The following is a 72,089-nucleotide window of genomic DNA, read 5'->3' as shown; positions in this document are numbered from 1 at the left end:
GCCAGATGGATTACCAGGACGTGTACTCTGAGCATGCGCTGACCAACTGGCAAGTGTCTTCACTGACATTTTCAACATGTCCCTAACTGAGTCTGTAATACCAACATGTTTCAAGCAGACCACCATAGTCCCTGTGCTCAAGAACACTAAGGTAACCTGCCTAAATGACTACCGACCCGTAGCACTCACGTCTGTAGCCATGAAGTGCTTTGAAAGGCTGGTCTTGGCTCACATCAACACCATTTTCCCAGAAACCCTAGACCCATTCCAATTTGCATATCGCCCCAACAGATCCACAGATGATGCAATCTCTATTGCGCTCCACACTGCCCTTTCCCACCTGGACAAGAGGAACACCTATGTGAGAATGCTGTTCATTGACTACAGCTCAACATTCAACACCATAGTGCCCTCAAAGCTCATCACTAAGCTAAGGACCCTGGGACTAAACACCTCCCTCTGCAACTGGATCCTGGACTTCCTGGTGGGCCGCCCCCAGGTGGTAAGGGTAGGTAACAACACATCTGCCACGCTGATCGTCAACACGGGGGCCCCTCAGGGTGCGTGCTCAGTCCTCCTGTACTCCCTGTTCACCCATGACTGCATGGCCAGGCACCGACTCCAACACCATCATTAAGTTTGCCATCATTCTTTGCCGACGACACAATGGTGGCAGGCCTGATCACCAACAACGATGAGACAGCCTATAGGAGGTCAGAGACCTGGCAGTGTGGTGCCAGGACAACACCCTCAAGACAAAGGAGATGATCGTGGACTACAGGAAAAGGATGGCCGAGCACGCCCCATTCTCATCCTGGACTATTTCCATTTTTTTTACGCTGCTGCTAATCGCTGTTTATTATCTATGCATAGTCACTTTACCCCTACCTACATGTATATATTACTTAATTTCCCTCGACTAACCTGTACCCCTGCACATTGACTCTGTACCGGTACCGACTGTATATAGCCTCATTATTGTTATTTTATTGTTGCTTTTTTTTACCTTTTTACTTTTGTTTATTTAGTAAATATTTTCTTAACTCTTATTTTTCTTAACTGCATCATTGGTTAAGGGCTTGTAAGTAAGCATTTCACGGTTGTTGTATTTAGCGCATGTGACAAATACAATTTGATTTGATTTCATCAGCCTCTCATTCACAATTTGACAAGCGCTTGATAATATTCTCACCCATCAGACTATTCTCAATTTAACCTGGTATTTACATATAGCCTATTAATATACAATGTCTTCAGAAAGTATTCACACCCCTTGACTTTTTCCACATTTTGCTGTGTTACAGCCTGAATTTAAAATTGATTAAAATGAGGTTTTGTGTCACTGGCCTACACACAATACCCCATAATGTCAAAGTGGAATTATTTTTTTCAAAATGTTTACAAATTAATTAAAAATGAAAAGCTGAAATATCTTGTTAATAAGTATTCAACCCCTTTGTTATGGCATGCCTAAATAAGTTCAGGAGTAAAAATGTGTTTAATAAGTCACATAATAAGTTGCAATAAGTGTTTAACTGGATTTTTGAATGACTACCTCATCTCTGTATCCCACACATGCAATTATCTGTAAGGTCCCTCAGTCAAGCAGTGAATTTCAAACAAAGATTCAACCACAAAGACCAGGGAGGTTTTCCAATGCCTCGCAAAGAAGGGCACCCATTGGTAGATTAATAAATCCAGACATTGAATATCCCTTTGAGCATGGTGAAGTTATTAATAACACTTTGGATGGTGTATCAATACACCCAGTCACTACAAAGATACAGGCGTCCTTCCTAACTCATTTGCCAGAGAGGAAGGAAACCGCTCAGGGATTTCACCATGAGGCCAATGGTGACTTTAAAACAGTAACAGAGTTGAATTGCTTTAATAGAAAACTGAGGATGGATCAACAACATTGTAGTTATGCCACAATACTAACCTAATTGACAGAGTGAAAAGAAGGAAGCCTATAAAAAAATATTCCAAAACGTGCATCCTGTTTGCAACAAGGCACAAATAATGTGGCAAAGCAATTCACTTTTTGTCCTGAATACAAAGTGTTATGTTTGGGGCAAATCCAATACAACACATTACTGAGTACCACTCTCCATATGTTCAAGCATAGTGGGGGCTGCATCATGTTCCTGAGTTGCAGTTTTGACTTAAATTTACTTGAAAATGTCAAGACCTGAAAGTGGTTGTCTAGCAATGATCAACAACCAATTTGACAGAGCTTGAAGAATTCGTTAAAGAATAATGGGCAAGTGTTGCACAATCCAGGTGTGGAAAGCTCTTAGAGACTGATCCAGAAAGACTCACAGCTGTAATCGCTGCCAAAGGTGCTTCTACAAAGTATTGACTCAGGGGTGTGAAAACGTATGTAAATTAGATATTTGTGCGTTTAATTTTCAATAAATGTGCAAACATTTCTTATAACATGTTTTCACTTTTTGATTATGGGGTATTGTGTGTAGATGGCCAAGAAAACCCCCAAAATTTAATCAATTTTGAATTCAGGATGTAACACAACAAAATGTGGAATAAGTGAAGGGGTATGAATACTTTCAGAATGCACTGTCAGAGCTATAATCATGGGAGGGGCTCTGTCTCACAGTAGAGAACATGGTGTTGAAGAACAGTATTTACCTTGGCTAACTGACTCCTATTGTTGCTGTTACTGTGGGGTGGGGTGGGGTGGGGTGGGGTGGGGTGGGGTGGGGTGGGGTGGGGTGGGGTGGGGTGGGGTGGGGTGTGGTGGGGTGGGGTGGGGTGGGGTGGGGGTGTGGTGGGGTGGGGGTGGGGTGGGGTGGTGTGGGGGTGGGGTGGGGTGGGGTGGGGTGGTGTGGGGTGGGGTGGGGTGGGGTGGGGTGGGGTGGGGTGGGTGGGGTGGTGTGGGGTGGGGAGGGGTGGGGTGGGGTGGGGTGGTGTGGGGTGGGGTGGGGTGGGGTGGGTGGTGTGGGGTGGTGTGGTGTGGGGTGGGGTGGTGTGGTGTGGTGTGGGGTGGTGTGGGGTGGGGTGGGGTGGGGTGTGGTGGGGGTGGGGTGGGGTGGGGGTGGTGTGTGGGTGGTGTGGGGGTGGTGTGGGGTGGGGTGGGGGTGGGGGTGGGGTGTGGGGGTGTGGTGGGGTGGGGGTGGGGTGGGGTGGTGGGGGTGGGGTGGGGTGGGGTGGTGTGGGGTGGGGTGTGGTGGGGTGGGGTGGGGTGGGGTGGGGTGGGGTGGGGTGGGGGTGGGGTGGGGTGGGGTGGGGTGGGGTGGGGGTGGGGTGGTGTGGGGTGGGGTGGGGTGTGGTGGGGTGGGGTGGGGTGGGGGTGGGGGTGGGGTGGTGTGGGGTGGGGTGGGGTGGGGTGGGGTGGGGGTGGACTGGCTTCCTAGGCAACACTAATCTTTAGACAAACACACTACCTGTTCCATTATTCCATGATGCCACGCCATGGGACGGCCAGTTTCATCTCAACTCACCTCAACGTAATTTAGCGTGAAACTGTAGAATATAACTGGCATCTCTGACACCTTAGTAACACTTTGTTAACATCGGTAGAGCGCCGAAGGGGCTGGGGCCACCCATACCTAAAATGAATGCATGCGTGACTGTGACTGTAAGTCGCTTTGGATAAAAGCGTCTGCTAAATGGCTTATTATAAACCAGTCTGAATACTATGAGCCACAGATGACAACCAACCAACACCCATCACACGACTGTCAGCCTGACTGAGGGTTCGGATTAGGGACCTAACGATACTTAGGTGCCGATGATCCAAACATATTTGCTCACTTTATGTCTGCTGCAGAGAGACAAGAGAGAGCCTGAGAAAATGTGCTGAAAAACATGTTGGCTCACTGTTTAAAAAGAAGATGGAGAACACATTCATCCATAAAGCCATAGGATGAAAAATACCTGAGTTTTGGCAGGTACAGCCGACTAGCGCTAGATAACTCTACTTTTTTTTTTATTTTTTTTTACAAATTGATACTTTGTGTCAAAGTATATATAAATATCCTAGTACTGTTACTGTATTCTCCCATCACTAGTGTGACTCTGTACATTGTGTCCTAGCTGCAGGTCCCGAGGTGGGGGGGGGGGCTAAGACCAGGAGGAGCACTATAAAGGTGCATCTAATTTACCCATCTCCATCTGGCTTCCAAGGGTCACCTTGTTTTTTAATTGTTAAGATTATTATTTGTTTAATTGCAGCTGCAGAGTTTTAAAACAGCCAAATATTGTTGCTTTAGATCAGTGTACGTGTGAGCACTCTCTCGCAGGCTTTCTCTCTCTCCATCAACTCCATTCAAATTGCATCCAAAATATATCATCCTGTTCTAGATTGATATGTAGCCCTATATATAGATCTCCTAGCCGACCTCTTTCAGGTAATACATTAGATGCAGTATTAGCCTTATATTTAGCTAATTCATGACTGGTTATGCATAATAAGCTATACTTATAGCCTCTATCATCAAAGCAATACGCACACACCAGTGCTCCGCTGGCCTCCTTAAAAAACGCTCGTTAGCTCTTGGAGTCCCATGCAGGAAAAGATAGACTACAATAACTGGACATTATTATTTTTAGCATTTCTTATACCAATAGACTATCCGAAGAGGGACGCAAGCTCTTGTTCGCTGAATGTTAAATGCAGCAGACCAATAGAACTCACGGGTAGTTTGAAAGAAGAGCGAGCGCGTGATGGCGGTAGACTATAGCAGTTATTTATCCAGACCCAGAACTATTCAATCTCCGTGAAGAGAAGCCTTCTGCATCTCATCCTAGTCCTATAATACTCAAGGATGTCATTAGAATGATGAAGATAAGGACAACAAAACGTATTTAATGTAACTGTTGAAAGCGAGGAAGGAATGAAGCAAAAATAGAGAGAGAGAGGAGGTAGGCTAATAACATTAGGGGAAATATTATGAAAGGTACATATGCATCAGCCTACTAATTATACAACTAGGCCCTATTATATTTCAAAATTAAAATCTAATTCTCTAGCCTATACTTGTAACTTTGTAGGCCATATGTTCTGCACCAGAATCACATGTTCTCTCCCTGCTTTATCATGGTTTGAATGATGTGCATAATTCCAGTCCATATAATACAGTATAATACAGTACAGTAATACAGTTCACTCTCAAAAAGATTAGCCTACTGGAGCTAGTTTCATTTATTTACCCAAGAGGTCATATAGCTAGCTACATCTATGGGCTTTTATATAGCTAGCTACAGCTATGGGCTTTTATATAGCTAGCTACATCTATGGGCTTTATATAGCTAGCTACATATATGGGCTTTATATAGCTAGCTACATCTATGGCCTTTATATAGCTAGCTACAGCTATGGGCTTTATATAGCTAGCTATATCTATGGGCTTTATATTAGCTAGCTACATCTATGGGCTTTATATAGCTAGCTACATCTATGTGCTTTATATAGGTAGCTACATATATGGCCTTTATACAGCTAGCTACATCTATGGGCTTTACATAGCTAGCTACATCTATGGGCTTTATATAGCTAGCTACATCTATGGGCTTTTATATAGCTAGCTACATCTATGGGCTTTATATAGCTAGCTACATCTATGGGCTTTTATATAGCTAGCTACATCTATGGGGTTTATATAGCTAGCTACATCTATGGGCTTTATATAGCTAGCTACATCTATGGGCTTTATATAGCTAGCTACATCTATGGGCTTTTATATAGCTAGCTACATCTATGGGCTTTATATTAGCTAGCTACATCTATGGGCTTTTATATAGCTAGCTACATCTATGGGCTTTATATAGCTAGCTACATCTATGGGCTTTATATAGCTAGCTACATCTATGGCATTTATACAGCTAGCTACATCTATGGCCTTTATATAGCTAGCTACATCTATGGGCTTTATATCAAATCAAATCAAATCAAATCAAATCAAATCAAATTTTATTGGTCACATGCGCCGAATACAACAGGTGCAGACATTACAGTGAAATGCTTACTTACAGCCCTTAACCAACAGTGCATTTATTTTAAACAAAAAAGTAAGAATAAAACAACAACAAAAAAGTGTTGAGAAAAAAAGAGCAGAAGTAAAAAATAAAGTGACAGTAGGGAGGCTATATATACAATAGAATAAAGTGACAGTAGGGAGGCTATATATCAGGGGGGGTACCGTTGCATAGTCAATGTGCGGGGGCACCGGCTAGTTGAGGTAGTTGAGGTAATATGTACATGTGGGTAGAGTTAAAGTGACTATGCATAAATACTTAGCAGAGTAGCAGCAGCGTAAAAAGTATGGGGTGGGGGGCAGTGCAAATAGTCCGGGTAGCCATGATTAGCTGTTCAGGAGTCTTATGGCTTGGGGGTAGAAGCTGTTGAGAAGTCTTTTGGACCTAGACTTGGCACTCCGGTACCGCTTGCCGTGCGGTAGCAGAGAGAACAGTCTATGACTAGGGTGACTGGAGTCTTTGACAATTTTGAGGGCCTTCCTCTGACACCGCCTGGTATAGAGGTCCTGGATGGCAGGGAGCTTTGCCCCTGTGATGTACTGGGCCGTACGCACTACCCTCTGTAGTGCCTTGCGGTCAGAGGCCAAGCAGTTGCCATACCAGGCGGTGATGCAACCAGTCAGGATGCTCTCGATGGTGCAGCTGTAGAATTTTTGAGGATCTGAGGACCCATGCCAAATCTTTTTAGTCTCCTGAGGGGGAATAGGCTTTGTCGTGCCCTCTTCACGACTGTCTTGGTGTGTTTGGACCATGATAGTTCGTTGGTGATGTGGACACCAAGGAACTTGAAGCTCTCAACCTGTTCCACTACAGCCCCGTCGATGAGAATGGGGGGGCGTGCTCAGTCCTCTTTTTTTTCCTGTAGTCCACAATCATCTCCTTTGTCTTGGTCACGTTGAGGGAGAGGTTGTTGTCCTGGCACCACACGGCCAGATCTCTGACCTCCTCCCTATAGGCTGTCTCATCGTTGTCGGTGATCAGGCCTACCACTGTTGTGTCGTCGGCAAACTTAATGATGGTGTTGGAGTCGTGCCTGGCCATGCAGTCATGGGTGAACAGAGAGTACAGAGGGGGACTGAGCACGCACCCCTGAGGGGCCCCGTGTTGAGGATCAGTGTGGCAGATGTGTTGTTACCTACCCTTACCACCTGGGGGCGGCCCGTCAGGAAGTCCAGGATCCAGTTGCAGAGGGAGGTGTTTAGTCCCAGGATCCTTAGCTTAGTGATGAGCTTTGAGGGCACTATGGTGTTGAATGCTGAGCTGTAGTCAATGAATAGCATTCTCACGTAGGTGTTCCTCTTGTCCAGGTGGAAAGGGCAGTGTGGAGTGCGATAGAGATTGCATCATCTGTGGATCTGTTGGGGCGGTATGCAAATTGGAGTGGGTCTAGGGTTTCTGGGATTATGCTGTTGATGTGAGCCATGACCAGTCTTTCAAAGCACTTCAAGGCTACAGACGTCAGTGCCACGGGTCGGTAGTCATTTAGGCAGGTTATCTTAGAGTTCTTGGGCACGGGGACTATGGTGGTCTGCTTGAAACATGTTGGTATTACAGACTCAGTCAGGGGACATGTTGAAAATGTCAGTGAAGACACTTGCCAGTTGGTCAGCACATGCTCGGAGTACACGTCCTGGTAATCCGTCTGGCCCTGCGGCCTTGTGAATGTTGACCTGCTTAAAAGTCTTACTCACATCGGCTACGGAGAGCGTGATCACATAGTCGTCCGGAACAGCTGGTGCTCTCATGCATGCTTCAGTGTTGCTTGCCTCGAGCGAGCATAGAAGTGGTTTAGCTCGTCTGGTAGGCTTGTGTCACTGGGCAGCTCGCGGCTGTGCTTCCCTTTGTAGTCTGTAATAGTTTTCAAGCCCTGCCACATCCGACGAGCGTCAGAGCCAGTGTAGTATGATTCAATCTTAAACCTGTATTGACTCTTTGCCTGTTTGATGGTTCGTCGGAGGTCATAGCGGGATTTCTTATAAGCGTCCGGGTTAGAGTCCCGTTCCTTGAAAGCGGCAGCTCTACCCTTTAGCTCAGTGCGGATGTTTCCTGTAATCCATGGCTTCTGGTTGGGGTATGTACGTCACGGTCACTGTGGGGGACGACATCATCGATGCACTTATTGATGAAGCCAGTGACTGATGTGGTGTACTCCTCAATGCTGTCTGAAGAATCCCGAACATGTTCCAGTCTGTGCTAGCAAAAACAGTCCTGTAGCTTAGCATCTGCGTCATCTGACCACTTTTTTATTAGCCGAATCACTGGTGCTTCCTGCTTCAGTTTTTGCTTATAAGCAGGAATCAGGAGGATAGAGTTATGGTCAGATTTGCCAAATGGAGGGCGAGGGAGAGCTTTGTATGCGTCTCTGTGTGTGGAGTAAAGGTGGTCTAGAGTTTTTTCCCCTCTGGTTGCACATTTAACATGCTGATAGAAATTAGGTAGAACGGATTTAAGTTTCCCTGCATTAAAGTCCCCTGCTACTAGGAGCGCTGCATCTGGATGAGCGTTTTCCTGTTGATTAATGGCCTTGTACAACTCATTCAGTGCAATCTTAATGCCAGCATTGGTTTGTGGTGGTAAATAGACAGCTATGAAAAATATAGATGAAAACTCTCTTGGTAAATAGTGTGGTCTACAGCTTATCATAAGATACTCTACCTCAGGCGAGCAAAACCTTGAGACTTCCTTAGTATTTGATTTTGTGCACCAGCTGTTGTTTACAAATATACAGAGACCGCCACCCCTCGTCTTACCCGAGTCTGCCGTTCTGTCCTGCCGATGTAGCGTATAGCCTGCTAGCTGAATGATATCATTGTCGTCGTTCAGCCACGACTCCGTGAAACATAAGATATTACAGTTTTTAATGTCCCGTTGGTAGGATAACCGTAATCTTAAATCGTCCATTTTATTCTCCAAAGCTTGAACGTTGGCTAATAGGATTGATGGGAGAGGCAGTTTACTCGTTCGCCGTCGTATCCTTACAAGGCACCCGGATCTGCGCCCACGATATCTCCGTCTCTTCCTCACGCGAATGACGGGGATCTGGGCCTTGTCGGGAGTCTGTAGAATATCCTTCGCGAACGCCTCGTTGAAGAAAAAGTGTTCGTCCAACGCGAGGTGAGTAATCGCTGTCCTGATATCCAGAAGCTCTCTTTGGTTATAAGAGACGATGGCAGAAACATTATGTACAAAATAAATTACAAATAACGCGGAAAAACACACATAATAGTACAATTGGTTAGAGGGCTGTAAAACGGCAGCCATCTTCTTCCGGCGCTGTTCACAATTACCATATAGCTAGCTACATCTATGGTTTTTATATAGCTAGCTACATATATGTGCTTTACATAGCTAGCTACATCTATGGGCTTTTTATAGCTAGCTACATCTATGGGCTTTATATAGCTAGCTACATCTATGGGCTTTGTATAGCTAGCTACATCTATGGGCTTTATATAGCTAGCTACATCTATGGGCTTTATATAGCTAGCTACATCTATGGGCTTTATATAGCTAGCTACATCTATGGGCTTTTATATAGCTAGCTACATCTATGGGCTTTATATAGCTAGCTACATCTATGGGCTTTATATAGCTAGCTACATCTATGGGCTTTACATAGCTAGCTACATCTATGGGCTTTATAGCTAGCTACATCTATGGGCTTTATATAGCTAGCTACATATATGGGCTTTATATAGCTAGCTACATCTATGGGCTTTATATAGCTAGCTACATCTATGGGCTTTTATGTTTATCTGTTGTGCCTTATGTAACGGCGCAATCATTTGGGCTTTTTTGGGCTTGGGCTCATTAAATGTCATTAATGTAGGGCTCATAAAATGTATTTAATATATGGTTCATCAGGCTCAGGTAGCATGATGTTTGAATTTTCATTCTGATCAAAGCTCTAATCAAATCCAGACATTTATATTACATTCACATTTTAGTCATTTACCAGACGCTCTTATCCAGAGAGACTTACAGTTAGTGAATGCATACATGTTTTTTTTTTTTTTTCATACTGGCCCCCCCGTGGGAAACGAACCCACATCCCTGCCGGCCAAACCCTCCCCTACCTTGGACGACGCTGGACCAATTGTGCGCCGCCCATGGGTCTCCCTGTCGCGGCCGGCTGCGACAGAGCCTGGACTCGAACCAGGATCTCTAGTGGCACAGCTAGCACTGCGATGCAGTGCCTTAGACAGCGTGGTCCTCTGTGGTCCTCTGACAGCGTGGTCCTCTGACAGCGTGGTCCTCTGTAGCTCAGCTGGTAGAGCACAGCGCTTGTAACGCCAAGGTAGTGGGTTCGATCCCCGGGACCACCCATACACAAAAATGTATGCACGCATGACTGTAAGTCGCTTTTGGATAAAAGCGTCTGCTAAATGGCATATTATTATTATTATTATTAGACCACTGCTCCACTCGGGACCAGGGTGGGGTCCAGTGTAGGACCAGGGGTACCCAGGGTAGAGAGCCGAGGGCAGGGGGAGGGGGAACACTGCTGTGGGGTTGCTGCAGGTTATAAGCCCCTCGGACCACCCTCCGACCCTCCGCTGCCTTGAAGATGGTCACAAAGGGCTCCCCTGCCTTATGACCAATCAGATAGTGTCCGTCAGCTAAACTATACACACACAGTTCATCAAGAAGACATGAGGTCAATGAGATACATTCAAAAGCACATTCCCACGCTGAATGTCTAGTGCTCTCACTAAGAGGCAGAGAGAGAGAGAGAGAGAGAGAGAGAGAGAGAGAGAGAGAGAGAGAGAGAGAGAGAGAGAGAGAGAGAGAGAGAGAGAGAGAGAGACAGAGAGACAGAGAGAGAGACAGAGAGAGAGAGAGAGAGACAGAGAGAGAGAGAGAGAGAGACAGAGACAGAGACAGAGAGAGAGAGAGAGAGAGAGAGAGAGAGAGAGACAGAGACAGAGAGAGAGAGAGAGAGAGAGAGAGAGAGAGAGAGAGAGAGAGAGAGAGAGAGAGAGAGAGAGAGAGAGAGAGAGACAGAGAGAGGAATGTGGAGGAGTAGCGTGTTATAAAAGCGTGACAGATCTGTGAGGAGATTAGAGCTGCAGACACTGTGTAACCTGCTGATAAACCTGCAGAAACAGGTCTGGCCTGAACCTCCATTCACACAGGACCCTCGGTGCTGACAGGCTGTGATGAAACTAAACCACAGGACCCTCGGTGCTGACAGGCTGTGATGAAACTAAACCACAGGACCCTCGGTGCTGACAGGCTGTGATGAAACCAAACCACAGGACCCTCGGTGCTGACAGGCTGTGATGAAACTAAACCACAGGACCCTCGGTGCTGACAGGCTGTGATGAAACTAAACCACAGGACCCTCGGTGCTGACAGGCTGTGATGAAACTAAACCACAGGACCCTCGGTGCTGACAGGCTGTGATGAAACTAAACCACAGGACCCTCGGTGCTGACAGGCTGTGATGAAACTAAGTGCCACTCAGACGGACGTGGACAGGCAGAAGTATCATCCAATGAGCAGCCACTGCAGTCTCCTGGAACAGTGATGCCATAGATGCAGTAGAGGACAGAGCCTTTCAGAGGGAGAGACGATGATAAAACACGTACAGGCAGAACAGAAGAATCCTCCAATCAACAGGCCTGTCTCCTCTTATCCAATCAACAGGCCTGTCTCTTCTCCTCCTCTAATCCAATCAACAGGCCTGTCTCTTCTCCTCCTCTAATCCAATCAACAGGCCTGTCTCCTCTCCTCAGCAGGGGGTCTGTTTTGAATTTAGAAAACAACTATTTATTTTAATAACACAACATTTAAAACGGACCCCCTGCAACTGGACCCAGACATTTTATGAGACTCCTGTTTCCACGAATCAAGGACGAAGACAGCATCGCATGTGCTACACCAAACAGTACCTGTCCTGTAACTCCCAGTAATGGATACCAAAAGTCTTTGGTACACCAGATAATGTGATTTAACCAATCTGCAGCTAGTAGTGGGACATGAGGGATGAGTCTGTGGGGGTTGTTGGCGCTATGTGGGAAAACACAACACATAGTTACTTCAGTAGTACACGATACAATGCGATGTCATATTCCTGTATACACCCCACTGTAGGCTGTGCATATGCCAACCAAACGTTGATTTTGATTTGATAACATAATATTGATGGAATATGAGTACATGATAACTGAACTCAATGACTATCGCCCTGTAGCACTCACCTCTGTCATCATGAAGTGCTTTGAGAGACTAGTCAAGGATCATATCACCTCTACCTTACCTGTCACCCTAGACCCACTTCAATTTGCATACTGCCCCAACAGATCCACGGATAACACAATCGCCATCGCACTGCACACTGCCCTATCCCATCTGGACAAGAGGAATACATACAGTGGGGAGAACAAGTATTTGATACACTGCCGATTTTGCAGGTTTTTCTACTTACAAAGCATGTAGAGGTCTGTAATTTTTATCATAGGTATACTTCAACTGTGAGAGACGGAATCTAAAAAAAAGAAAATCCAGAAAATCACGTTTTATGATTTTTAAGTAATTAATTTGCATTTTATTGCATGACATAAGTATTTGATACATCAGAAAAGCTGAACTTAATATTTGGTACAGAAACCTTTGTTTGCAATTACAGAGATCATACGTTTCCTGTAGGTCTTGACCAGGTTTGCACACACTGCAGCAGGGATTTTGGCCCTTCTCCAGATCCTTCAGGTTTCGGGGCTGTCGCTGGGCAATACGGACATTCAGCTCCCTCCAAAGATTGGCTAGGTCACTCCAGGACCTTGAGATGCTTCCTACGGAGCCACTCCTTAGTTGCCCCGGCTGTGTGTTTCGGGTCGTTGTCACGCTGGAAGACCCAGCCATGACCCATCTTCAATGCTCTTACTGAGGGAAGGAGGTTGTTGGCCAAGATCTCGCGATACATGGCCCCATCCATCCTTCCCCTCAATACGGTCTGAGTCGTCCTGTCCCCTTTTCAGAAAAGCATCCCCAAAGAATGATGTTTCCACCTCCATGCTTCACAGTTGGGATGGTGTTCTTGGGGTTGTACTCATCCTTCTTCTTCCTCCAAACACGGCGAGTGGTTTAGATCAAAAAGCTATATTTTTGTCTCATCAGACCACATGACCTTCTCCCATTCCTCCTCTGGATCATTCAGATGGTCATTGGCAAACTTCAGACGGGCCTGGACATGCGCTGGCTTGAGCAGGGGGACCTTATGTGCGCTGCAGGATTTTAATCCATGACGGCGTAGTGTGTTACTAATGGTTTTCTTTGAGACTGTGGTCCCAGCTCTCTTCAGGTCATTGACCAGGTCCTGCCGTGTAGTTCTGGGCTGATCCCTCACCTTCCTCATGATCATTGATGCCCCATGAGGTGAGATCTTGCATGGAGCCCCAGACCGAGGGTGATTGGCCGTCATCTTGAACTTCTTCCATTTTCTAATAATTGCGCCAACAGTTGTTGCCTTCTCACCAAGCTGCTTGCCTATTGTCCTGTAGCCCATCCCAGCCTTGTGCAGGTCTACAATTTTATCCCTGATGTCCTTACACAGCTCTCTGGTCTTGGCCATTGTGGAGAGGTTGGAGTCTGTTTGATTGAGTGTGTGGACAGGTGTCTTTTATACAGGTAACGAGTTCAAACAGGTGCAGTTAATACAGGTAATGAGTGGAGAACAGGAGGGCTTCTTAAAGAAAAACTAACAGGTCTGTGAGAGCCCGAATTCTTACTGGTTGGTAGGTGATCAAATACTTATGTCATGCAATAAAATGCAAATTAATTATTTAAAAATCATACATTGTGATTTTCTGGATTTTTGTTTTGTTTTAGATTCCGTCTCTCACAGTTGAAGTGTACCTATGATAAAAATTACAGACCTCTACATGCTTTGTAAGTAGTAAAACTTGCAAAATCGGCAGTGTATCAAATACTTGTTCTCCCCACTGTATGTAAGAATGCTGTTCATTGACTATAGCTCAGCATTCAACACCATAGTACCCTCCAAGCTCATTATTAAGCTCGAGGCCCTGGGTCTGAACCCCTCTGTGCAACTGGGTCCTGGACTTCCTGAAGGGCCGCCCCCAGCTTGTGAAGGTAGGAAACAACATCTCCACTTCGCTGATCCTCAACACTGGGGCCCCACAAGGGTGCGTGCTCAGCCCCCTCCTGTACTCCCTGTTCACCCATGACTGCGTGGCCAAGCATGCCTCCAACTCAATCATCAAGTTTGCAGACGACACAACAGTAGTAGGTCTGATTACCAACAACGGCGAGACGCCTACAGGGAGAATGTGAGGGCCCTGAAAGAGTGGGGCCAGGAAAATAACCTCTCTCTCAACCTCAACAAAATGAAGGAGCTGATCGTGGACTTCAGGAGACAGCAGAGGGAGCACGCCCCTATCCACATCGACGGGACCGCAGTGGAGAAGGTGAAAAGCTTCAAGTTCCTTGGCGTACACATCACCAACAAACTGAAATGGTCCACCCACACAGACAGTGTGGTGAAGAATAATAATAATAGGTCATTTAGCAGACGCTCTTATCCAGAGCGACTTACAGGAGCAATTAGGGTTAAGTGCCTTGCTCAAGGGCACATCGACAGATTTTTCACCTAGTCGGCTCGGGGATTAGAACCAGCGACCTTTCGGTTACTGGCACAACGCTCTTAACCACTAAGCAACAACGCCTCTTCAACCTCAGGAGGCTGAAGAAATGTGGCTTGGCCCCGCCTGGTATGGCAACTGCACTGCCCACAACCACAGGGTTGTAGAAACATCTCAAGGACGATCAATGGAAACAAGATGCACCTGAGCTCAATTTCGAGTCTTTTTTTGTTGTTGTTTTATTTTTACTTTTTTGTTAAAAATAAATGCACTGTTGGTTAAGGGCTGTCAGTAAGCATTTCACTGTAATGTCTGCACCTGTTGTATTCGGCGCATGTGACCAATACAATTTGATTTGATTTGATTTGATGTACATATAACTAGGAATAATTTCATTCTGTGCCTGTATTTTCTATTCATTTGGAGTTGAGGCATAGGATATCATATCCTACATCTGTATTTGACAGATGTTTAAAAGCATCTGTCAAATACACCTGACAAACTGTTTTGTGTTGAATAAGAGTGATTTGTTTTTCATTGCTGATTGTTTCATTTCTGCATCCAGCATACACAGTCAGAAATGAAGCAATCAAAAATGAAGCAATCAAAGCAGAAGTCAAGGAAGAGGAATGGAGAAACCATCTCCAAGTAGCTATGGCAGAAGATGGACGGGAAGACCACACTGAAAACAGGTCTGCTAGTAATGTCACTGTATTTCCACTGAAATCCATGACACTGCTAGTAATACCCATCATGGTCATGCCAACGGCATATAGGGGTTTTGGCTGGGCGCTTGAGGGGTGGTAGCATTGAAACAGGTTTCATGGGACAGGTGTGCTTTAGGACGCTAACATGCTGACTACACCGGGCGTGCGTCCGCGAGCTTTGCAAAGTAAATGTACCAGCGTGGCTTCCGTCCCTCTCCTCGCCCCTACCTGGGCTTGAACCAGGGACCCTCTGCACACATCGACAACAGTCACCCTCGAAGCACCGTTACCCGTCGCTCCCCAAAAGCCGAGGGAAACAACTACTTCAAGGTCTCAGAGCGAGTGACGGCACTGATTGAAACGCTACTAACGCGCACCGCTAACCAGCGAGTCGTTTCACACCGGTTACATACACATACTGTACATGTTACTCAATCATTTCATCCAAACTGCTCAGGCGCGTCTGCGTAGCTAAAATAGAACTTGGTTAAATCCAACATTAGAACACACTGCTTCTGCAACGCAGCGCCGCAAGGCTAACGCAGTGTTCCATTGGAAATGATTGTTCTTCTGGTGTACCAAAACGCATGGAATGGAGGCCATCAAAACTCTGTTTTCTCATGCAATTGCATAGCAATATAGAAATGTTGCCGAACAGGAACACTTATTTCATTCAATGCATCAACCAGCTACGAGGAGCTGTCTCTCCCTGTGCAACAGCTGATCCTATTCCTCTCTGAATTCCAGGGCTCTCATGAAGTGTTTGATTTGATTTTCGATTGCATTTGCGTCAGAGTGATAATAGCCCGCTGAGTACTGGCCATTAGCAAGTTTGGTAGGCAGTTTTGGAGAAGTATAGATACCATGACCCAATGGTCACGTGGAATTTGACTGCGCTCATGACTCCTGACGTGGCGGTAATAAAACAACAACATTTTAGCAGACGCTCTTATCCAGAGCGACTTACAGTTAGTGAGCACATACTTTTTTTTTTTCATGCTGGCCCCCGTGTGAATCGAACCCACAACCCTGGCGTTGCAAGCGCCATGCTCTACCAACTGAGCTACACGGGTAATACGCTCACCGTAACAGCCCTAGTCTTTACCTGGCTAAAAGATGAGGAATATAATATATATTGTTTACAGGAAACTGACTCTACAATTACAGATGAGGTTGTGTGGAAAAAGGACTTGTGCTCTGTTCATTGCCTCAGGCTGCAAATGCTGCTCTCTCATCAAGTGATCATATTTTCACCCATCAGACTATTCTCAATTTAATCTGGTCTTTACTAATATGTAAAACTAGTTTAGATTTAGAATGGTCCATTATCAACTGGGCAGGAACAGGAACAGGGGAAAAATACATGGAATTCGTATGCACTGGAATAGCAAATGGAGGCCGCTTTCCCTCCAGTTAGTTTTTCAATCATGCCAGGTAGGCTACTCTGGTTATTTCACACCACATATCAACCACTGTTTGTCGAGCATTCAGCATCTCGCTGCGGGACAGGTGATATTCCGCCCAAACTCTGTATGCCATGGGCTCTCCAACCCTGTTCCTCCAGCTACCCAGTACTCTGTATGCCATGGGCTCTCCAACCCTGTTCCTCCAGCTACCCAGTACTCTGTATGCCATGGGCTCTCCAACCCTGTTCCCCCAGCTACCCAGTACTCTGTATGCCATGGGCTCTCCAACCCTGTTCCTGCAGCTACCCAGTACTCTGTATGCCATGGGCTCTCCAACCCTGTTCCTGTAGCTACCCAGTACTCTGTATGCCATGGGCTCTCCAACCCTGTTCCTCCAGCTACCCAGTACTCTGTATGCCATGGGCTCTCCAACCCCTGTTCCTGTAGCTACCCAGTACTCTGTATGCCATGGGCTCTCCAACCCTGTTCCTCCAGCTACCCAGTACTCTGTATGCCATGGGCTCTCCAACCCTGTTCCTCCAGCTACCCAGTACTCTGTATGCCATGGGCTCTCCAACCCTGTTCCTCCAGCTACCCAGTACTCTGTATGCCATGGGCTCTCCAACCCTGTTCCCCCAGATACCCAGTACTCTGTATGCCATGGGCTCTCCAACCCTGTTCCTCCAGCTACCCAGTACTCTGTATGCCATGGGCTCTCCAACCCTGTTCCTCCAGATACCCAGTACTCTGTATGCCATGGGCTCTCCAACCCTGTTCCTCCAGATACCCAGTACTCTGTATGCCATGGGCTCCCCAACCCTGTTCCTCCAGCTACCCAGTACTTAATTTGGGAAACCAAGTAGTTGTATTTATTATGGATCTCCATTAGTTCCTGCCAAGGCAGCAGCTACTTTTCCTGGGGTCCAGCATAATTAAGGCAGTTATACATTTTAAAAATATTACAATACATTCATAACAGATTTCACAACATATTAAGTGTGTACCCTCAGGCCTCTACTCTACTACCACATATCTACAACACAACATCCATGTGTACATGTGTGTATAGTGCGTATGTTATCGTGTGTTTGTATGTATGTGTCTATGTTTGTGTTGCTTCACAGTCAACGCTGTTCCACAAGGTGTATTTTCATCTGTTTTTTAAATCTAATTTTACTGTTTGCATGAGTTACCTGATGTGGAATAGAGTTCCATGTAGTCATGGCTCTATGTAGTACTGTGCGCCTCCTATAGTCTGTTCTGGACTTGGGGACTGTGAAGAGACCTCTGGTGGCATGTCTTGTGGGGTATGCATGGGTGTCCGAGCTGTGTGCTAGTAGTTTAAACAGACACCTCGGTGCATTCAACATGTCAATACCTCTCACAAATACAAGTAGTGATGAAGTCAATCTCTCCTCCACTTTGAGCCAGGAGAGATTGACATGCATATTATTAATGTTAGCTCTCTGTGTACATCCAAGGGCCAGCCGTGCTGCCCTGTTCTGAGCCAATTGCAATTTTCCTGAGTCCCTCTTTGTGGCACCTGACCACACGACTGAACAGTAGTCCAGGTGTGACAAAACTAGGGCCTGTAGGAGCTGCCTTGTTGATAGTGCTGTTAAGAAGGCAGAGCAGCGCTTTATTAGGGACAGACTTCTCCCCATCCTAGCTACTGTTGTATCAATATGTTTTGACCATGACAGTTTACAATCCAGGGTTACTCCAAGCAGTTTAGTCTCCTCAACTTGCTCAATTTCCACATTATTCATTACAAGATTTAGTTGAGGTTTAGGGTTTAGTAAATGATTTGTCCCAAATACAATGCTTTTAGTTTTTGAAATATTTAGGACTAATTTATTCCTTGCCACCCATTCTGAAACTAACTGCAGCTCTTTGTTAAGTGTTGCAGTTATTTCAGTCACTGTAGTAGCTGACGTGTATAGTGTTGAGTCATCTGCATACATAGACACACTGGCTTTACTCAAAGCCAGTGGCATGTCATTAGTAATGATTTAAAAAAGTAAGGGGCCTAGACAGCTGCCCTGGGGAATTCCTGATTCTACCTGGATTATGTTGGAGGCTTCCATTAAAGAACACCCTCTGTGTTCTGATAGACAGGTAACTCTTTATCCACAATATAGCAGGGGGTGTAAAGCCATAACACATACGTTTTTCCAGCAACAGACTATGATCGATAATGTCAAAAGCCGTGCTGAAGTTTAACGAAACAGCCCCACAATATTTTTATCATCAATTTCTCTCAGCCAATCATCAGTCATTTGTGTCAGTGTTGTGCTTGTTGAATGTCCTTCCCTATAAGCGTACTGAAAGTCTGTTGTCAATTAGTTTACTGTAAAATAGCATTTTATCTGGTCAAACACCATTTTTTCCAAAGGTTTACTAAGGGTTGGTAACAGGCTGATTGGTCGGCTATTTGAGCCAGTAAAGGGGGCTTTACTATTCTTAGGTAGCGGAATGACTTTTGCTTCCCTCCAGGCCTGAGGGCACACACTTTCTAGTGGGCTTAAATTGAAGATATGGCAAATAGGAGTGGCAATATCGTCCGCTATTATCCTCAGTAATTCTCCATCCAAGTTGTCAGACCCCGGGGGCTTGTCATTGTTGATCGACAATTAATACTTTTTTCACCTCTCCCACACTTACTTTATGGAATTCAAAATAAAAAAGTTTGTCTTTCATAATTTGGCCAGATATACTTGGATGTGTAGTGTCAGCATTTGTTGCTGGCATGTCATGCATAAGTTTGCTAATCTTGCCAATGAAAAAATTATTAATGTAGTTGTCAATATCAGTGGGTTTTGTGATGAATGAGCCATCTGATTCAATGAATGATGGAGCGGAGTTTGCCTTTTTGCCCAAAATTTCATTGAAGGGGCTCCAAAGCTTTTTACTATCATTCTTTATGTCATTTATCTTTGTTTCATAGTGTAATTTCTCGTGAAACAGTGAAATCTGTAACATGTTTTCACAATTAAACATATATTTATTTCATTAAACTGTTGACAGCCCCTCTCTCGGTGCGCTCGAGAAAGGAATGAAGGAGAGAGAGAGGAGGAGATGAAAACGCACGGTGGTGAGATATTCTGTGGCTAAAGGTAATGTGTCAGCCTATTAATTATGAAAACTAGGCTATTCAAAATCAAATTCAAATTCACTCAAATTGTAGGCTACACAATCAATGAACCAACAGCATCGACTAGGCCTATACGTTTTCTTCCAGGCTTGTGGATAGGAAGTGTGGAGCGTAACATAAGGTAACCAGTCCATCCAGTATGCATAATAATACAGTCCACACTCAAAGGACATTACTAGAATTTGTTTAATTTTGGAGTACAGGCTAGACCAATTGTGTTTTTTAAATGTTTTTCTGCTGTGTGCGTAATATGCGGTAGGCTATGTATTGCATAACGGCACAATCATTATTTAAATTCAGTTTTTTGGGGGGGGCTTGTGCTCATATACAGGCCTATGAATATGCATGAGCTCTAATATGCATATGGGTGTTTTTAATTAATCACCTTAGAAAGCGCTGTCCATTTCGTTGTGTTTGGCTTTGAAACAACATCCACAACAACCGTGTTTTACACTCAGTTTTAACCTGCTGTTGAACTTCTTTCTTCTAATTGATCGATCACAGCGAGGTGAGCTTTAAAAGCATGGTACTGTTTTGATGATAAGTGTTTGATGTGATTTTCGAACACATTTGCATTGATGCCCCAAAATTGCCTTCGCTAGAAGCCTGTGTTTCAGACATAAGGAAGTGGATGGCTGAAAACTTTTTACTTTTAAACTCGGACAAAACAGAGATGCTTGTTCTAGGTCCCAAGAAACAAAGAGATCTTCTGTTAAATCTGACAATTCATCTTGATGGTTGTAAAGTCGTCTCAAATAAAACTGTGAAGGACCTAGGCGTTACTCTTGACCCTGATCTCTCTTTTGACGAACATATCAAGACTGTTTCAAGGACAGCTTTTTCCATCTCACGTAACATTGCAAAAATCAGAAATTTTCTGTCCAAAAATGATGCAGAAAAATGAATCCATGCATTTGTTACTTCTAGATTGGACTACTGCAATGCTCTATTTTCCAGCTACCGGATAAAGCACTAAACAAACTTCAGTTAGTGCTAAATACGGCTGCTAGAATCCTGACTAGAACCAAGAAATTTGATCATATTACTCCAGTGCTAGCTTCCCTACACTGGCTTCCTGTTAAGGCAAGGGCTGATTTCAAGGTTTTACTGTTAACCTATAAAGCGTTACGTGGGCTTGCTCCTACCTATCTTTCCGAGTTGGTCCTGCCGTACATACCAATACGTACGCTCTACGGTCACAAGGCACGCAGGCCTCCTAATTGTCCCTAGAATTTCTAAGCAAACAGCGGGAGGCAGGGCTTTCTCCTATAGATCTCCATTTTTATGGAACAGTCTGCCTACCCATGTGAGAGACGCAGACTCGGTCTCAACCTTTAAGTCTTTACTGAAGACTTATCTCTTCAGTAGGTCATATGATTGAGTGTAGTCTGGCCCAGGAGTGTGAAGGTGAACGGAAAGGCTGGAGCAACGAACAGCCCTTGCTGTCTCTGCCGGGCGGTTCCCCTCTCCACTGGGGTTCTCTGCCTCTAACCCTGTTGCAGGGGCTGAGTCACTGGCTTGCTGGTGCTCTTTCATGCCGTCCCTGGGAGGGTGCGTCACTTGAGTGGGTTGAGTTACTGACGTGATCTTCCTGTCTGGGTTGGCGCCCCCCTTGGTTTGTGCTGTGGTGGAGACCTCTGTGGGCTATACTCGGCCTTGTCTCTCAGGATTGTAAGTTGGTGGTTGGGGATATCCCTCTAGTGGTGCGGGGCTGTGCTTTGGCGGAGTGGGTGGGGTTATATCCTTCCTGTTTGGCCCTGTCCGGCGGTTTCTTCGGATGGGGCCACAGTGTCTCCGGACCGCTCCTGTCTCAGCCTCCAGTATTTATGCTGCAGTAGTTTATGTGTCGGGGGCTGGGGTTAGTTGGTTATACCTGGAGTACTTCTCCTGTCTTATCCAGTGTCCTGTGTGAATTTAAGTATGCTCTCTCTAATTCTCTCGTTCTCTCTTTCTCTCTGAGAACCTGGAGCCCCTAGGACCATACGTCAGGACTACCGGGACATGATGACACCTTGCTGTCCCCAGTCCGCCTGGCCTTGCTGCTATTCCAGTTTCAACTGTTCTGCCTGCGGCTACGAAACCCCTACCTGTCCCAGACCTGCTGTTTTCAACTCTAAATGATCGGCTGAAAAGCCAACTGAGAGACCTGAGCCCTAGGACCATACGTCGGGACTACCGGCCGTGGTGACTCCTTGCTGTCCCCAGTCCGCCTGGCCTTGCTGCTATTCCAGTTTAAACTGTTCTGCCTGCGGTTATGGAACCCCTACCTGTCCCAGACCTGCTGTTTTAAACTCTAATGATCGGCTATGAAAAGCCAACTGAGATTTATTCCTGATTATTATTTGACCATGCTTGTCACTTATGAACATTTTTGAACATCTTGGCATGGTTCTGTTTATAATCTCCACCCGGCACAGCCAAAGAGGACTGGCCACCCCTCATAGCCTGGTTCCTCTCTAGGTTTCTTCCTAGGTTTTTGCCTTTCTAGGGAGTTTTTCCTAGCCACCGTGCTTCTACACCTGCATTATTAGCTGTTTGGGGTTTTAGGCTGGGTTTCTGTACAGCACTTCGAGATATTAGCTGATGTAAGAAGGGCTATATAAAATAAAATTGATTGATTGATTGATTGATGTCAGAGTGGTCAGAGGGACAATAGAGCCCTGAGTACCAGGCCATTAGGACCTGATGGTTAGAGGGACAATAGAGCCCTGAGTACCAGGCCATTAGGACCTGATGGTTAGAGGGGACAATAGAGCCCTGAGTACCAGGCCATTAGGACCTGATGGTTAGAGGGACAATAGAGCCCTGAGTACCAGGCCAGTTAGGACCTGATGGTTAGAGGGACAATAGAGCCCTGAGTACCAGGCCATTAGGACCTGATGGTTAGAGGGACAATAGAGCCCTGAGTACCAGGCCATTAGGACCTGATGGTTAGAGGGACAATAGAGCCCTGAGTACCAGGCCATTAGGACCTGATGGTTAGAGGGACAATAGAGCCCTGAGTACCAGGTCATCAGGACCAGATGGTAGTTAGTGAGTTGGATTCTACCAAGGACCAGGTCATCAGGACCAGATGGTAGTTAGGTAGTTGGATTCTACCAAGGACCAGGCCATCAGGACCAGACGGTAGTTAGGTAGTTGGGTTCTACCAAGGACCAGGCCATCAGGACCAGATGGTAGTAGGTAGTTGGGTTCTACCAAGGACCAGGCCATTAGGACCAGATGGTAGTTAGGTAGTTGGGTTCTACCAAGGACCAGGTCATCAGGACCAGATGGTAGTTAGGTAGTTGGGTTCTACCAAGGACCAGGCCATCAGGACCAGATGGTAGTAGGTAGTTGGGTTCTACCAAGGACCAGGCCATTAGGACCAGATGGTAGTTAGGTAGTTGGGTTCTACCAAGGACCAGGTCATCAGGACCAGATGGTAGTTAGGTAGTTGGGTTCTACCAAGGACCAGGTCATCAGGACCAGATGGTAGTTGGGTTCTACCAAGGACCAGGTCATCAGGACCAGATGGTAGTTAGGTAGTTGGGTTCTACCAAGGACCAGGCCATTAGGACCTGATGGTAGTTAGGTAGTTGGGTTCTACCAAGGACCAGGTCATCAGGACCAGATGGTAGTTGGGTTCTACCAAGGACCAGGCCATCAGGACCAGATGGTAGTTGGGTTCTACCAAGGACCAGGCCATCAGGACCAGATGGTAGTTGGGTTCTACCAACGCATGTCCAGAGTGCATAAGAGGAGACTACCATCACATGGTATTTTACTGCATCATGACTCCTGACTGCCGGTGTGGCGGTTATACGGTCACCGTCACAGCCCTAGTCTTTATTTCACCTGGAAATTCCCCATTACACTGTATTCCCCATTACACTGTATTCCCTATCACACTGTATTCCCTATCACACTGTATTCCCCATTACACTGTATTCCCCAATACACTGTATTCCCCATTACACTCTATTCCCCATTACACTGTATTCCCCATTACACTCTATTCCCCATTACACTGTATTCCCCAATACACTGTATTCCCCATTACACTGTATTCCCCATTACACTGTATTCCCCATTACACTGTATTCCCCATTACACTGTATTCCCCATTACACTGTATTCCCCATTACACTATATTCCCCATTTTACTGTATTCCCCATTTTACTGTATTCCCCATTACACTGTATTCCCCATTACACTGTATTCCCCATTTTACTGTATTCCCCATTACACTGTATTCCCTATCACACTGTATTCCCCATTACACTGTATTCCCCATTACACTGTATTCCCTATCACAATGTATTCCCCATTACACTGTATTCCCCATTACACTGTATTCCCCATTACACTGTATTCCCCATTACACTGTATTCCCCATTCACTGTATTCCCTATCACACTGTATTCCCCATTACACTTGATTCCCCATTACACTGTATTCCCTATCACACTGTATTCCCCATTACACTGTATTCCCCATTACACTGTATTCCCCATTACACTGTATTCCCTATCACACTGTATTCCATATCACACTGTATTCCCCATTACACTGTATTCCCCATTACACTGTATTCCCCATTACACTGTATTCCCCATTACACTGTATTCCCTATCACACTGTATTCCCCATTACACTGTATTCCCCATTACACTGTATTCCCTATCACCTGTATTCCCCCATTACACTGTATTCCCCATTACACTGTATTCCCCATCACACTGTAGTTCCCCATTACACTGTATTCCCTATCACACTGTATTCCCCATTACACTGTATTCCCATTACACTGTATTCCCCATTACACTGTATTCCCCCATTACACTGTATTCCCCCATTACACTGTATTCCCCATTACACTGTATTCCATATCACACTGTATTCCCCATTACACTGTATTCCCCATTACACTGTATTCCCTATCACACTGTATTCCCCATTACACTGTATTCCCCATTACACTGTATTCCCCATTACACTGTATTCCCCATTACACTCTATTCCCCCATTACACTGTATTCCCCATTACACTGTATTCCCTATCACACTGTATTCCCCATTACACTCTATTCCCCATTACACTGTATTCCCTATCACACTGTATTCCCCATTACACTGTATTCCCCATTACACTGTATTCCCCATTACACTGTATTCCCCATTACACTGTATTCCCCATTACACTCTATTCCCCATTACACTGTATTCCCCATCACACTGTATTCCCCATTACACTGTATTCCCCATTACACTGTATTCCCTATCACACTGTATTCCCCATTACACTGTATTCCATGTCCCTGTATTCCCCATTACACTGTATTCCCTATCACACTGTATTCCATATCCCTGTATTCCCCATTACACTGTGTTCCCTATCACACTGTATTCCATATCACTGCATTCCCCAACACACTGTATTCCCCATTACACTCTATTCCCCATTACACTCTATTCCCCATTACACTGTATTCCCCATTTTACTGTATTCCCCATTACACTCTATTCCCCATTTTACTGTATTCCCCATTACACTGTATTCCCCATTACACTCTATTCCCCATTACACTCTATTCCCCATTTTACTGTATTCCCCATTACACTGTGTGACGACTGTTGATGTAAAAAGGGATTTCTAAGTCAGATTTGATTGAACATATGATTGAATAGTGTGTGTTCCTAATCAGTAATGCTGACTGGTTTAAACAATGTATAGATTTAAACCGTATTCATCCCAACTATTCTGTTCTTCTTGTGTATTGTCCTGAGATACATTTTTCAATGACATCTAGGTACACAAAACAGTCAAATGAGAAAATTTATAAGCATGCACTCATTAGTAACCCGTTATTAATGGCATGCAATTTGCTGGTTGTAATGAAGTCCTTTGTAGCTCAATTGGTAGAGCATCTTATAACGCCAGGGTAGTGGGTTCGATCCCGGGACCACCCATCGTACTTTATGCACACATGACTGTAAGTGCCGCTTTGGATAAAACCGTCTGCTAAATGGCATATTATTATTTAAGTCAACCTGTTTTGCCCGATAGGAATTGTGCTCGGTCCTCTTTTTCTTCCTGTAGTCCACAATCATCTCCTTTGTCTTGGTCACGTTGAGGGAGAGGTTGTTATCCTGGCACCACACGGCCAGGTCTCTGACCTCCTCCCTATAGGCTGTCTCGTCGTTTGGTGATCAGGCCTACCACTGTTGTGTCGTCGGCAAACTTAATGATGGTGTTGGAGTCCATGCCTGGCCATGCATTCATGAGTTAACAGGGAGTACAGGAGGGACTGAGCACCACCCCCCGAGGCCCCCGTGTTGAGGATTAGCGTAGCGGACGTGTTGTTGCATCCCTTACCACCTGTGGGCGGCCCCGTCGGAAGTCCAGGATCCAGTTGCAGAGGAGGTGTTAAGTCCCAGGGTCCTTAGCTTAGTGATGAGCTTTGAGGGCACTATGGTGTTGAACACTGAGCTGTAGTCAATGAATAGCATTCTCACATAGGTGTTCCTTTTGTCCAGGTGGGAAAGGGCAGTGTGGAGCGCAATAGAGATTGCATCATCTGTGTATCTGTTGGGGCGGTATGCAAATTGGAGTGAGTCTAGGGTTTCTGGGATAATGGTGTTGATGTGAGCCAAGACCAGCCTTTCAAAGCACTTCATGGCTACAGATGTGAGTGCTATGGGTCGCTATTCATTTAGGCAGGTTACCTTTGTGTTCTTGGGCACAGGGACTATGGTGGTCTGCTTGAAACATGTTGGTATTACAGACTCAGACAGGGAGAGGTTGAAAATGTCAGTGAAGACACTTGCCAGTTGGTCAGTGCATGCTCGGAGTACACGTCCTGGTAATCCGTCTGGCCCTGCGGCCTTGTGAATGTTGACCTGCTTAAAAGTCTTACTCACATCGGCTACGGAGAGCGTGATCACACAGTCATCCGGAACAGCTGATGCTCTCATGCATGTTTCAGTGTTACTTGCCTCGAAGCGAGCATAGAAGTAATTTAGCTCATCTGGTAGGCTCGTGTCACTGGGCAGCTTGCGGCTGTGCTTCCCTATGTAGTCTGTAATAGTTTTCAAGCCTTGCCACATCCGACAAGCGTCAGAGCCGGTGTAGTACGATTCAATCTTAGTCCTGTATTGACGCTTTGCCTGTTTGATGGTTCGTCGGAGGGCATAGCGGGATTTCTTATAAGCGTCCGGTTTAGAGTCACGCTCCTTGAAAGCGGCAGCTCTAGCCTTTAGCTCAGTGTGGATGTTGCCTGTAATCCATGGCTTCTGGTTGGGGTATGTACGTACGGTCACTGTGGGGACGACGTCATCGATGCACTTATTGATGAAGTCAGTGACTGATGTGATGTACTCCTCAATGCCATCTGAAGAATCCCGGAACATATTCCAGTCTGTGCTAGCAAAACAGTCCTGTAGCTTAGCATCTGCTTCATCTGACCACTTTTTTATTGACCGAGTGACTGGTGCTTCCTGCTTTAGTTTTTGCTTGTAAGCAGGAATCAGGAGGATATAAGTATGGTCAGATTTGCCAAATGGAGGGCGAGGGAGAGCTTTGTATGCGTCTCTGTGTGTGGAGTAAAGGTGGTCTAGAGTTTTTTTTCCCTCTGGTTGCACATTTAACATGCTGGTAGAAATGAGGTAAAACGAAAGGAAGACCCAGAGTTACCTCTACTGCAGAGGATAAGTTCATTAGAGTTACCAGACTCAGATATTACAGCCCAAATAAATGCTTCACAGAGTTCAAGTAACAGACACATCGCAATATCAACTGTTCATGGAGACTGCGTGAATCAGGCCTTCATGGTTGAATTGTTGCAAAGAAATCACTACTAAAGGACACCAATAATAAGAAGAGACTTGCTTGGGCCAAGAAACACGAGCAATGGACATTAGACCGGTGTAAATGTGTCCTTTGGTCTGGAGGGCCAAATTTGAGATTTTTGTTCCAACCGCCATGTCTTTGTGAGGCGCATGTGGGTGAACGGATGATCTCCGCATTTGTATTTCCCACCGTAAAGCATGGAGGAGGGGTGTTATGGTGTGGGGTGCTTTTCTGGTGACACTGTCTGTGATTTATTTAGAATTCAAGACACACTTAACCAGCATGGCTACCACAGCATTCTGCAGCGATACGCCATCCTATCTAGTTTGGGCTTATTGGGACTATCATTTGTTTTTCCAACAGGACAATGACCCAACACACCTCCAGGCTGTGTAAGGGCTATTTTACCAAGAAGGAGAGTGATGGAGTGCTGCATCAGATGACCTGGCCTCACAATCCCCGCAGAGTGAAGGAAAAGCAGCCAACAAGTGCTCAGCATATGTAGGAACTCCTTCCAAGACTGATGGAAAAGCATTCCGGGTTAAGCTGGTTGAGAGAATGCCAAGAGTGTGCAAAGCTGTCATCAAGGCAAAGGGTGTTTATTTGAAGAATCTCAAATATAAAATATATTTTGATTTGGTTAACACTTTTTTTGGTTACTACATGATTCCATATGTGTTATTTCATAGTTTTGATGTCTTCACTATTATTCTACAATGTAGAAAATAGTAAAAATAAAGAAAAACCCTTGAATGAGTAGGTGTTCTAAAACTTTTGACCGGTAGTGTACATTAACACACAGAAACAGCAAATCCTCCATATAATTAGTCTCATCGGACTAATAGTACTGTAGAGCTCTTTTTACTTGCACACAATATATCTGGGTCGCCCCGTCCTGCCCCTAGGGGTCCATCACAACCCAACACACCCCACTCAGCTTTAGGATCTTAGTGAAACATTCATTATTGGTTTCAGGAGTGTTAGACCAAGGCCAGAGTGACAACCCACAGGACGGCAGACCCCCAGGGCCAGGACTGAGCAGCCCAGCAGACCCCCAGGGCCAGGACTGAGCAGCCCAGCAGACTCCCAGGGCCAGGACTGAGCAGCCCAGCAGACCCCCAGGGCCAGGACTGAGCAGCCCAGCAGCTAGGGATTGCCTAAATTGGTACCTCCCCTGACGTGGGCCTGTTTTCAGTACAGACTCCTTTAGTCGTACTGTATTCCATATAAGGCATCCAGACCTTATGAAAGTTGCCCAGTATACCCTTCATCTTGTAATAAATCTAATCTGTTGTATTCGGTGCATGTGGCCAATAGAATTTGATTTGATTTGATTTGATTATCCCCACTACAACAAGAAAATACTTAAATACATGTAATTTTGTCCTTGAAACAATTAATTTAAATGGAATTCCATTCATTCCTATGGAGGACTGCTCCAATATGGCCGACCAGTGGCTTCAAAGCCTCTCAATGGCCAATACATAACGTCAGCAATACAGGGTTTATATACGTTATTGGTGCCAACCCACGTTTTGTAAACTGAATGGGGACTTCTTCTTCGATAAAATAAATGTTGCATTACCGCCACCTACTAGACTGGAGTATAACTCCCTTATATTCTGCTTTAAAAATATATATAATACAAATAAAAAAGAAGATATTATTATTAATAATAATACAAATAATACTAATACCCTACCATCTAACACTACACTCACAAAACATAATAAAAAATACCATTCTCCACTATTTACATCTATTTATTCCTACCTCGGGCCAACAGTCTGAAAGGATGGGACACCACCACTTAACACACCCTGTAACTCTTCTGATGTCAAGTCTCGCACATCCAAATACCTCTCTGCAGCTGCCACCACAACGTCTATTTTCTGTGACTTATGTTCCATCCCTGCAGTACAGTTGATAACCATTGCTATAAATGGCTAAAATCCAATCTTACTGAAACATATATGACTTGTTGGTTTATCCCTCTGTACTGGTACAGATCTACTCCTCCCACCACTCCTCTCAGGACCCTCCCCCTTGACCTATCTTCCTCTACTTCCTTCACTGCCTCAGCATATGACAACTTCTGCACTACTCTAACCCTGGAAACCTCAACCTGCCTCTCTCGCACAGGACATTTCTGATCCCCAGCCCCATGGCCACCCCTACAATAGCACACACTACTTTCCCCAATGCTACACATTCCTTTGTCTCATGCCCTTCTGCACACTTCTCACACCTAAGAACCTCCCACCTACACACTGCTGCCACATGCCCATAAGGTTGACACCTGTAACAACGTAATGGCACATAAGCTCGTACCGGATAACTTATATATCCTAACTTCACTTTATCAGGCAGACTCAATTTCAAAACTCAAAAGAACAGACAATGACTCCTCTGTTTCCCCACTCTCGCCAGCCTGTCTGCGTCGCACCAAACGACGAGCATCACAAACACCGGGAATCTTCCCCTTCAGTTGGTCAGCTTTTACATTTACCGCTACCGCAGTAATCACTCCTTTCAATGGCGCCCTTTTCTTGAGAGCGAAACAATTCACATTTCTTGCTCCCATTCGTTTAACTCTGAGCGCCTTCTCCCTCTGACCAGCAGAAACACAAAGAATTATCACCAGACCACTTCTGGTTACCCTCACCGATTCCACAGGATCCAACTCTGTTTTCACCCATCCTGAAACCACTAATGGATCAGCCAAAAGGCAAGGGTCCACTTTTTCCAAAACCTTCACTCCTACTGTCACAGACTCCTCGGTGCTAGCCTCGGGCTACGAGCACTTCACCACACCTACCACCTCCAATACTTCACCCTCATTCTCTTCCATTTCTCCTCCTGTCTTCAGCTCACTCTGCTTACATTTCCTACCATTCTTCTTTAACAAACCTTCTCCCTTTTTCCCATCATTTTTAACCGACTCAATCTCACCCTCTTCCTCCCTCTCTCTCTTAGACCTCCTCTGCCTCTCCTTTTCCCTCCATTCCTCCTCCGTATTCCAAGTATACGTCTCCTTGTGATAATACTGCACTTCTCCTGACATACATCCTGTTCTTGCCTTCTCAAGGGACGCCATTTAACAATGTCACAATCTCCGTACAATCAGCACCAACCCCTGGGGATGTAGCGCTCAGCAGTGCATCCCACTTGTAAAGCAGCTGCTTCGTCTTGATGTTCTTCTTTATCAATAGCTACTGCGACGCTTTTCCGTTTCAAATAAGCGCGCTCTCTTTCTCCCGGATTCGCTCAGTTCGCTCTCGCCTTGGTCCAGCTGTGATTTACAACCTGATAGCAATATCTGTAGGACTACCAAGAAATGTATTGGTGAATTATATTAATCATGCATTGAACTGCATCCTTCTGTTCTGACAACAATGCCTTACTGTACGTCATGAAATTTTTAGTGAAATAAAACTTATTTTTTTAAACTTTGTATAAAGTTGGTTTTGTAGCATAAACTGGTCATTTCATATTTTTGACTGATATGATTGTCTGTTTCATATCTGCAAAGCAGTTAAAACGCTGTCTGTTCCACTTTAAGGCATGCATATCTCCCACACAGATGCTTTTTTTTGTGTGGTGGGTCTGACTCAGTGGGTGGAGACTGAGGGGAGAGCTTTATTATAGGTTCTAGAACTACATGCAGCACCTCCCTGAGTTATTTAAGCACCACACCCATCCCAAGCCACAAAGACTGGACTATTCTACACCACTACAGCTCAGCTCGCTTCAGCACACTCAGGTAAGCTGACACTTCCTTTACATTCATTACAATCGATTTACCAAACAAATGGCTTCATCTGGCTCTTGGAAGGATTTCTTTCATTACCATTAAAAACTATCTGTGTGAGCTTTTGTTTTGCTTGTAGGGGACTAAACCCAAGTTAGATTCACAGTGTCGTCATTCGTTGTATCAGTTTATCTTATCTTCGTGTCCAGTAGAAGATATGTACGTTCAGGGTGCAGTCTTTTCTCTGTCTGAACAGTCCTGAGAAGGCAGTGATTCAGCCGTGCTACCTTCCTGAGACAGAGCTCTCTGCTGCTAGCTCCAGGGTGTGTCTGTGCTGGATGTCTGCCAAATGGGTTAGGGTGTAGGGGTTAGGGGTTAGGGGGTTAGGGTGTAGGGGTTAGGGGTTAGGGTGTAGGGGTTAGGGTGTAGTAGTAGGGGTTAGGGTGTGGTAGTAGGGGGTTAGGGGTGTAGTACTAGGGTTAGGGTGTAGTTAGGGTGTAGTAGTAGGGTTAGGGTGTGTAGTGGGGTTGGGGTGTAGTAGAAGGGGTTAGGGTGTAGTACTAGGGGGGTTAGGGTGTAGGGGGTTAGGGGTTGGGGTGTAGTGTTGGGGGTTAGGGGTGTAGTGGTTAGGGGTGTGGTAGAGGGGGTTAGGGGTGTGTGTTAGGGGGTTAGGGTGTAGGGGTTAGGGGTTAGGGTGTAGGGGTTAGGGTGTGGTAGTAGGGTGTAGGGTGTAGGGGTTAGGGGTTAGGGTGTAGGGGTTAGGGTGTGGTAGTAGGGGTTAGGGTGTGGTAGTAGGGGTTAGGGTGTAGGGGTTAGGGTGTGGTAGTAGGGGTTAGGGTGTAGGGGTTAGGGGTGTAGTGTTAGGGGTTAGGGTGTAGGGGTTAGGGTGTGGTAGTAGGGGTTAGGGTGTGGGGTTAGGGGTTAGGGTGTAGTGTTAGGGGTTAGGGTGTAGTAGTAGGGGTTAGGGTGTAGGGGTTAGGGTGTAGGGGTTAGGGTGTGGTAGTAGGGGTTAGGGTGTGGTAGTAGGGGTTAGGGGTTAGGGTGTAGGGGTTAGGGTGTAGTGTTAGGGGTTAGGGTGTAGTGTTAGGGGTTAGGGTGTAGTGTTAGGGGTTAGGGTGTGGTACTAGGGGTTAGGGGTTAGGGTGTAGGGGTAGGGGGTTAGGGTGTAGTGTTAGGGGTTAGGGTGTAGGGGTTAGGGTGTGGTAGTAGGGGTTAGGGTGTAGTAGTAGGGGTTAGGGGTTAGTAGTAGGGGTTAGGGTGTAGGGGTTAGGGGTTAGGGTGTAGTGTTAGGGGTTAGGGTTAGTTCTCTGTGCTAGTTAGTGTTTCATCAGGATGTGTCTAGGCTGGTTGTCTGCCAGATGGGTTAGGGAATAATAGTAGATAAACTGTGTTACTGCTAGTTAGTCATTTTGATAAAAAGACAGAGGGCTTGCTGCCTTAGATATCAACAGAAAGATGATTGGTTCAGAGAGACGCTGCAGTCAGTAGAATAATGTAATAATCTCCTGAGAGAACCAATAAGACCTTTGGATCGTCTCATAGTTACCCAACTCCCAGTGAAGGTGTGGTGATCAGGAGATTAAACTACATGGTTCTCAACCAGGCTCTAAAACAATCAACACTTCTCATCCCCCTCTACAGGACAGTCAACATGGCGCTGGTATCTGAGTTTCTGGGACAACTGTCTCTTAATGTGGGGGTAAGTAGCATTGCTATTGATCTTTCAATGTTGGTGTTAAACTCCAGTAGAAAATTACACTATAGTACTCCTACTACTACTACTGTAACAGTGGCCATCAATCTTCTGGTAATTATGTTTTCTGAATCTCCAGTCCTGTGAGCCCAAATACCCAACTGTCGTTCCTGCCCCTGACTTCGATCCAGACAAAGATGCAGCCAGAATAGAGACGGCTATCAAGACGAAGGGTAAGAGAGACATATAAGATTAAGAATAATACGTCTGTTTGTTCTGCTGTACAGCTGGGTTTAATCCTGGCTGGGTTTAATCCTGGCTGGGTTAGAGGCTGGGTTTAATCCTGGCTGGGTTTAGTCCTGGCTGGGTTAGAGGCTGGGTTTAATCCTGGCTGGGTTTAATCCTGGCTGGGTTAGAGGCTGGGTTTAATCCTGGCTGGGTTTAATCCTGGCTGGGTTTAATCCTGGCTGGGTTAGAGGCTGGGTTTAATCCTGGCTGGGTTAGAGGCTGGGTTTAATCCTGGCTGGGTTAGAGGCTGGGTTTAATCCTGGCTGGGTTTAATCCTGGCTGGGTTAGAGGCTGGGTTTAATCCTGGCTGGGTTAGAGTCTGGGTTTAATCCTGGCTGGGTTAGAGTCTGGGTTTAATCCTGGCTGGGTTAGAGTCTGGGTTTAATCCTGGCTGGGTTAGAGGCTGGGTTTAATCCTGGCTGGGTTAGAGGCTGGGTTTGGCCCTGGCTGGGGTTAGAGTCTGGGTTTAATCCTGGCTGGGTTAGAGGCTGGGTTTGGCCCTGGCGGGGTAAAAAAGCATCCATGTGGCAACAGTCTGTGGTATTTGTGAGTCAGCTTCCTGACTGAACTGGGAATGTTCCCAAGGCAATGCCTCAGTACTGGCAGCAGCCTCATATCACCAGTTAGTGGCATCTAGACAAGCTAGTTCCCTACAGACTGGAAGATACAACCCAGTTACCAGAGTGGCATAATGGATAGCCAGTTCACTATCATTCAATGCCTAACCACTGAAGACTTCATCATCAAGCAACATTTCTATTCAGATTTACTGATATCATTTTATTCAGTGAACAATGTCTCGTTATCTAGAACAATGTCCAGTTATTCCTGAATGATCTGATGTTATGTATATCTGGGATGTCGCCTCAGGAGTGGATGAAGCGACCATCATCAATGTTCTGACCAAGAGGACCTACAGCCAGAGGAGAGAGATCGCGTTCGCTTATGAGAGGAGAGCCAAAAAGGTACAGGTCAAATGACTCAACCAATCAGATCAACCAGGGTCCACTGGGTCAACTAATCAGACCAAACTAAGGTCAACTGACTCAACCAATCAGATAAACTAGGGTCAACTGGCTCAACCAATCAGATGACCCTTCACTGAGGATCTAATGTCACGTGAACTGTCATGACACCTGTGAGGGATCTGTCTCTTCTGTTCTGTCACTCTAGCATGTTCTGTCTCTTCTGTTCTGTCACTAACATGTTCTGTCTCTTCTGTTCTGTCACTAACATGTTCTGTCTCTTCTGTTCTGTCACTAACATGTTCTGTCTCTTCTGTTCTGTCACTCTAGCATGTTCTGTCTCTTCTGTTCTGTCACTCTCACATGTTCTGTCTCTTCTGTTCTGTCACTCTAGCATGTTCTGTCTCTTCTGTTCTGTCACTCTAACATGTTCTGTCTCTTCTGTTCTGTCACTCTAGCATGTTCTGTCTCTTCTGTTCTGTCACTAACATGTTCTGTCTCTTCTGTTCTGTCACTAACATGTTCTGTCTCTTCTGTTCTGTCACTAACATGTTCTGTCTCTTCTGTTCTGTCACTAACATGTTCTGTCTCTTCTGTTCTGTCTCTTCTGTTCTGTCACTAATATGTTCTGTCTCTTCTGTTCTGTCACTCTAACATGTTCTGTCTCTTCTGTTCTGTCACTCTAGCATGTTCTGTCTCTTCTGTTCTGTCACTCTAGCATGTTCTGTCTCTTCTGTTCTGTCACTAACATGTTCTGTCTCTTCTGTTCTGTCACTAACATGTTCTGTCTCTTCTGTTCTGTCACTAACATGTTCTGTATCTTCTGTTCTGTCTCTTCTGTTCTGTCACTAACATGTTCTGTCTCTTCTGTTCTGTCACTAACATGTTCTGTCTCTTCTGTTCTGTCACTAACATGTTCTGTCTCTTCTGTTCTGTCTCTTCTGTTCTGTCACTAACATGTTCTGTCTCTTCTGTTCTGTCACTAACATGTTCTGTCTCTTCTGTTCTGTCACTAACATGTTCTGTTTCTTCTGTTCTGTCACTTCTGTTCTGTCACTAACATGTTCTGTCTCTTCTGTTCTGTCACTAACATGTTCTGTCTCTTCTGTTCTGTCACTAACATGTTCTGTCTCTTCTGTTCTGTCACTAACATGTTCTGTCTCTTCTGTTCTGTCACTCTAGCATGTTCTGTCTCTTCTGTTCTGTCACTAGCATGTTCTGTCTCTTCTGTTCTATCACTAACATGTTCTGTCTCTTCTGTTCTGTCACTTTAGCATGTTCTGTCTCTTCTGTTCTGTCACTAACATGTTCTGTCTCTTCTGTTCTGTCACTCTAACATGTTCTGTCTCTTCTGTTCTGTCACTAACATGTTCTGTCTCTTCTGTTCTGTCACTCTAACAGTCACATGTCTCTTCTGTTCTGTCACTCTAGCATGTTCTGTCTCTTCTGTTCTGTCACTAACATGTTCTGTCTCTTCTGTTCTGTCACTAACATGTTCTGTCTCTTCTGTTCTGTCACTCTAACAGTCACATGTCTCTTCTGTTCTGTCACTCTAGCATGTTCTGTCTCTTCTGTTCTGTCACTAACATGTTCTGTCTCTTCTGTTCTGTCACTAACATGTTCTGTCTCTTCTGTTCTGTCACTCTAACAGTCACATGTCTCTTCTGTTCTGTCACTCTAGCATGTTCTGTCTCTTCTGTTCTGTCACTAACATGTTCTGTCTCTTCTGTTCTGTCACTCTAACATGTTCTGTCACTCTAACATGTTATGTCACTCTAACATGTTCTGTTTGTTCTGTCACTCTAACATGTTCTGTCTCCTCTGTTCTGTCACTAACATGTTCTGTCACTAACATGTTCTGTCTCTTCTGTTCTGTCACTAACATGTTCTGTCTCTTCTGTTCTGTCACTAACATGTTCTGTCTCTTCTGTTCTGTCACTCTAACATGTTCTGTCTCTTCTGTTCTGTCACTCTAACATGTTCTGTCTCTTCTGTTCTGTCACTCTAACATGTTCTGTCTGTTCTGTTCTGTCTCTAACATGTTCTGTCTCTTCTGTTCTGTCACTCTAACAGTCACATGTCTCTTCTGTTCTGTCACTCTAACATGTTCTGTCTCTTCTGTCACTCTAACTGTAGCATGTCCTGTATCTAACTAACATGCTCTGTGTTTCTCTCCTGTAGGATCTGATGACAGCCCTGAAGGGGGCTCTGTCTGGGTCTCTGGAGACTGTGATCTTAGGTCTGATGAAGAGTACAGCTCAGTATGATGCCTCCGAGATCAAAGGATCCATGAAGGTACAGGACACTCCCTTTCAATCAACCAAACCTGTACTGTCCTCTCCTGGTAGCATGTCCACAGTAACTAACCCTTTTAAATCATGTGAGCGCTGTGTCGTGGTATGTACTGCTCTCTCCTGGTAGCATGTCCACAGTGCAGTTGGGTGGGATAATGGCCACTGGAGATAAAACAGACATTGTAATATAATCCTGACCTTATAGTATAATGTTCTGGTAATGTAACATACCTGTGTATCTTCAGGGTCTAGGAACGGACGAGGAGGTGCTGATAGAGATTGTCTGTTCTCGCAGCTCCTCAGAACTGGCTGAGATTAAGACGGTCTACAAGGAACGTGAGTCTGAACCCACCCTACAGTTATAATATATGATGTTATATTTATATGTCTGAAACCTGCCATCAGCAGGAGGTCCAACCACCATCATTAGGACTATCTTACCTAGTACCACGTTACGTCTTTAGACAACACCGAGTTTTAGGCTTGTGGGAAAATGATGATGTAGCTGAATGTATCATGTTGTCCTTTGTAATATGAATGTATCTGATATATCTAATCAATCCTTCCACCCCAACCCCCCCACCCCCAAAAAAAAAAACATATTGTAAAGTGGTTATCCCACTGGCTATAAGGTGAATGCACCAATTTGTAAGTCGCTCTGAATAAGAGCGTCTGCTAAATGACGTAAATGTAAATGTATCGATCTCCTCAGTGTTCAAGAAGGATCTGGAGAAGGACGTGGCTGGAGACACCTCAGGAGACTTCGCCAAACTGCTGCTGGCCCTGGTCCAGGTATGACCCTAACTAACCCTGGTCCAGGTACGACCCTAACTAACCCTGGTCCAGGTACGACCCTAACTAACCCTGGTCCAGGTACGACCCTAACTAACCCTGGTCCAGGTACGACCCTAACTAACCCTGGTCCAGGTACGACCCTAACTAACCCTGGTCCAGATATGACCCTAACTAACCCTGGTCCAGGTACGACCCTAACTAACCCTGGTCCAGGTACGACCCTAACTAACCCTGGTCCAGATATGACCCTAACTAACCCTGGTCCAGATATGACCCTAACTAACCCTGGTCCAGGTATGACCCTAACTAACCCCGGTCCAGGTACGACCCTAACTAACCCTGGTCCAGGTACGACCCTAACTAACCCTGGTCCAGGTACGACCCTAACTAACCCTGGTCCAGGTCTGGCCCTAACTAACCCTGGTCCAGGTACGACCCTAACTCCCGTCCGGTATGACCCTAACTAACCCTGGTCCAGGTATGACCCCTAACTAACCCTGGTCAGGTATGACCCTAACTACCCGTCCAGGTATGACCCTAACTAACGGTCCAGGTACACCCTAACTAACCCGGTCCAGGTATGACCTAACTAACTCCGGTCCAGGTATGACCCTAACTCCTGGTCCAGGTATGACCCTAACTAACCCTGGTCCAGGTATGACCCTAACTAACCCTGGTCCAGGTATGACCCTAACTAACCCTGGTCCAGGTACGACCCTAACTAACCCTGGTCCAGGTACGACCCTAACTAACCCCGGTCCAGGTACGACCCTAACTAACCTGTCCAGGTACGACCCTAACTACCTGGTCCAGGTACGACCCTAACTACCCCGGTCGGTATGACCCTAACTAACCCTGGTCCAGTACGACCCTAACTAACCCTGGTCCAGGTATGCCCTAACCTGGTCAGGTATGACCCTAACTAACCCTGGTCCAGGTATGACCCTAACTAACCCTGGTCCAGGTATGACCTAACTAACCCTGGTCCGGTATGACCCTAACTAACCCTGGTCCAGGTATGACCCTAACTAACCCTGGTCCAGGTATGACCTAACTAACCTGGTCCAGGTATGACCCTAACTAACCCTGGTCAGGTATGACCCTAACTAACCCTGGTCAGGTATACCACTCAGTTACAAACCCTGGTCCAGGTATGACCCTAACTAACCCTGGTCCAGGTATGACCCTAACTAACCCTGGTCCAGATATGACCCCTAACTAACCCTGGTCCAGGTACGACCCTAACTAACCCCGGTCCAGGTATGACCCTAACTAACCCCGGTCCAGGTATGACCCTAACTAACCCCTGGTCCAGGTATGACCCTAACTAACCCTGGTCCAGATATGACCCTAACTAACCCTGGTCCAGATATGACCCTAACTAACCCTGGTCCAGGTACGACCCTAACTAACCCCGGTCCAGGTATGACCCTAACTAACCCGGGTCCAGGTATGACCCTAACTAACCCCGGTCCAGGTATGACCCTAACTAACCCCGGTCCAGGTATGACCCTAACTAACCCTGGTCCAGATATGACCTAACTAACCCTGGTCCAGATATGACCCTAACTAACCCTGGTCCAGATATGACCCTAACTAACCCTGGTCCAGTCACCCACAACCGTCCATATGACCTACAACCTTGGTCCAGGTATGACCCTAACTAACCCTGGTCCAGGTATGACCCTAACTAACCCTGGTCCAGGTATGACCCTAACTAACCCCGGTCCAGGTATGACCCTAACTAACCCCGGTCCAGGTATGACCCTAACTAACCCCGGTCCAGGTATGACCCTAACTAACCCTGGTCCAGGTATGACCCTAACTAACCCGGTCCAGTATGACCCTAACTAACCCGGTCCAGGTATGACCCTAACTAACCCGGTCCAGGTATGCCTAACTAACCCCGGTCCAGGTACATCCTAATAACGTCCAGGTACGACCTACAACTTGGTCCAGGAGTATACCCTACTCCGTCCAGGTATGACCCTAACTAACCCTGGTCCAGGTATGACCCTAACTAACCTGTCCAGGTATGATCCCTAACTAACCCTGGTCCAGGTATGACCCTAATTAACCCTGGTCCAGGTATGACCCTAACTAACCCTGGTCCAGGTACGACCCTAACTAACCCCGGTGGAGGTACGACCCTAACTAACCCTGGTCCAAGTATGACCCTAACTAACCCTGGTCCAGGTATGACCCTAACTAACCCTGATCCAGGTATGACCCTAACCCTAACTAACCCTGGTCCAGGTATGACCCTAACTAACCCTGGTCCAGATATGACCCTAACTAACCCTGGTCCAGATATGACCCTAACTAACCCTGGTCCAGGTACGACCCTAACTAACCCCGGTCCAGGTATGACCCTAACTAACCTGGTCCAGGTATGACCTAACTAACCCCGGTCCAGGTATGACCCTAACTAACCCTGGTCCAGGTATGACCCTAACTAACCCTGGTCCAGATATGACCCTAACTAACCCTGGTCCAGATATGACCCTAACTAACCCTGGTCCAGGTACGACCCTAACTAACCCCGGTCCAGGTATGACCCTAACTAACCCTGGTCCAGGTATGACCCTAACTAACCCCGGTCCAGGTACGACCCTAACTAACCCTGGTCCAGGTATGACCCTAACTAACCCTGGTCCAGATATGACCCTAACTAACCCTGGTCCAGATATGACCCTAACTAACCCTGGTCCAGAAATGACCCTAACTAACCCTGGTCCAGGTACGACCCTAACTAACCCAAGTCCAGGTATGACCCTAACTAACCCTGGTCCAGGTACGACCCTAACTAAGCCTGGTCCAGGTATGACCCTAACTAACCCTGGTCCAGGTATGACCCTAACTAACCCTGGTCCAGGTATGACCCTAACTAACCCTGGTCCAGGTATGACCCTAACTAACCCCGGTCCAGGTATGACCCTAACTAACCCCGGTCCAGGTATGACCCTAACTAACCCGGTCCAGGTATGACCCTAACTACCCCGGTCGGTATCCTAACTAACCCCGGTCCAGGTATGACCCTAACTAACCCCGGTCCAGGTATGACCCTAACTACCCCGGTCGGTATGACCCTAACGTCGTATACCCTAACTCCCGGTCCAGGTATGACCCTAACTAACCCCGGTCCAGGTATGACCCTAACTAACCCCGGTCCAGGTATGACCCTAACTAACCCCGGTCCAGGTATGACCCTAACTAACCCCGGTCCAGGTATGACCCTAACTAACCCCGGTCCAGGTACGACCTAACTAACCCCCGGTCCAGGTCGACCCTAACTAACCCCGGTCCAAGTACGACCCTAACTAATCCCTGGTCCGGTATGACCCAACTAACCCTGGTCCAGGTATGACCCTAATTAACCCTGGTCCAGGTATGACCCTAACTAACCTGGTCCAGGTACGACCTAACTAACCCGGTGGAGGTACGACCCTAACTAACCCTGGTCCAAGTATGACCCTAACTAACCCTGGTCCAGGTATGACCCTAACTAACCCTGGTCCAGGTCACCCTAACTAACCGGTGGAGTCACCCTAACTAACCCTGGTCCAAGTATGACCCTACTAACCTGGTCCAGGTATGACCCTAACTAACCTGATCCAGGTATGACCCTAACCCTAACTAACCCTGGTCCAGGTATGACCCCTAACTAACCCTGGTCCAGATATGACCCTAACTAACCCTGGTCCAGATATGACCCTAACTAACCCTGGTCCAGGTACGACCCTAACTAAGGTCCAGGTATGACCCCTAACTAACCCTGGTCCAGGTATGACCCTAACTAACCCCGGTCCAGGTATGACCCTAACTAACCCTGGTCCAGGTATGACCCTAACTAACCCTGGTCCAGGTATGACCCTAACCCTAACTAACCCTGATCCAGGTATGACCCTAACTAACCCTGATCCAGGTATGACCCTAACTAACCCTGATCCAGGTACGACCCTAACTAACCCTGGTCCAGGTATGACCCTAACTAACCCTGGTCCAGGTATGACCTACTAACCCTGGTCCAGGTATGACCCTAACTAACCCTGGTCCAGGTATGACCCTAACTAACCGTCAGGTATTACCCTAACTAACTCGTCCAGGTATGACCCTACTAACCCCGTCCAGGTATGACCACTAACCCCGGTCCGTATGACCCTAACTAACCGTCCAGGTATGACCCTAACTAACCGGTCCAGGTATGACCCTAACTACCCCGGTCCGGTATGACCCCACCCCGGCATATGACCCTAACTACCCCGGTCCAGGTATGACCCTAACTAACCCGGTCCAGGTATTAACTACCCCGGTCCAGGTATGACCCTAACTAACCCGGTCCAGGTAGACCCTAACTAACCCGTCCAGGTATGACCCTAACTAACCCCGGTCCAGGTATGACCCTAACTAACCCTGGTCCAGGTATGACCCTAACTAACCCTGGTCCAGGTATGACCCTAACTAACCCTGGTCCAGGTATGACCCTAACTAACCCTGGTCCAGGTATGACCCTAACTAACCCTGGTCCAGGTATGACCCTAACTAACCCTGGTCCAGGTATGACCCTAACTAACCTGGTCCAGGTACACCCTAACTAACCCCGGTGGAGGCGACCCTAACTAACCCTGGTCCAAGTTGACTCCCTAACTCAACCCTGGTCCAGGTATGACCTAACTAACCCTGGTCCAGGTACGACCCTAACTAACCCCGGTGGAGGTGCAACCCTAACTAACCCTGGTCCAGTATGACTCCCTAACTAACCCTGGTCCAGGTATGACCCTAACTAACCCTGATCCAGGCTATGACCCTAACCCCTAACTAACCCTGGTCCAGGTATGACCCTAACTAACCCTGGTCCAGATATGACCCTAACTAACCCTGGTCCAGATATGACCCTAACTAACCCTGGTCCAGGTACGACCCTAACTAACCCCGGTCCAGGTATGACCCTAACTAACCCTGGTCCAGGTATGACCCTAACTAACCCGGTCCAGGTATGACCCTAACTCAACCCTGGTCCAGGTATGACCCCTAACTAACCCTGGTCCAGATATGACCCTAACTTAACCCTGGTCCAGATATGACCCTAACTAACCCTGGTCCAGGTACGACCCTAACTAACCCGGTCCAGGTATGACCCTAACTAACCCTGGTCCAGGTATGACCCTAACTAACCCGGTCCAGGGTCGACCCTAACTAACCCTGGTCCAGGTATGACCCTAACTAACCCTGGTCCAGATATGACCCTAACTAACCCTGGTCCAGATATGACCCTAACTAACCCTGGTCCAGATATGACCCTAACTAACCCTGGTCCAGGTACGACCCTAACCCAAGTCCAGGTATGACCCTAACTACCCTGGTCCAGGTACGACCCTAACTAACCCTGATCCAGGTATGACCCTAACTAACCCTGGTCCAGGTATGACCCTAACTAACCCTGGTCCAGGTATGACCCTAACTAACCCTGGTCCAGGTATGACCCTAACTAACCCTGGTCAGTTGACCTACTAACCCGGTCCAGGTATGACCCTAACCAACCGGTCCAGGTATGACCCTAACTAACCCCGGTCCAGGTATGACCCTAACTAACCCCGGTCCAGGTATGACCCTAACTAACCCCGGTCCAGGTATGACCCTAACTAACCCCGGTCCAGGTACGACCCTAACTAACCCCGGTCCAGGTATGACCCTAACTAACCCTGGTCCAGGTATGACCCTAACTAACCCTGGTCCAGGTATGACCTTAACTAACCCTGGTCCAGGTATGACCCTAACTAACCCTGGTCCAGGTATGACCCTAATTAACCCTGGTCCAGGTATGACCCTAACTAACCCTGGTCCAGGTACGACCCTAACTAACCCCGGTGGAGGTACGACCCTAACTAACCCTGGTCCAAGTATGACCCTAACTAACCCTGGTCCAGGTATGACCCTAACTAACCCTGATCCAGGTATGACCCTAACCCTAACTAACCCTGGTCCAGGTATGACCCTAACCCTAACTAACCCTGGTCCAGGTATGACCCTAACTAACCCTGGTCCAGGTATGACCCTAACTAACCCTGGTCCAGGTATGACCCTAACTAACCCTGGTCCAGGTATGACCCTAACCCTAACTAACCCTGATCCAGGTATGACCCTAACTAACCCTGATCCAGGTATGACCCTAACTAACCCTGATCCAGGTATGACCCTAACTAACCCTGGTCCAGGTATGACCCTAACCCTGACAGTAACTTGTCTGTAATTGATTTGATACAGTTACACGCTGTATTTCATTGATCCTGTTGTATTCTTATCTGTTGCCAGGCCAAGAGGGCAGAACCCTCCAGTGTGGTGGACTATGAGAAGATAGATGAAGATGCCAGAGTAAGAACCAAAATCTCTGTCACTATGGCTACATCAACCATATCTAAACATCTATAAATGAATCAGCCCAGCTGTTTGAGTTGAGTAAAGGTTCACTACAATAGAAGTTTTACATAATGGTGTCTAGTATGATACCGCACAGGGCCCTGTATGTTTATTGGTGTAAAGCCATTTACATACTGTATATACAATGGTATGTATGTTATCGCTCCAGGCCTCGTATGTTTAAGGTTATTAGTACGGCCATCTAATAGATACAGTGGGGGAAAAAAGTATTTAGTCAGCCACCAATTGTGCAAGTTCTCACTTAAAAAGATGAGAGAGGCCTGTAATTTTCATCATATGTACACGTCAACTATGACAGACAAAATGAGGGAAAAAAATCCAGAAAATCACATTGTAGGATTTTTAATGAATTTATTTGCAAATTATGGTGGAAAATAAGTATTTGGTCAATAACAAAAGTTTCTCAATACTTTGTTATATACCCTTTGTTGGCAATGACACAGGTCAAGCGTTTTCTGTAAGGTTTTCACACACTGTTGCTGGTATTTTGGCCCATTCCTCCATGCAGATCTCCTCTAGAGCAGTGATGTTTTGGGGCTGTCGCTGGGCAACACGGACTTTCAACTCCCCTCCAAAGATTTTCTATGGGGTTGAGATCTGGAGACTGGCTAGGCCACTCCAGGACCTTGAAATGCTTCTTGCGAAGCCACTCCTTCGTTGCACGGGCGGTGTGTTTGGGATCATTGTCATGCTGAAAGACCCAGCCACGTTTAATCTTCAATGCCCTCGCTGATGGAAGGAGGTTTTCACTCAAAATCTCACGATACATGGCCCCATTCATTCTTTCCTTTACACGGATCAGTCATCCTGGTCCCTTTGCAGAAAAAACAGCCCCAAAGCAATGATGTTTCCACCCCCATGCTTCACAGTAGGTATGGTGTTCTTTGGATGCAACTCAGCATTCTTTGTCCTCCAAACATGACGAGTTGAGTTTTTACCAAAAAGTTATATTTTGGTTTCATCTGACCATATGACATTCTCTTCTGGATCATCCAAATGCACTCTAGCAAACATCAGACGGGCCTGGACATGTACTGGCTTAAGTAGGGGACACGTCTGGCACTGCAGGATTTGAGTCCCTGGCGGCGTAGTGTGTTACTGATGGTAGGGTTTGTTACTTTGGTCCCAGCTCTCTGCGGTCTCACTAGGTCCCCGTGTGGTTCTGGGATTTTTTGCTCACCGTTCTTGTGATCATTTTGACCCCACGGGGTGAGAGATCTTGCGTGGAGCCCCAGATCGAGGAGATTATCAGTGGTCTTGTATGTCTTCCATTTCCTAATAATTGCTCCCACAGTTGATTTCTTCAAACCAAGCTGCTTACCTATTGCAGATTCAGTCTTCCCAGCCTGGTGCAGGTCTACAATTTTGTTTCTAGTGTCCTTTGACAGCTCTTTGGTCTTGGCCATAGTGGAGTTTGGAGTGTGACTGTTTGAGGTTGTGGACAGGTGTCGTTTAGACTGATAAGTTCAAACAGGTGCCATTAATACAGGTAACGAGTGGAGGACAGAGGAGCCTCTTAAATAAGAGTTACAGGTCTGTGAGAGCCAGAAATCTTGCTTGTTTGTAGGTGACCAAATACTTATTTTCCACCATAATTTGCAAATAAATTCATAAAAAATCCTACAATGTGATCTTCTGGATTTTTTTCTCTCAATTTGTCTGTCATAGTTGACGTGTACCTATGATGAAAATTACAGGCCTCTCTCATCTTTTTAAGCGGGAGAACTTGGACCATTGGTGGCTGACTAAATACTTTTTTTCCCCACTGTATGTGTTCTTCCCAGGCCCTGTATGACGCTGGAGTGAAGAGGAAAGGAACGGATGTGGCCACCTGGATCTCCATCATGTCAGAGAGGAGTGTTCCCCACCTGCAGAAAGGTACATACCTGGCAGACTGACTAACACCGGCAGAAAGGTACATACCTGGCAGACTGACTAACACCTGCAGAAAGGTACATACCTGGCAGACTGACTAACACCGGCAGAAAGGTACATACCTGGCAGACTGACTAACACCGGCAGAAAGGTACATACCTGGCAGACTGACTAACACCGGCAGAAAGGTACATACCTGGCAGACTGACTAACACCGGCAGAAAGGTACGTACCTGGCAGACTGACTAACACCGGCAGAAAGGTACATACCTGGCAGACTGACTAACACCGGCAGAAAGGTACATACCTGGCAGACTTAACACCGGCAGAAAGGTACATACCTGACAGACTGACTAACACCGCAGAAAGGTACATACCTGGCAGACTGACTAACACCGGCAGAAAGGTACATACCTGGCAGACTGACTAACACCGCAGAAAGGTACGTACGCAGACTGACTAACACCGGCAGAAAGGTACATACCTGGCAGACTGACTAACACCGGCAAAAGGTACATACCTGGCAGACTGACTAACACCGGCAGAAAGGTACATACCTGGCAGACTGACTAACACCGGCAGAAAGGTACATACCTGGCAGACTGACTAACACCGGCAGAAAGGTACATACCTGGCAGACTGACTAACTCCGGCAGAAAGGTACATACCTGGCAGACTGACTAACACCGGCAGAAAGGTACATACCTGGCAGACTGACTAACACCGGCAGAAAGGTACGTACCTGACAGACTGACTAACACCGGCAGAAAGGTACGTACCTGGCAGACTGACTAACACCGGCAGAAAGGTACATACCTGGCAGACTGACTAACACCGGCAGAAAGGTACATACCTGGCAGACTGACTAACACCGGCAGAAAGGTACATACCTGGCAGACTGACTAACACCGGCAGAAAGGTACATACCTGGCAGACTGACTAACACCGGCAGAAAGGTACATACCTGGCAGACTGACTAACACCGGCAGAAAGGTGCGTACCTGGCAGACTGACTAACACCGGCAGAAAGGTACATACCTGGCAGACTGACTAACACCCCGGCAGAAAGGTACATACCTGGCAGACTGACTAACACCGGCAGAAAGGTACATACCTGGCAGACTGACTAACACCGGCAGAAAGGTACATACCTGGCAGACTGACTAACACCGGCAGAAAGGTACGTACCTGGCAGACTGACTAACACCGGCAGAAAGGTACGTACCTGGCAGACTGACTAACACCGGCAGAAAGGTACATACCTGACAGACTGACTAACACCGGCAGAAAGGTACATACCTGGCAGACTGACTAACACCGGCAGAAAGGTACATACCTGGCAGACTGACTAACACCGGCAGAAAGGTACATACCTGGCAGACTGACTAACACCCGGCAGAAAGGTACGTACCTGGCAGACTGACTAACACCGGCAGAAAGGTACATACCTGGCAGACTGACTAACACCGGCAGAAAGGTACATACCTGGCAGACTGACTAACACCGCAGAAAGGTACATACCTGGCAGACTGACTAACACCCGGCAGAAAGGTACGTACCTGACAGACTGACTAACACCGGCAGAAAGGTACGTACCTGGCAGACTGACTAACACCGGCAGAAAGGTACATACCTGGCAGACTGACTAACACCGGCAGAAAGGTACATACCTGGCAGACTGACTAACACCGGCAGAAAGGTACATACCTGGCAGACTGACTAACACCGGCAGAAAGGTACATACCTGGCAGACTCGACTAACACCGGCAGAAAGGTACATACCTGGCAGACTGACTAACACCGGCAGAAAGGTACATACCTGGCAGACCGACTAACACCGGCAGAAAGGTACATACCTGGCAGACTGACTAACACCCGGCAGAAAGGTACATACCTGGCAGACTGACTAACACCGGCAGAAAGGTACATACCTGGCAGACTGACTAACACCGGCAGAAAGGTACATACCTGGCAGACTGACTAACACGGCAGAAAGGTACATACCTGGCAGACTGACTAACACCGGCAGAAAGGTACATACCTGGCAGACTGACTAACACCGGCAGAAAGGTACATACCTGGCAGACTGACTAACACCGGCAGAAAGGTACATACCTGGCAGACTGACTAACACCCGCAGAAAGGTACATACCTGGCAGACTGACTAACACCGCAGAAAGGTACGTACCCTGGCAGACTGACTAACACCGGCAGAAAGGTACGCATACCTGGCAGACTGACTAACCCGGCAGAAAGGTACGTACCTGGCAGACTGACTAACACCGGCAGAAAGGTACATACCTGGCAGACTGACTAACACCGGCAGAAAGGTACGTACCTGACAGACTGACTAACACCGGCAGAAAGGTACATACCTGGCAGACTGACTAACACCGGCAGAAAGGTACGTACCTGGCAGACTGACTAACACCGGCAGAAAGGTACATACCTGACAGACTGACTAACACCTGCAGAAAGGTACATACCTGGCAGACTGACTAACACCGGCAGAAAGGTACATACCTGGCAGACTGACTAACACCGGCAGAAAGGTACATACCTGGCAGACTGACTAACACCGGCAGAAAGGTACATACCTGGCAGACTGACTAACACCGGCAGAAAGGTACATACCTGGCAGACTGACAAACACCGGCAGAAAGTGACGACCTGGCAGACTGACTAACACCGGCAGAAAGGTACATACCTGGCAGACTGACTAACACCGGCAGAAAGGTACATACCTGGCAGACTGACTAACACGACTACCGGCAGACTGACTAACACCGCAGAAAGGTACATACCTGGCAGACTGACTAACACCTGCAGAAAGGTACATACCTGGCAGACTGACTAACACCGGCAGAAAGGTACATACCTGGCAGACTGACTAACACCGGCAGAAAGGTACATACCTGGCAGACTGACTAACAGAGACTATAAGCATATACCAGCTACATGAACCGAACTCATATGAATAGTACATGGCATCAGTATGAGCATGTTCTGTCTCTGTGGATGTTAACAGATCCCTGTCCTCCCGAGGTGTTTGACAGGTAAATGGAAGTCTGACTGTGTGATGTCTGCTCCAGTGTTTGACAGGTATAAAAGCTACAGTCCATACGACATGCAGGAGAGCATCAGGAAGGAGGTGAAGGGAGACCTGGAGAAGTCCTTCCTCACACTCGGTAAGTCATTACTTTAAACCAGGGGTGTCAAACTTATGCCACGGAGGACCGAGTGTCTGCGGGTTTTTGGTTTGTCCTTTCAATTAAGACGTGGAAAGCCAGATGAGGGGAGTTCCTTACTAATTCGCGACCTCAATTCATCAATCAAGGACAAGGGTGGAGAGAGAACCTGAAGATACTCGGCACTCTGTGGAATGAGTTTGACATGTGCTTTAAATCTACCATTACTGATTCAACTAGATTATAACTCCATAAATCAACAGCCAAACTACTGTAGCAGGTTATCTGACAGTTCCTCTGTCTCTGTGTCCCAGTTGAGTGTTTTGAGAACAAGCCGCTGTACTTTGCCAACAGACTCGCAGAGGCCATGAAGGTAATTAATAAAACATGTACAGTATATATTCCTGGTTCTTTACTATTCTAGTTATTTGGGACTTGGGGAACAGATGTAGAAACAGTACAACACGTCTCTGAATACAGCAGATAGCAGCAGATAGCAGCAGCAGATAGCAGCAGCGGATAGCAGCAGCGGATAGCAGCAGATAGCAGCAGCAGATAGCAGCAGATAGCAGCAGCAGATAGCAGCAGATAGCAATAGCAGCAGCAGATAGCAGCAGATAGCAGCAGATAGCAGCAGCAGATAGCAGCAGCAGATAGCAGTAGTTTACACCACGTTGCATCATGTAGTGCTGAGAAGTTCAGATTGCTTAATGTGCAGAGTACTGCTACTCCTACTGCTAGCTGCTACTCCTACTGCTAGCTGCTATTCCTACTGCTAGCTGCTACTCCTACTGCTAGCTGCTACTCCTACTGCTAGCTGCTACTCCTACTGCTAGCTGCTACTCCTACTGCTATCTGCTACTGCTACTGCTAGCTGCTACTGCTATTCCTACTGCTAGCTGCTACTCCTACTGCTAGCTGCTACTCCTACTGCTAGCTGCTACCCCTACTGCTAGCTGCTACCCCTACTGCTAGCTGCTACTCCTACTGCTAGCTTCTACTCCTACTGCTAGCTGCTACTCCTACTGCTAGCTGCTACTCCTACTGCTAGCTTCTACTCCTCTGCTGGCTGCTACTCCTACTGCTGGCTGCTGTCTCTGCTACTCTACTACTGCTGCTGCTGCTACTGCTAGCTGCTACTGCTACTGCTATCTGCTACTGCTACGCTACTGCTAGCTGCTATTCCTACTGCTAGCTGCTACTCCTACTGCTAGCTGCTATTCCTACTGCTAGCTGCTACTCCTACTGCTAGCTGCTACTCCTACTGCTAGCTGCTATTCCTACTGCTAGCTGCTATTCCTACTGCTAGCTACTACTCCTACTGCTAGCTGCTACTCCTACTGCTAGCTGCTATTCCTACTGCTAGCTGCTACTCCTACTGCTAGCTGCTACTCCTACTGCTAGCTGCTACTCCTACTGCTAGCTGCTACTCCTACTGCTAGCCTACATACTGTGTGTCTCTCCTGTCCAGAGTAAAGGGGCTATGGAGAAGGTGGTGTTAATATGATGTCTATTTAGAATCTGCAAGGTGATCATTTAATGTCTATTTATAATCTGCAGGGTGATAATAGACATCAAAACTAGACATCAAAACATGAAGACATCAAAACTATGAAACAACACATATGGAATCATGTAGTAACCAAAAAATTGTTAAACAAATCAAAATATATTTTATATTTGAGATTCTTCAAATAGTCACCCTTTGCCTTGGTGACAGCTTTGCACACGCTTGGCATTCTCTCAACCAGCTTCACCTGGAATGCTTTTCCAACCGTCTTGAAGGAGTTCCCACATATGCTGAGCATTTGTTGGCTGCTTTTCCTTCACTCTGCGGTCTGACTCATCCCAAACCATTTTAATTTGGTTGAGGTTAGGGGATTGTGGAGGCCAGGTCATCTGATGCAGCACTCCAACACTCACCTTCTTGGTAAAATAGCCCTTACACAGCCTGGAGATGTGTTGGGTAATTGTCCTGTTGAAAACAAATGATAGTCCCACTAAGCCCAAACCAGATGGGATGGCGCATTGCTGCAGAATGCTGTGTCTTGAATTCTAAATAAATCACAGACAGTGTCACCAGCAAAGCACCCCCATACCATAACACCTCCTCCTCCATGCTTTACGGTGGGAAATATACATGCGGAGATCATCCGTTCACCCACACCGCGTCTCACAAAGACACTGCGGTTGGAACCAAAAATCTCCAATTTGGACAAAGTACAAATATCCACCGGTCTAACGTCCATTGCTTGTGTTTCTTGGCCCAAGCAAGTCTCTTCTTATTATTGGTGTCCTTTAGTAGTGGTTTCTTTGCAGCAATTCGACCATGAAGGCCTGATTCACAGTCTCCTCTGAACAGTTGATGTTGAGATGTGTCTGTTACTTGAACTCTGTGAAGCATTTATTTGGGCTGCAATTTCTGAGTCTTTTAACAAATAGGACTATCTCCCCCCAAATATAAAATATATTTTGATTTGTTTAACAGTTTTTTTGGGGGGGTTACTACATTTATTATTTCATAGTTTTAATGTCTTCACTATTATTCTACAATGTAGAAAATAGTAAAAATAAAGAAAAACCCTTGAATGAGTAGGTGTTCTAAAACTTTTGACTGGTAGTGTATATTTATAATCTGCAGGTTGATAATAATCTGTATATTTATCATCTGCAGGGTAAAAGTGCGAAGGAGAAGGTGGTGACGAGGATCATGGTGTCTCGCTGTGAAGTCGACCTCATGAAGATCAGAACAGAGTTCAAGAGTCAGACCGGCAAGTCTCTGTCCCAGACCATCTCTGTGAGTACTACACTACCAATAATACACCACATCAATACCACTGCACCCTAGCACCTCCCCACACTAACACAGTCTCTGTAGCAGACCATCACTGTCAGTAACACACCACTCCACCCTACTGTACCACCTCCTCACATCCTCTCTCCTCATCTCCTTCTACAAACCCCATTGGAGGAGAAAGCCAGAGGTCCCTCCCCTCTGACCTTCTCCTCCAATGGGTTTTGAGAAGGAGAGAGAGTACGCAATCTTCCGCATGTCTGCTAGGCCCTAATCCTGATGTCTCTGCCCACCATGACCCCACCATGACCCCACCATGACCCCACCATGACCCTGTGCCTCTCTCCTCTCCAGGAGCACACTAAGGGGGATTACCAGAAGGCCATGCTAGCTCTGTGTGGAGGAGATGACTAAACATCATCTGGACATCATTAACCTACAAGCCTTCGGTGTACTGGTCATTATGTCCGCTGCTGGGAAGGTTGATTACTAGACTACAACCCCCACTGGACTACAACTCCCTACATCACCTCACCTACGTTAGAGGTTGACTAATACTATTGGACATTATATCATATGGATATTCATAGCTTCAAAGAGATGGCATCATTCTACTGAAGTCTTTCGTTAGATGAATATGGTGAACCCACTGCTTACATGTAACAAACTTAGTCAACTGGTAATAAAGTTACTTTGCTAAAGTGTTCTTCACGTTTATTTTTGAGATTTTAGTCATTTAACAGAAGCTCTTATCCAGAGCGACTTACAGTAGTGAGTGGATACTTTTTAGTACTGGTCCCCCGTGCGAATCGAAACCTCAACCCTGGCATTGCAAACGCTCTACCAAGTAATTTTCCAATATCACATCTTGACCCATTTCCAGGAGGAAGGAAATGGTCAGTTTGTAATCAAATGCAGTTGCTATAAGTGACCACTAGAGTGTGCTAGAGTAGTAGAGGTAGTTGGGTAGCTACTCTAGAGATACTCTTCTTCTCTGGCCTGAAACTAGTTGTATTCATTTACAGGACATCAACACATCCTAAAAAACTAAACAGGATGTCATTTAATCTTCTCATGTTTCCACTGAAAAGGCTGTATTAAATGATTTAAACAGTGTGTTTTTCTGTGTTTGTTTGGAGCTAATATTTTAATAAAAAATGTTAATTGAACCTCCAGCAGAGCATACTCCTAAACAAGCTGCTGTATGTAGTGGTAGTGGTAGTGCTGCTCTAAACAAGCTGCTGTATGTAGTGGTAGTGCTGCTCTAAACAAGCTGCTGTATGTAGTGGTAGTGCTGCTCTATACAAGCTGCTGTATGTAGTGGTAGTGCTGCTCTAAACAAGCTGCTGTATGTAGTGGTAGTGCTGCTCTAAACAAGCTGCTGTATGTAGTGGTAGTGGTAGTGCTGCTCTAAACAAGCTGCTGTATGTAGTGGTAGTGCTGCTCTAAACAAGCTGCTGTATGTAGTGGTAGTGCTGCTCTAAACAAGCTGCTGTATGTAGTGGTAGTGCTGCTCTAAACAAGCTGCTGTATGTAGTGGTAGTGCTGCTCTAAACAAGCTGCTGTATGTAGTGGTAGTGCTGCTCTAAACAAGCTGCTGTATGTAGTGGTAGTGCTGCTCTAAACAAGCTGCTGTATGTAGTGGTAGTGGTAGTGCTGCTCTAAACAAGCTGCTGTATGTAGTGGTAGTGCTGCTCTAAACAAGCTGCTGTATGTAGTGGTAGTGGTGTCTGCTCTAAACAAGCTGCTGTATGTAGTGGTAGTGTGTCTGCTCTAAACAAGCTGCTGTATGTAGTGGTAGTGCTGCTCTAAACAAGCTGCTGTATGTAGTGGTAGTGCTGCTCTAAACAAGCTGCTGTATGTAGTGGTAGTGGTAGTGCTGCTCTAAACAAGCTGCTGTATGTAGTGGTAGTGCTGCTCTAAACAAGCTGCTGTATGTAGTGGTAGTGGTAGTGCTGCTCTAAACAAGCTGCTGTATGTAGTGGTAGTGCTGCTCTAAACAAGCTGCTGTATGTAGTGGTAGTGCTGCTCTAAACAAGCTGCTGTATGTAGTGGTAGTGCTGCTCTAAACAAGCTGCTGTATGTAGTGGTAGTGGTAGTGCTGCTCTAAACAAGCTGCTGTATGTAGTGGTAGTGGTAGTGCTGCTCTAAACAAGCTGCTGTATGTAGTGGTAGTGCTGCTCTAAACAAGCTGCTGTATGTAGTGGTAGTGCTGCTCTAAACAAGCTGCTGTATGTAGTGGTAGTGCTGCTCTAAACAAGCTGCTGTATGTAGTGGTAGTGCTGCTCTAAACAAGCTGCTGTATGTAGTGGTAGTGCTGCTCTAAACAAGCTGCTGTATGTAGTGGTAGTGTCTGCTCTAAACAAGCTGCTGTATGTAGTGGTAGTGCTGCTCTAAACAAGCTGCTGTATGTAGTGGTAGTGCTGCTCTAAACAAGCTGCTGTATGTAGTGGTAGTGCTGCTCTAAACAAGCTGCTGTATGTAGTGGTAGTGCTGCTCTAAACAAGCTGCTGTATGTAGTGGTAGTGCTGCTCTAAACAAGCTGCTGTATGTAGTGGTAGTGCTGCTCTAAACAAGCTGCTGTATGTAGTGGTAGTGGTAGTGGTAGTGCTGCTCTAAACAAGCTGCTGTATGTAGTGGTAGTGCTGCTCTAAACAAGCTGCTGTATGTAGTGGTAGTGCTGCTCTAAACAAGCTGCTGTATGTAGTGGTAGTGCTGCTCTAAACAAGCTGCTGTATGTAGTGGTAGTGCTGCTCTAAACAAGCTGCTGTATGTAGTGGTAGTGCTGCTCTAAACAAGCTGCTGTATGTAGTGGTAGTGCTGCTCTAAACAAGCTGCTGTATGTAGTGGTAGTGCTGCTCTAAACAAGCTGCTGTATGTAGTGGTAGTGTCTGCTCTAAACAAGCTGCTGTATGTAGTGGTAGTGTTCTGCTCTAAACAAGCTGCTGTATGTAGTGGTAGTGCTGCTCTAAACAAGCTGCTGTATGTAGTGGTAGTGGTAGCTGCTCTAAACAAGCTGCTGTATGTAGTGGTAGTGGTAGTGCTGCTCTAAACAAGCTGCTGTATGTAGTGGTAGTGGTAGTGCTGCTCTAAACAAGCTGCTGTATGTAGTGGTAGTGCTGCTCTAAACAAGCTGCTGTATGTAGTGGTAGTGGTAGTGCTGCTCTAAACAAGCTGCTGTATGTAGTGGTAGTGGTAGTGCTGCTCTAAACAAGCTGCTGTATGTAGTGGTAGTGCTGCTCTAAACAAGCTGCTGTATGTAGTGGTAGTGCTGCTCTAAACAAGCTGCTGTATGTAGTGGTAGTGGTAGTGCTGCTCTAAACAAGCTGCTGTATGTAGTGGTAGTGCTGCTCTAAACAAGCTGCTGTATGTAGTGGTAGTGCTGCTCTAAACAAGCTGCTGTATGTAGTGGTAGTGCTGCTCTAAACAAGCTGCTGTATGTAGTGGTAGTGCTGCTCTAAACAAGCTGCTGTATGTAGTGGTAGTGCTGCTCTAAACAAGCTGCTGTATGTAGTGGTAGTGCTGCTCTAAACAAGCTGCTGTATGTAGTGGTAGTGCTGCTCTAAACAAGCTGCTGTATGTAGTGGTAGTGCTGCTCTAAACAAGCTGCTGTATGTAGTGGTAGTGCTGCTCTAAACAAGCTGCTGTATGTAGTGGTAGTGCTGCTCTAAACAAGCTGCTGTATAGGTAGTGGTAGTGCTGCTCTAAACAAGCTGCTGTATGTAGTGGTAGTGCTGCTCTAAACAAGCTGCTGTATGTAGTGGTAGTGCTGCTCTAAACAAGCTGCTGTATGTAGTGGTAGTGCTGCTCTAAACAAGCTGCTGTATGTAGTGGTAGTGCTGCTCTAAACAAGCTGCTGTATGTAGTGGTAGTGCTGCTCTAAACAAGCTGCTGTATGTAGTGGTAGTGCTGCTCTAAACAAGCTGCTGTATGTAGTGGTAGTGGTAGTGCTGCTCTAAACAAGCTGCTGTATGTAGTGGTAGTGTAGTGCTGCTCTAAACAAGCTGCTGTATGTAGTGGTAGTGCTGCTCTAAACAAGCTGCTGTATGTAGTGGTAGTGCTGCTCTAAACAAGCTGCTGTATGTAGTGGTAGTGGTAGTGCTGCTCTAAACAAGCTGCTGTATGTAGTGGTAGTGGTAGTGCTGCTCTAAACAAGCTGCTGTATGTAGTGGTAGTGCTGCTCTAAACAAGCTGCTGTATCTCTGTATGTAGTGGTAGTGCTGCTCTAAACAAGCTGCTGTATGTAGTGGTAGTGGTAGTGCTGCTCTAAACAAGCTGCTGTATGTAGTGGTAGTGCTGCTCTAAACAAGCTGCTGTATGTAGTGGTAGTGCTGCTCTATACAAGCTGCTGTATGTAGTGGTAGTGGTAGTGCTGCGTTGAGTCTGCTGTTCCATCAGGATGAAGACTTCCGCCGTACTGTTGTCAAGGCACTTCTATACAGACGGAAGATGCACAATATACAGAAAATACTGTCAAAGTGCAAGAAAAATTAAAACATTGTTTAATTTCAATAAAAAATGTAATAGCTAAAATATAGTCATTGCATAAGTATTCACCCCCTTTGTTTATGCAAGAGTACATTCGTTCAGAAGTACATTTTGGCTTAACAAATCACATAATAAATTATATGGACTCACTGTGTGAAATAATAGGGGTTGACATGATTTTTAAATGACCTTAGTCAAGCATTTCAAACACATATTCAACTACAACGACCACGGAGCTTTTCGAAAGCCTCGTAAAGGGCAGTGATTGGTAGATGGGTCTCAATAACCAATCAGACGTTGAATATCTCTTTAATCATGGTCATGTTAATAATTATGCTGTGCATTATGTATTAAACCACCCAGACACATCGAAGATACGGTCGTCCTTCTGAACTGAGCTGCAGGACAGGAAGGAAACTGCTCAGGGATGTCACCATGAGGCCATTGGTGATTTTAAAAACTGTAACAGAGGTCGATGGCTGTGATGGGAGAGAACTGAGGATGGATCAACAACATTAATGACCTAAAGGACAGTGAAAAGAAAAACACATATAAACAAAATACAAATATTCCAAATCATGCATCTTGTATGCAACAAGGCACTCAAGTAATACTACAAAACAACATGGCAAAGGAATACACTTTTTGGCCTAAATGCGATGCCTTATGTTTGGGGCAAACACAACACATCACTGAGTAACTGCCTCCTTATTTTCAAGCACGGTAGTGGCTGCATCATGTTATGGGTATGATTCACATCGGCAAATACTGGGGAGTTGTTCAGGATAAATAGAAACGGAATGGAGCTAAGCACAGGCTAAATCCCAGAGGAGAACGTGGTTCAGTCTGCTTTACACCAGAGACTGGGAGAGGAATTCACCTTTCAGCAGGACAATAACCTACAACACAAGGCCAAATCTACACTGGAGTTGCTTACCGAGAACACGGTGAATGTTCTTAAGTGACCAAGTTACGATTTTGACTTAACTAGGCTCCAAGATCCCCAACAGAGCTTGAAGAAGTTTGAAAATAATTATAGGTAAATATTGCACAATCCAGGTGTGGAAAGCTCTTAGAGACTTATCCAGAAAGACTCACCGCTGTCATTTCTGCCAAAGGTTTTTCTAATATGTAGAGCTGATGCAACAACTACAGTGAGTACACAAAACATTAAGAACACCTACTCTTTCCATGACAGACTTACCAGGTGAAAGCTATGATCCCTTATTGATGTCACTTGTTAAATCCACTTCAATCAATCATTGGAGGTGAAGGGGAGGAGACAGGAAAGGGGGCCTGGTGAAATCATGTGGGAACCCCTGGCTACAGCACAAACAGCCCTAAAGTCTACTGGAGAGACTGATGAGAAGATCATTATACTCGCGCCGGTCGGTAGTATAGTATGCATTGGTTAAAAATCTCCCTACCATCATATCTAAGCCAATATGACATCAATGCCACTAGCTAGCTACTCCATAGTCCAAGCGACAGGACACAACTCAAACTGTTATGCACTGACTGCAGAGTGCAAATGCAGAAAAACTCACCAGTTTCTAACATCCATAATACATTCCAGAACGCTCCTTCTCACTGCTGATCAACAGATCAACAGATCAACAGTGCCAAACTAACAACTCGGCCAGGGGCCTGTTGCACAAAAGTAGAATTAAGACATCCGGGATAAATGACTCAGCTGAGCTCAATGAAGCCAAAACATGTGCGTCCAGGCTTAATTGGTTGCACAAAGACCAAGCCAGGATGAGCAGACACGGATTCATTAAGCCAGGTGAAACCAATCCTGGATAGGTGCGCGCTCACGGCTCACTCAAATAGACCCCGCCACAGATCACAGATTAACTGATTTACCATGGCAACTAGAGCCGCGTACTTTTCCCCGTCGGAAGCACAAATCCTCGTGGAGGCATACGAGGAGGTAAAAGATATAATTAAGAAGAAAGGCAACACCGCCACAGTGATAAAGCAAAGAGAAAAAGCGTGGCAAAGTATTGCAGACCGCCTGAATGCGTAAGTAGTGCACAATTACACACTCACCGCTCCGCTGAAACATCACAATTACAATTCAAATATTTAATTCACATCTCCAAAAATGCAGTTGTACTGTAATTATGAAACGGTTAAATTTTTAATTGAAATGCACTGCAGATATGAGTGAAATTGTGTAAAGTAACTCCATCACACTGTATAAAGCTATGATAAATTTTTTGATATTTTTACTGAAAACAAGACAAAAATACCAAGTAATTTTTTGCAGTGTGACTCCATTAAATGTGTGTGTGTGTGTGTGTGTGTGTGTAGATTAAACATGAACGGGCCAAAACGGACATGGCAGCAGGTCAAAATCAAATACAAGAACATTCTGCAGAATGGTATGGTCCCTGACTAATATTTAACAAAGCACAAGCATATATTGTACCCAGAAGGTGCCTGCTCACACATTGTCTGTACTGTTTTAGCAGTGAAAAAGAATACCCACAGACAAGGCACGGGTGGTGGGTCACCAAAGGCTGACCTTACCCCAGCAGAGGACATGGCCTTGGAGCTAAATAAAGGCAGGCCCGTCTTAGAGGGGATCCCTGGGGGAAAGAGACGAGCATAGGTTCCTCCCAAGATGCCACCCGCTTCATTCAAGGTATGTCCTTCCATCTCTACATGGGATACAACCACATTCATATTGAATCAATTTGGACTGTCTGACTTTGGTTTACCTATTGCCTTGCAGTGTCTGGCAGCACTGTGTTCCTGTTAGAGCCACCAGCACAAGCACCAGACGATGCTGATCCAGTGAGTACTCCATCAAAGGCATACTGTAGGCCTGGCATGTCTTGTCTACTAGCTTCAATATGAATCCGATTAAATGTGATAGGGTGAAGGCCCCAGTGCAGCAGCAACAGCACATGATGGAGACGATGATGAGGAGGAGACCATCTCTCTGGATTCCAGAAGGCATGAGGTATCATGTTAAGACTGTGAAAGTACTATTTACTCTACAATGGTGAGGAGTCCTCATCAAAATCAAAAAATCTAATTTCTTTTACAGGACCCAGATGCTATACAGTGGGAAAACCAGCCTGGCAACATAGTGCGTATTAATAAAAGGACACCACATCCTGCCAAATTCCAGCTGCGCTAATTGTATTGTGTTCACAGAGCTCACAAGCTATCAGAAAGTTGTATGGCAACCACCTCCGGCGCCAAATAGAACTGGCAGACATAGACATTCAGTACAAGAAGAAAAAGATGGAAAATCTTGCACTGGAGTCCGAAATAAAAAAAGAGGACAATTAGGAAACTGGACCTTGAAATAAAAAAAACTTGAGAGGGAGGTGAGATATGCCTTCAATGTACACTGTATGCTAACTGTAACACAAATGTATTAATCATTATTTTTCTTTCCTCCCCCAGCTCCAAGAAGATGACACAGCTCAAAATAAAAATTAGGTATATTCTCGTAAAGTCAAGTGAGCCATGACATATGAGCTCTTATTGTGAGCACACAGGACGGTGGCATCTTTCTAAGGTTTTTTTATTTTCCCAGCAATCAGTACAACCAAGTCATCGTTATAAGGCATCGCCCTCTTTTGCCCACCCCCAGCACCAGGTGTGGCCACTAGCCTATATGAAGGCCCAAAATTGTGTGTTCCTTTCTGCTCTGACAATGGCATGCCCATTCGTGCGAGATGTGGTGGATGAAGAAGCACTTGTGCTGAGGAGAGCCTTCAGGCGAGAAAGGGTCTTCAGGGACCGGTTGGACCCACTGGCCTTCCCTGATGACCATCTATATGAAAGATACAGGTTTTCTGCAGATGGCATCAGGTATCTATGCAGACTACTGGGTCCCAGGATTAAGCACCGCACTGCACGGAGCCATGCACTGAGTGTGGAGCAAATGGTTTGTGTGGCCTTGCGCTTTTTGCTAGTGGAGCCTTCCTGTACTCAGTGGGGGATGCAGAACAGCTGAACAAGGCCACAATTTGCCGCACAATAAGGAGTGTGTGTCTGGCTATCAAAGCATTAGCAGATGTCTTCATCTCCTTCCCTGGCCACAGAAGACTCTGTGACATCAAAGAGGAGTTCTATAGGATTGCAGGTAAGAGGATCTACAAATTACAGGACAACTGTTAACACATAGTAGGATACTCATTACTTTGTGTGACAGGTTTCCCCAATGTCATTGGTGCAGTGGACTGCACACACATAAGGATAAAAGCCCCCTCAGGTGCCCATGAGGCCGATTTTGTGAATAGGAAATCCTTTCACAGCATTAATGTTCAGGTGAACATAACTTTTTGATATTGTCCATTGACGAACACTCTGCATTGCCAGTGATGTGCATTGATTGGTGTAATATTCCTCATCTTATGATTTCAGATGGTCTGCAATGCTGACTGTGTGATCAGCAATGTTGTGGCAAAATGGCCTGGCTCAGTCCATGACTCCAGAATCTTTCGGGCCTCTGAAATCTATCAGTGCCTATCACAAGGTAAGCCACACAACCCCTATTTATAACCATCATGGCTGTGTCAAGAATATCACTGTGTTTATGAGGTAGTAATGATGAGATTTTGTGTTGACAGGTGAATTCTCTGGTGTGTTGCTGGGAGACAGGGGGTATGGCTGCCAGCCTTTTCTCCTGACACCTTTCACAGACCCCCAGGAAGCACAGCAGGCCTACAACCATGCCCATGCCAGGACCAGGGCCAGAGTTGAAATGACCTTTGGCCTCCTGAAGGCACGCTTTCACTGCCTTCACAAATTAAGGGTCAGCCCTGTTAGGGCATGTGATATTACTGTGGCTTGTGCTGTCCTCCACAATGTGGCCTGCCTGAGGAAGGAGAGGGCCCCCAGAGTGCCACCAGCCATGGACTGGGACAATCCGGCAATCTTCCCTGATGACGACAGTGGTCGGCTGCTGAGGGACCAATATGTGTTGAATTATTTTAGTTAGTATGTGTGCTTTCAATTTTGGTTAAATATGTCCTGCGGTGGCAGAGGAATTTGGGTTTTTTGGGTTCGTTTTTTTACTGAATTTGGCCTCTTATGATGTTTGTGCGGTATACTGTGTGTAATACAAGGCTGCAGGGGAGGCTACTGCATCCATTCATTTGTCTGTTCAGTTGATGTGTATGGATTTGTCCTGCATTTATTTTAGTGTGCAGACATGCAGGGTGTGTTATATACAGACCTTTGAATGTGTCTGTATCATTTTGTATAATATGCTTGGATTCTGTGCTTTCCATCTTGTAGAGTCACTGTGACTTCAGTTTCGAAAGGAGCTGATGGTTTACCTGCTTTGTTTTGTCCTTATTCAATAAAGGAACATAATGTTACACATTGTGTTTTTATATTCATATGGAATGTGTATTTGTTTATATGACAGAGTACTAGGGCCACACTGAAGAAAAAGGATAAAGTCATAAATTTATGAGGCTGGTTCTTTCTGCAGAAAAGCTACATATTGTTTTTACAGTTTTGATACTTATGACAATGTGATACTTAATATTCTGGCACATCAGCATGTCTTTGTTTATGAAACCATACTGAAGTACAATTTCACGAAATGCCCCACATCTGTCATTTTAACAACTGTCCTCCTTTAAAACAACTGGTTACAATATTATGACTTGTGTTTTTTTCCCCTCTGTGGCCCTAATATTCTATCATTTTATATATAGCCTTATAGTCTATGGGAAACTGTAAATTATCTAATGATAGCAACATCATCTAAAAATCATTTTTTATCCAAAATCATTGAAATTAATGATCACAAACGTTTAAATAATGACAGTGGGTCTAGTTATATGTGATAACAATGTATAGTGAGCAGTGAAATAACTATTGGTTTCCATTTGTGGTGACTGCTGACTGACATTAGGGATGAGATTAAATAGATCCTGGAATTTAGCCTGGTCTGGAGCAGGCTAGCTCCACAGAATAAATCTCCATGGTAATTTATACCATAACATATCCTCCTGCCCCCTATCCATCTTTAGTGCAACCGGATTACGGATCAATTGAGCCAGGATCACCAAGATATCCTGGCTTAATCCCTTATCCTAGTTTTGTGCAACAGGCCCCTGGTGTTGAATATTTGTCAACGACTCTGTGTGCACAATTGTGTGAAGCAATCTACAATACGGATTAGCCACAACAGTGGAATCTACAATAAGGATTAGCCGCAACAGTGGAATCTACAATAAGGATTAGCCGCAATAGTGGAATCTACAATAAGGATTAGCCGCAACAGTGGAATCTACAATAAGGATTAGCCACAACAGTGGAATCTACAATAAGGATTAGCCGCAACAGTGGAATCTACAATAAGGATTAGCCGCAACAGTGGAATCTACAATAAGGATTAGCCGCAACAGTGGAATCTACAATAAGGATTAGCCGCAACAGTGGAATCTACAATAAGGATTAGCCGCAACAGTGGAATCTACAATAAGGATTAGCCGCAACAGTGGAATCTACAATAAGGATTAGCCGCAACAGTGGAATCTACAATAAGGATTAGCCGCAACAGTGGAATCTACAATAAGGATTAGCCGCAACAGTGGAATCTACAATAAGGATTAGCCGCAACAGTGGAATCTACAATAAGGATTAGCCGCAACAGTGGAATCTACAATAAGGATTAGCCGCAATAGTGGAATCTACAATAAGGATTAGCCGCAACAGTGGAATCTACAATAAGGATTAGCCGCAACAGTGGAATCTACAATAAGGATTAGCCGCAACAGTGGAATCTACAATAAGGATTAGCCGCAATAGTGGAATCTACAATAAGGATTAGCCGCAACAGTGGAATCTACAATAAGGATTAGCAACAGTGGAATCTACAATAAGGATTAGCCGCAACAGTGGAATCTACAATAAGGATTAGCCGCAACAGTGGAATCTACAATAAGGATTAGCCGCAACAGTGGAATCTACAATAAGGATTAGCCGCAACAGTGGAATCTACAATAAGGATTAGCCGCAACAGTGGAATCTACAATAAGGATTAGCCGCAACAGTGGAATCTACAATAAGGATTAGCCGCAATAGTGGAATCTACAATAAGGATTAGCCGCAATAGTGGAATCTACAATAAGGATTAGCCGCAACAGTGGAATCTACAATAAGGATTAGCCGCAACAGTGGAATCTACAATAAGGATTAGCCGCAACAGTGGAATCCACAATAAGGATTAGCCGCAATAGTGGAATCTACAATAAGGATTAGCCGCAATAGTGGAATCTACAATAAGGATTAGCCGCAACAGTGGAATCTACAATAAGGATTAGCCGCAACAGTGGAATCTACAATAAGGATTAGCCGCAACAGTGGAATCTACAATAAGGATTAGCCGCAACAGTGGAATCTACAATAAGGATTAGCCGCAATAGTGGAATCTACAATAAGGATTAGCCGCAACAGTGGAATCTACAATAAGGATTAGCCGCAATAGTGGAATCTACAATAAGGATTAGCCGCAACAGTGGAATCTACAATAAGGATTAGCCGCAACAGTGGAATCTACAATAAGGATTAGCCGCAACAGTGGAATCTACAATAAGGATTAGCCGCAACAGTGGAATCTACAATAAGGATTAGCCGCAACAGTGGAATCTACAATAAGGATTAGCCGCAACAGTGGAATCTACAATAAGGATTAGCCGCAATAGTGGAATCTACAATAAGGATTAGCCGCAACAGTGGAATCTACAATAAGGATTAGCCGCAATAGTGGAATCTACAATAAGGATTAGCCGCAACAGTGGAATCTACAATAAGGATTAGCCGCAACAGTGGAATCTACAATAAGGATTAGCCGCAACAGTGGAATCTACAATAAGGATTAGCCGCAACAGTGGAATCTACAATAAGGATTAGCCGCAACAGTGGAATCTACAATAAGGATTAGCCGCAACAGTGGAATCTACAATAAGGATTAGCCGCAACAGTGGAATTTGCGGTTCGCTAAAAAAGAAATAATAATAAAGTCTCCCAACTGAAAGTGATTGAAACAGATACAGATAGTGGTACAGCTAGGGGTAGAGATAGGGGTACAGATAGGGGTACAGATAGGGGTACAGATAGGGGTACAGATAGGGGTACAGATAGGGGTAGAGATAGGGGTACAGATAGGGGTAGAGATAGGGGTAGAGCTAGGGGTACAGATAGGGGTAGAGCTAGGGGTACAGATAGGGGTACAGATAGTGGGACAGATAGGGGGACAGATAGGGATACAGATAGGGGTACAGATAGGGTACAGATAGGGATACAGATAGGGGGACAGATAGGGGTACAGATAGGGGTACAGATAGGGGGACAGATAGGGGGACAGATAGGGATACAGATAGGGGTACAGATAGGGGGACAGATAGGGGGACAGATAGGGGGACAGATAGGGGTACAGATAGGGGTACAGATAGGGGTACAGATAGTGGTACAGATAGGGGTACAGATAGGGATACAGATAGGATACAGATAGGGATACAGATAGGGTACAGATAGGGATACAGATAGGGGGACAGATAGGGATACAGATAGGGGTACAGATAGGGGTACAGATAGGGATACAGATAGGGGTACAGATAGGGGTACAGATAGGGGTACAGATAGTCGAATCATGCCATATTTGGACTCCTTCTAACAAGGTCGGGATGTTATATAAATTCAACAAAATACAATAAATTGTTAATTTGACACACAAAAAAAACCAAATCATTTGAAATCACCCTGTGGATGTAATAGACTTTAGAATTGTATTGGGGACATCCTGATACCTATGGAGCTGTGAGGGGAACGGCACCTCCGTACCTTCGGGCTCTGATCAGTCCCTACACCCAAACGAGGGCATTGCGTTCATCCACCTCTGGCCTGCTGGCTCCCCTTCCTCTACGGAAGCACAGTTCCCGCTCAGCCCAGTCAAAACTGTTCGCTGCTCTGGCACCCCAATGGTGGAACAAGCTCCCTCACGACGCCAGGACAGCGGAGTCACTCACCACCTTCCGGAGACATTTGAAACCCCACCTCTTTAAGGAATACCTGGGATAGGATAAAGTAATCCTTCTACCCCTCCCTTAACCCAACCCACCCCCCCCACCCAAAAAAAAAAAAAAAGTTAAAAAATAAATAAAACATATTGTAAAGTGGTTATCCCACTGGCTATAAGGTGAATGCACCAATTTGTAAGTCGCTCTGGATAAGAGCGTCTGCTAAATGACGTAAATGTAAATGTAAAAGTAATACTGTACAGCCAAACCTATGGATTGTATTGGGGACATCCTGACACTGTACAGCCAAACCTATGGATTGTATTGGGGACATCCTGACTGTACAGCCTAACCTATGGATTGCATTGGGGACATACTGATTCAGTGGCTTGCGAAAGGATTCATCCCCCTTGGCATTTTTCCTATTTTGTTGCCTTACAACCTGGAATTAAAATTGATTTTTGGGGGGTATCATTTGATTTACACAACATGCCTACCACTTTGAAGATGCAAAATATTTTCTAAACAAGCAATAAGACCAAAAAAACAGAACTCAGGAGAACTTGTCTCCTGAGTGGCGCAGTGGTCTAAGGCACTGCATCGCAGTGCTAACTGTGCCACTAGAGATCCTGGTTCGAATCCAGGCTCTGTCGCAGCCGGCCGCGACCGGGAGACTCATGGGCGGCGCACAATTGGCCCAGCGTCGTCCAGGGTAGGGGAGGGAATGGCCGGCAGGGATGTAGCTCAGTTGATAGAGCATGGCGTTTGCAACGCCAGGGTTGTGGGTTCGTTTCCCACGTGGGGCCAGTATATAAATAAATAAATAAAATTGTATTCACTAACTGTAAGTCGCTCTGGATAACAGCGTCTGCTAAATGACTAAAATGTAATGTAAATGTTGAGCGTGCTATTCCCCCCCAAAGTCAATACTTTGTAGAGCCACCTTTTGCAGCAATTACAGCTGCAAATCTCTTGGGGTATGTCTCTATAAGCTTGGCACAGGGATTTTTGCCCATTCTTCAAGGCAAAACTGCTCCAGCTCCTTCAAATTGGATGGGTTCCGCTGGTGTACAGGAATCTTTAAGTCATACCACAGATTCTCAATTGGATTGAGGTCTGGGCTTTGACTAGGCCATTCCAAGATATTTAAATGTTTCCCCTTAAACCACTCGAGTGTTGCTTTAGCAGTATGCTTAGGGCCATTGTCCTGCTGGAAGGTGAACCTCCATCCCAGTCTCAAATCTCTGGAAGACTTAAACAGGTTTCCCTCAAGAATTTCCCAGTATTTAGCGCCATCCTTCATTCCTTCAATTCTGACCAGTTTCCCAGTCCCTGCCGATGAAAAACATCCCCACAGCATGATGCTGCCACCACCATGCTTCACTGTTGGGACGGTGTTCTCGGGGTGATGAGAGGTGTTAGGTTTGCGCCAGACATAGCATTTTCCTTGATGGCCAAAAAGCTCAATTTTAGTCTCAACTGACCAGAGTACCTTCTTCCATATGTTTGGGGAGTCTCCCACATACAGTGAGGGGGGAAAAGTATTTGATCCCCTGCTGATTTTGTACGTTTGCCCACTGACAAAGACATGATCAGTCTATAATTTTAATGGTAGGTTTATTTGAACAGTGAGAGACAGAATAACAACAACAAAATCCAGATAAACGCATGTCAAAAATGTAATACATTTATTTGCATTTTAATGAGGGAAATAAGTATTTGACCCCTCTGCAAAACATGACTTAGTACTTGGTGGCAAAACCCTTGTTGGCAATCACAGAGGTCAGACGTTTCTTGTAGTTGGCCACCAGGTTTGCACACATCTCAGGAGGGATTTTGTCCCACTCCTCTTTGCAGATCTTCTCCAAGTCATTAAGGTTTCGAGGCTGACGTTTGGCAACTCGAACCTTCAGCTCCCTCCACAGATTTTCTATGGGATTAAGGTCTGGAGACTGGCTAGGCCACTCCAGGACCTTAATGTGCTTCTTCTTGAGCCACTCCTTTGTTGCCTTGGCCGTGTGTTTTGGGTCATTGTCATGCTGCAATACCCATCCACGACCCATTTTCAATGCCCTGGCTGAGGGAAGGAGGTTCTCACCCAAGATTTGACGGTACATGGCCCCGTCCATCATACCTTTGATGCGGTGAAGTTGTCCTGTCCCCTTAGCAGAAAAACACCCCCAAAGCATAATGTTTCCACCTCCATGTTTGACGGTGGGGATGGTGTTCTTGGGGTCATAGGCAGCATTCCTCCTCCTCCAAACACGGCGAGTTGAGTTGATGCCAAAGAGCTCGATTTTGGTCTCATCTGACCACAACACTTTCACCCAGTTCTCCTCTGAATCATTCAGATGTTCATTGGCAAACTTCAGACGGGCCTGTATATGTGCTTTCTTAAGCAGGGGGACCTTGCGGGTGCTGCAGGATTTCAGTCCTTCACGGCGTAGTGTGTTACCAATTGTTTTCTTGGTGACTATGGTCCCAGCTGCCTTGAGATCATTGACAAGGTTCTCCCGTGTAGTTCTGGGCTGATTCCTCACCGTTCTCATGATCATTGCAACTCCACGAGGTGAGATCTTGCATGGAGCCCCAGGCCGAGGGAGATTGACAGTTCTTTTGTGTTTCTTCCATTTGCGAATAATCGTGCCAACTGTTGTCACCTTCTCACCAAGCTGCTTGGCGATGGTCTTGTAGCCCATTCCAGCCTTGTGTAGGTCTACAATCTTGTCCCTGACATCCTTGGAGAGCTCTTTGGTCTTGGCCATGGTGGAGAGTTTGGAATCTGATTGATTGATTGCTTTTGTGGACAGGTGTCTTTTATACAGGTAACAAGCTGAGATTTGGAGCACTCCCTTTAAGAGTGCAGCTCCTTCAGGGTTAAATTTGGTCTCTTTGTTGCCTCTCTGATTAATGCCCTCCTTGGCTGGTCTGTGAGTTTTGGTGGGAGGCCCTCTCTTGGCAGGTTTGTTGTGGTGCCATATTCTTTCCATTTTTTAATAATGGATTTAATGGTGCTCCGTGGGATGTTCAAAGTTTCTGATATTTTTTTATAACCCAACCCTGATCTGTACTTCTCCACAACTTTGTCCCTGACCTGTTTGGAGAGCTCCTTGGTCTTCATGGTGCCGCTTGCTTGGTGGTGCCCCTTGCTTAGTGGTGTTGCAGACTCTGGGGCCTTTCAGAACAGGTGCATATATACTGAGATCATGTGACAGATCATGTGACACAGACTTTATTTAACTAATTATGTGACTTCTGAAGGTAATTGGTTGCACCAGATCTTATTTAGGGGCTTCATAGCAAAGGGGGTGAATACATATGCACGCACCACTTTTCCGTTATTTTTTTCATTTCACTTCACCAATTTGGACTATTTTGTGTATGTCCATTACATTAAATCCAAATAAAAATCCATTTCAATTACAGGTTGTAATGCAATAAAATTGGAAAAAACGCCAAGGGGGATGAATACTTTTGCTAGGCACTGATACTGTACAGCCTAACCTATGGATTGTGCACCCATGAAATGGGTTATCAGCCGACTCCGTGACACTCACAGAGTATGTGGACACCCCTTCAAATGAATGGATTCGGCTATTTCAGCCACACCCGTTGCTGACAGGTGTATAAAATGCAATCTCCATAGACAAACATTGGATGTAGAATGGCCCGTACTGAAGAGCTCAGTGACGTTCAACGTGGCACCGTCATAGGATGCCACCTTTCCAACAAGTCAGTTATTCAAAGTTCTGCCCTGCTAGAGCTGCCCCGGTCAACTATAAGGGCTGTTATTGTGAAGTGGAAACGTCTAGAAGCAACAACGGCTCAACCACAAAGTGGTAGGCTACACAAGCTCACAGAACGGGGCCGCTGAAGCACGTAGAGCGTAAAAATGGTCTGTCCTCGGTTGCAACACTCACTACCGAGTTCCAAACTGCCTCTGGAAGCAACGTCAGCACAATAACTGTTCGTTGGGAGTTTCATGAAATGGGTTTCCATGGCCGAGCAGCCGCACACAAGTCTAAGATCACCTTACGCAATGCCAAGCGTCGGCTGGAGTGGTGTAAAGCTCGCTGCCATTGGACTCTGGAGCGGTGGAAACGCATTCTCTGGAGTGATGAATCACGTTTCATCATCTGGCAGTCCGACGGATGAATTTGGGTTTGGCGGATGCCAGGAGAACGCTACCTGCCCGAATGCATAGTGCCAACTGTAAAGTTTGGTGGAGAAGGAATAATGGTCTGGGGCTGTTTTTCATGGTTCGGGCTAGGCCCCTTAGTTCCAGTGAAGGGAAATCTTAACGCTACAGCATACAATGACATTCTAGACGATTCTGTGCTTCCAACTTTGTGGCAACAGTTTGGGGAAGGCCCTTTCCTGTTTCAGCATGACAATGCCCCCGTGCACAAAGCGAGGTCCACACAGAAATGGTTTGTCAAGATCGGTGTGGGAAAAACTTGACTGGCCTGCACAGAGCCCTGACCTCAACCCCATCGAACACCTTTGGGTTGAATTAGAACACCGACTGCGAGCCAGGCCTAATCGTCCAACATCAGTGCCCGACCTCACTAATGCTCTTGTGGCTGAATGGAAGCAAGTCCCCGCAGCAATGTTCCAACATCTAGTGGAAAGCCTTCCCAGAAGAGTGGAGGTTGTTATAGCAGCAAAGGGGGGACCAACTCCATATTAATGCCCATGATTTTGGAATGAGATGTACGACGAGCATGTGTCCACATACTTTTGGCCAAGTAGTGTACGTAGAGTTTAAACAAATATTAGCATCTTAGCTCTTATTGTGATCCATTGAATCCATTGTTTCATCGCCTCCAACACATTCAAAGCGTCGCGGCCGTTTTGAGACTGAAAATCCGAAACCAGCCAAAAGTTTGGACACACCTACTCATTCAAGGGTTTTTCTTTATTTTTACTATTTTTTTACGTTTTACGTTGCCAAGAGTGTGCAAAGCTGTCATCAAGGCAAAGGGTGGCTACCTGAAGAATCTCAAATATAAAATATATCTTGATTTGTTTAACACTTTTTTGGTTACTAAATGATTCCATATGTGTTATTTCATAGTTTTGATGTCTTCACTATTATTCTACAATGTAAAATATTGTAAAAATAAAGAAAAACCCTTGAATGAGTAGGTGTGTCCAAACTTTTGACTGGTAGTGTTCATATTGACCAACTATGGTTTGCATGCCCTGCCTAAGGACCCTATCATAGACCATAGACTGATGGTTGGTCCCCAGTGGTGGTGAGTATACTGGTAGCTAGACCATAGACTGATGGTTGGTCCCCAGTGGTGGTGAGTATACTGGTAGCTAGACCATAGACTGATGGTTGGTCCCCAGTGGTGGTGAGTATACTGCTAGATCACCGTTCTTGTGATCATTTTGACCCCACGGGGTGAGATCTTGCGTGGAGCCCCAGATCGAGGGAGATTATCAGTGGTCTTGTATGTCTTCCATTTCCTAATAATTGCTCCCACAGTTGATTTCTTCAAACCAAGCTGCTTACCTATTGCAGATTCAGTCTTCCCAGCCTGGTGCAGGTCTACAATTTTGTTTCTGGTGTCCTTTGACAGCTCTTTGGTCTTGGCCATAGTGGAGTTTGGAGTGTGACTGTTTGAGGTTGTGGACAGGTGTCTTTTATACTGATAACAAGTTCAAACAGGTGCCATTAATACAGGTAACGAGTGGAGGACAGAGGAGCCTCTTAAAGAAGAAGTTACAGGTCTGTGAATGCCAGAAATCTTGCTTGTATGTAGGTGACCAAATACGTATTTTCCACCATAATTTGCAAATAAATTCATTAAAAATCCTACAATGTGATTTTCTGGATTTCTTTTCCTCAATTTGTCTGTCATAGTTGACGTGTACCTATGATGAAAATTACAGGCCTCTCTCATCTTTTTAAGTGGGAGAACTTGCACAATTGGTGGCTGACTAAATACTTTTTTTCCCCCACTGTAATTACTTCTGCAAAAGCACCTTGATCCAACCGCTCACGCACGATGATTTATTGACTAGCGCTATTTTTTTTTGCAGAGGCCAGAGCATACCATCATTTGGTTGTCGTCTAGCTGTATTTGTATAATTCATACAATTATCAAACGACACAGTAGAGAGACAGAGACAGTCAAAATGCTCCAAACCTCTATTGGTGATATTGACATCATTCAATAGCAAAACAGACAGAAGGAAAAACTAAAAAGAGAATTGGTTTGTTACAATGATGCATATCAAGCGACAATGATCTCTTAAATAGCATAGAATTACTAAAGAAATATCATACGACAATAGCAATGCATATTCATGAATCAACTAAAAATAATATATAGAGGAAATAATAAATAATACTAACTGTGTACACAGGAAGGGAATAGGGGCTAACAGAACGTGGGATAGAATAACGGGAGCAGAGCCACAATGGCCCAATCCACACTACAGTGCCTTAACAGAGCCAAGCTGTACTGGGCTGGCCTGGTTCCACATCCACCAAAAGTTGCTGAAAAAGTCCTGGAAAAGAGCAATGTGAAAAGAAAAAAAAACCCAAGCCATTACAGTACCGTTCAGGTTGGCCCTATAGTGTGGATGAGGCATATGATGAAGCTGTCACAGACCATTCTCTGTCAGGTATTCAATAGGCATTACAGCACAGTCACACTGAGCAACAAAGCGTCTCATCAGACCACAGGGGCAGTTATAGAGCCACTGGACTCTGGGGTGATCAGACCACAGGGGCAGTTATAGAGCCACTGGACTCTGGGGTGATCAGACCACAGGGGCAGTTATAGAGCCACTGGACTCTGGGGT

At 45.7% G+C, this 72,089-nt stretch overlaps 1 protein-coding gene across 3 annotated transcripts; it reads left to right on the top strand.

The window, feature by feature from the left end:
- Window positions 1-31,362: 31,362 nt before the first annotated feature.
- LOC121531507 (annexin A2) lies at window positions 31,363-52,486 on the top strand. Of its 3 annotated transcripts, none has more exons than XM_041836754.2 (13): window positions 31,363-31,462; window positions 33,092-33,149; window positions 33,283-33,376; window positions 34,302-34,396; window positions 36,578-36,691; window positions 36,936-37,026; window positions 37,403-37,482; window positions 43,798-43,857; window positions 45,708-45,801; window positions 48,891-48,986; window positions 49,301-49,359; window positions 51,661-51,783; window positions 52,135-52,486. In XM_041836754.2, the coding sequence occupies exons 2-13, from the start codon at window positions 33,102-33,104 to the stop codon at window positions 52,192-52,194; spliced, it is 1,014 nt and encodes a 337-aa protein (XP_041692688.1). In that variant the 5' UTR covers window positions 31,363-31,462; window positions 33,092-33,101; the 3' UTR covers window positions 52,195-52,486. The 3 variants fall into 3 exon arrangements, with proteins under 3 accessions (XP_041692688.1, XP_041692687.1, XP_045075026.1); XM_041836753.2 differs by having other exon boundaries at window positions 31,394-31,463; window positions 33,062-33,149; XM_045219091.1 differs by lacking the exon at window positions 31,363-31,462 and having other exon boundaries at window positions 33,024-33,149.
- The last annotated feature ends 19,603 nt before the right edge of the window (window positions 52,487-72,089 follow it).

This window comes from Coregonus clupeaformis, unplaced genomic scaffold, assembly GCF_020615455.1.
Source record: "Coregonus clupeaformis isolate EN_2021a unplaced genomic scaffold, ASM2061545v1 scaf2036, whole genome shotgun sequence".
NCBI classification, from domain to species: Eukaryota; Metazoa; Chordata; class Actinopteri; order Salmoniformes; family Salmonidae; genus Coregonus; species Coregonus clupeaformis.
Note: the sequence above shows the minus strand (reverse complement) of the source record. Positions and strands in the feature narration are given on the sequence as shown.

Excerpts from the sequence above, each read along its gene's own strand:
- LOC121531507 (XM_045219091.1), top strand. The coding sequence starts at position 33,039 with ATGGTTCTCAACCAGGCTCTAAAACAATCAACACTTCTCATCCCCCTC. Across the intron at positions 33,150-33,282 it reads AACTGTCTCTTAATGTGGGG|TCCTGTGAGCCCAAATACCC; the intron begins GTAAGTAGCATT and ends CTGAATCTCCAG. Across the intron at positions 36,692-36,935 it reads AGATCAAAGGATCCATGAAG|GGTCTAGGAACGGACGAGGA; the intron begins GTACAGGACACT and ends GTGTATCTTCAG.